The sequence below is a fragment of the Chlorocebus sabaeus genome, chromosome 17 (genome assembly GCF_047675955.1).
Source record: "Chlorocebus sabaeus isolate Y175 chromosome 17, mChlSab1.0.hap1, whole genome shotgun sequence".
NCBI classification, from domain to species: Eukaryota; Metazoa; Chordata; class Mammalia; order Primates; family Cercopithecidae; genus Chlorocebus; species Chlorocebus sabaeus.
Window position 1 is genome coordinate 30,128,165 of NC_132920.1, and position 68,280 is coordinate 30,196,444.

The 68,280-nt window shown below is 43.8% G+C and overlaps 2 protein-coding genes, 1 long non-coding RNA gene and 1 pseudogene across 8 annotated transcripts; 3 read left to right on the plus strand and 1 right to left on the minus strand.

Annotated features, from left to right (window-relative positions):
- Positions 1 to 11,028: 11,028 nt before the first annotated feature.
- LOC140708850 (uncharacterized) lies at positions 11,029 to 28,467 on the minus strand. Its single transcript, XR_012089089.1, has 3 exons — positions 28,382 to 28,467; positions 16,075 to 16,128; positions 11,029 to 14,157 (listed from the first exon to the last, which is right to left on the minus strand). It is a non-coding gene; the product is annotated as an uncharacterized lncRNA (long non-coding RNA).
- Positions 28,468 to 31,064: 2,597 nt separating this feature from the next.
- On the plus strand, positions 31,065 to 34,631 carry LOC103221837 (popy class I histocompatibility antigen, alpha chain E). 5 transcript variants are annotated; one of them, XM_007973257.3, is made up of 8 exons: positions 31,065 to 31,187; positions 31,318 to 31,587; positions 31,833 to 32,108; positions 32,730 to 33,005; positions 33,127 to 33,228; positions 33,957 to 33,989; positions 34,094 to 34,141; positions 34,307 to 34,631. In XM_007973257.3, exons 1-8 carry the CDS (start codon positions 31,133 to 31,135, stop codon positions 34,309 to 34,311), a joined length of 1,065 nt encoding a protein of 354 aa, XP_007971448.3. In that variant the 5' UTR covers positions 31,065 to 31,132; the 3' UTR covers positions 34,312 to 34,631. The 5 variants fall into 5 exon arrangements, with proteins under 5 accessions (XP_007971448.3, XP_072861891.1, XP_007971450.3 ...); XM_073005790.1 differs by having other exon boundaries at positions 32,817 to 33,005; XM_007973259.3 differs by lacking the exon at positions 33,127 to 33,228.
- A 3,041-nt stretch (positions 34,632 to 37,672) lies between these two features.
- Positions 37,673 to 38,956, plus strand: LOC103221862 (iron-sulfur cluster assembly 1 homolog, mitochondrial pseudogene; annotated as a pseudogene).
- An 11,103-nt stretch (positions 38,957 to 50,059) lies between these two features.
- On the plus strand, positions 50,060 to 53,892 carry LOC119618173 (popy class I histocompatibility antigen, alpha chain E). Of its 2 annotated transcripts, XM_073005793.1 has the most exons (8): positions 50,060 to 50,180; positions 50,311 to 50,580; positions 50,826 to 51,101; positions 51,718 to 51,993; positions 52,115 to 52,231; positions 52,962 to 52,994; positions 53,101 to 53,148; positions 53,314 to 53,892. In XM_073005793.1, exons 1-7 carry the CDS (start codon positions 50,126 to 50,128, stop codon positions 53,142 to 53,144), a joined length of 1,071 nt encoding a protein of 356 aa, XP_072861894.1. In that variant the 5' UTR covers positions 50,060 to 50,125; the 3' UTR covers positions 53,145 to 53,148; positions 53,314 to 53,892. The 2 variants fall into 2 exon arrangements, with proteins under 2 accessions (XP_072861894.1, XP_072861893.1); XM_073005792.1 differs by lacking the exon at positions 52,115 to 52,231.
- The last annotated feature ends 14,388 nt before the right edge of the window (positions 53,893 to 68,280 follow it).

Sequence of the window (68,280 nt, forward strand, 5' to 3'; positions counted from 1 at the left end):
AAAAAAACAAACAAACAAAAAACAAAACAAAACAAAATACAGAAAAGAAGAGTAGAAATGGATATTCGTAAAGAAAACGTTGCCCTGTGAAGCATCTACACCAACAGGAATGGCTGCAGACCAGTCAAAGGGGCTACATACAGGCAGGCCATCTGAACTCAGTGAGTTCAGGATGGCAGAATCTTGTACATCTAAATATGTTCCTAAGTGTGTTCCCTTGGCAGATATCAAGTCAGAAAAGACAAAAAAAGAATGAGCCTTTTCCGTATGGACAAAAATTTTGCTGTTTGTTGTTGTGGTAGGTTTTGTTTGTTTGTTTTTTGGTCTATCAAGCTATGGAAACCAACCAAGGAAATCCTTTCTCTAATGTTCTTCCTGATGACTCTAGAAACCCAACTGAATGGGATCCCTTTGGCACATTCAACTTGGTCTATTTTTAATAAATGTATTGAAAAACACTTGGGTACACTTGTTGACTTAAAGAACTATAAAAAGGTGATTTCACCTCAATAAATGTAGTATTCCATGAAAAGCAAACAAAATATATATAAATGAACTTCATTAGAGTGTTTTTGAACTCTGGACTAGCAGGAGATCACTTCCTGCCACATGAAAATCTTTTTTAGCTCTGAAGTATTTTTGTAGGCTTTTTAAAATTTTTTCTTCTCATTGTCCAAACCTATGCAGGGTTTCTTTATAATGTGGACATCTGGTTTCATTTTTGAAAAAAGATATATATATATATATATATATATATATATATATATATATATATATGTTTTGTGGAAACAGAAAAGGCAAAACATGGTAATAAAGTATGAAGTTACACATTTAAATACTTTGAATTCTTACAGAAGAGTGTAAGAATTATCTTCTGCTGAATCAAAACTTTACAGACATGGGAGACAATGAAATTTGGTAAGAGAAAAAGTAACATGGTCGTACTTTTTGTAACTGCAACACAATTTGATGGTGTTTATGAGGAAAAGTACAGCAATAATCTCTTCTGTAACTTTCATTAATAGTAATGTTATTACTGTAGCCCTATCATACTCACTTTTTAAACCACTGGCTTTTTAAAGTATCATGAAAGTCCCATTTCAGTAAGACCTATTTAAATACTGTTGATGTTTAAGCAGGGATCTTTTAATGTAGCATATACATGTTTTAGAGAACTGCTGGCAGGCTGTACATGTGTTTAAAAACCGCTAGCTAGCTATGAGGCCACAGCTGAAAACTACACTTTTTTTAGAAATTGTAAACACTTGTCCTACGTTTCATTTGGATTCCTTATTGCATCCTCTTCTGTTAACAAAAACAAATTTTGCCAATATTTTTGCCTTTTATTTCCCAACACAATTTGATTTAAAAGTACAAAAAGTGTTTGCTTTCAAACTGCATCATAAGCAGCGGTTAACACTTAAAGATGGTCAGGTGCAGTGGCTCATGCCTGTAATCCCAGCACTTTGAGAGGCCAAAGTGGGCACATCCCTTGAGCCCAGAAGTTCCAGACCAGGAGTTCTGAGTACCTGACAGAACCCTTTGTCTACCAAAATACAAGAAAATTAGCCAGACATGGTGGCACACGCCCTTAGTTCCAGCTACTCAGGAGGCTGAGGTGGAAGGACCACCTAAACCCAAGAGCTCAGGCTGCAGTGAGCCATGACCATGCCACAGCCACTGTACTCCAGCCTGGGTGATAGAGTGAGACCCTGTCTCAAATAATAATAATGATGATAATAACAATAATAATAATTAAAGTTGTATACTTAGCGGTATAAACTCTGAATATGAAGTGGGCATTGTGATTTTGTGTACTCTTGAAATGATTATCTTTGTGATTGATCTTTCTTTAAGCTGCAACTTACCTCATGAATAACTTGGTTACATAAACTAGTAGGTGATTCAAATTTGAACAGAATCGAATAAAACATGAAAATTTTAAACTGACTCATTTCAATTTCAACTTTCTAGTCATTGACCATAAAGCACATTAAGAATGTAAATTAGTCCTCAATATCATCTGAAATGAAAAGATACTTTCTTTAAAAAGGAGGGTAAAGATATATATTTAGAACAGCACACAATTTTGATTTGAATTAGCCCTATTCTGATGTTTAGCTTTTAGATATTCCAAAGATATTTTCACTGACTTTGCAATTGAGACCAGAAGGACTTATAGGTCTGGTCCTGCAGAGTGAGTGGAAAAGTCCTGTTTGCCATATTAGGGAACATTTTCATAGGCTCCAAGGCTTAGGATATGAACATTTTGGGAGCCCATTCTTCTGCTTACCATATTACTTCAATGATGTTTGCTCCCCTAGATTTTCACTAATAGTAAGAAATAAACAAACAGATCTGGAGAAAAATGGAAGATAAGAGGCAGGACTAACTGCAACTCTTCCCTGGGGTGGACAGAACAGCATGTGGAGACTCACATCGTGAACTTTTGATTCAAGAACCACCACAGGATCATATCAGGGAAACCAACAGAATTCACAGACCCTTTGAAAGAAGTGACTTGCCGCTGCAAACTCTGTGAGACAGCTGAAAAACTGTGAGTTCCCAAAGGGTGAGAGAGGGAAAGTCTGCCTCCAAACACACATCCTCACTGGGGAACCTGAAAGTCTGGATCATGGGAGAAGTATTTAACTTTACCTAGAGCTGAAACAAATGTAGAGAGTTGAGCGAAATATAAAAGTAGAAGAAGCAGTGGGAAGAGCCCTGTAGGCACTCCTGGGCCCAGGGAAGTCATTTCTGACTATATCTCATAGCAGTCCCTTGGGAGGGCAGACAGTGGGATTGGGGAAGGGCCACAGGGAGAAGGAGGCTTCCAGTGAAACTTTATAATAATTTTGATCAACTGTGAATTTTCCAGGCAATATCAAGGGTGGAAGGGGTGAACGATAAGGGCAGATATGAGCACAGAAGCCATGGCAGGCAGGGAGGGGTGAGACCTGAAAGCCCTGCTTGCTTTCTCAGTAAGGAGGCTTATAGCCTGGGGCAAGATGGGAGCTGGGTGGGGCCTGTCACTACAGGCTTTCACCCACCTCCGTGGTGACCTGTATGAAGCAGCAGAGGCAGCCATAATCTCACTCCATAACTCCATTGGTCTGAGAACCAGCCTCTCATCCCACACAATGATGACAGCAAGTCCCACCCAAGAAGAGTCTGAGCATGACCAGCATTTGAGAAAATCAGCATACTAAACAAAACTGAAACCAAGGATTCTCAGAGATTCCACTTCACTCCCCTGCTACCTCCACCAGAGCAGGTGCTGGTATCCATGGCTAAGAGACCTAAGAGAAGATGGATCACATCACAGGACTCTGAAGACACTCCCCATTATCAGCCTGGAGACCAGTAGCTTCGCTGGGTGGTTAGACCCAGAAGAACAATAATGATAATTGCAGTCCAACTCTCAGGAAGCCCCATCCCAAGGGGAAGAGGGAGAGCACCACATCAAGGGATCACCCCATGGGACAAAAGAATCTGAACAGGAGCCTTCGAGTCCCAGATCTTTCCTCTGACATAGTCTACCCAAATGAGAAGGAACCAGAAAAACAATTCTGGTAATACAACAAAGCAAAGTTATTTGTCACCCGAAAAGATCACACTAGTTCACCAGCAATGGACCCAAACCAAGAGGATATCTCTGAATTGCCAGAAAAAGAATTCAGAAGGCCAATTATTAAGCTACTTAAAGAGGCACCACAGAAAGGTGAAAACTAACTAAAATAATTTTTTTAATAATACAGAATATAGATGAAAAATCTTCAGAGAAATAGATATCATAAATAAAAGACAATCACAACTTCTGGAAATGAAGGACACACTTAGAGAAATGCAAAATACACTGGCAGGTTTCAACAATAGAATCAAACAACTAGAAGAAAGAACTTCAGAGCTCCAAGACAAGGCTTTCAAATTAACTCTGAGAAAAGCAAAGAAAAAAGAATCGAACGAACAAAGCCTCCAAGAAGTTTGGGATTATGTTAAATGACCAAACTTAAGAATAATTGGTGTTCCTGAGGAAGAAGAGAAATCTGAAAGTTTGAAAATTTTATTTGAGGGAATAATCGAGGAAAACTTCCCTGGCCTTGCTAGAGATCTAGATATCCAAATACAAGAAGCTCAAAGAACACCCAGGAAATTCATCTTATCTCATCTCAAAAAGATTCTCACCTAGGCACATAGTCATCAGGTTATCTAGGGTGAAGATGAAGGAAAAAATCTTAAGAATTGTGAGGCAAAAGCATGAAGTAACCTGTAAAGGAAAACCTATCAGATTAACAGCAGATTTATCAGCAGAAACCCTACAAGCTAGAAGGGATTGGGGTCCAATTTTTAGACACTTAAACAAAATAATTATCAAACCAGAATTTTGTATACAGTAAAAGTAATGAAGGAAAAGTACATGAAGGAAAGATAAAGTATTTTTCCTTTTTCTTTTTTTTTTTTTTTTTTTTGATGGAGTCTTACTCTGTCACCCAGGCTTGGGTGCAGTGGCACAATCTTGGCTCACTGCAAACTCCACCTCCTGGGTTCACGCCATTCTCCTGCCTTGCTTCCCAAGAAGCTGGGACTACAGGCGCCCACAACCACGCCCAGCTAACTTTTTTGTGTATTTAGTAGAGGTGGGGTTTCACCATGTTAGCCAGGATGCTCTCGATCTCCTGACCTCATGATCCACCCACCTCGGCCTCCCAAAGTGCTGGGATTACAGGCGTGAGTCACTGTGCCCAGCAGAAAGATAATACAAAAAAACGCTGAGAGAATTTGCCACTATCAAGCCAACACTATAAGAACTGCTAAAAGAAGTTCTAAATCTTGAAACAAAACCTTGAAATACACCAATGTGACCTCCTTAAAGCATAAATCTCACAGGGCCTATAAAACAATCACACTACAGGAAAAAAAAAAAAAAACAAAACGGTATTTAGGCAACAACTAGCACAATGAGTAGAATAGTACCTCACATCTCAATACTAACACTGAATGTAAATGGCCTAAATGCTCCACATGAAAGATACAGAATTGCAAAATGGATAAGAATTCACCAACTAACTATCTGCTGTCTTCAAGAGACTCACCTAACACATAAGGATACATGTCAACTTAAAATAAAGTGATGGAAAAAGATGTTCCATGCAAATGGACACCAAAAGCAAACAGGAGTAGCTATTCTTGTATCAGAAAAAATAGACTTTAAAGCAACAACAGTTTAAAAAAACAAAGAGGGGCATTATATTATGACAAAAGGACTAGTCCAACAGGAAAATATCACAATCCTAAATATATGTGCACCTAATACTGGAGCTCCCAAATTTATAAAACAATTACTACTAAACTTAAGAAATGAAATCAGTGGCAACACAACAATAGTGGGGGACATTAATACTCTACTGACAGCACTAGACAGGTCATCAAGATAGAAAGTCAACAAAGAAGCAATGGACTTAAACTCTACCCTAGAACAAATGGATTTAACAGATATTTACAGAACATTCTACCCAACAAGTGCAGTATCTACGTTCTATGCATTAGCACATGGAACGCTCTCCAAGACAGATCATATGATAGGCCACAAAACAAGTCTCAACAAATATGAGAACATTGAAATTATGTCAGGTACTCTCTCAGACCACAGTGGAATAAAATTGGAAATCAACCCCAAAAGGAGCCCTCAAAACCATGTACACACGTGGAAATTAAATAACCTGTTCCTGAATGACCAACGGGTCAACAATACAATCAAGATGGAAATGCAAAAATTCCTTGAACTGGCCTGTGTGGTGGCTCAAGCCTGTAATCCCCACACTTTGGGAGGCCGAGGCGGGTGGATCATCTGAGGTCAGGGATTTTAGACCAGCCTGATCAACATGGTAAAACCCCATCTATACTAAAAATACAAAAATTAGCTTGGCGTGGTGGCAGGTACCTGTAGTCCCAGTTACTCAGGAGGCTGAGACAGGAGAATTACTTTGCTTGAACCTGGGAGGCAGAGGTTGCAGTGAGGCGAGATGGTGTCACTGCACTCTAGCCTGCGTGACAGAGCAAGACTCTGTCTGAAAAAAAAAAAAAAAAAAAAAAAAAAAAATTCCTTGAACTGAACGATAATAGTGATGGAACCTATCAAAACCTCTGGGATACAGAAAAAGCAGTGCTAAGAGGAAAGCATTAAATGCCTACATCAAAAAGTCTGAAAGAGTACAAATAGACAATCTAGGGTCACACCTCCAGGAAGTAGAGAAACAAGAAAAAACCAAACCCAAATGGGCAGAAGAAAAAAAAAAATAACCTAGATCGGAGTAAAACTATATGAAATTGAAACAAAAAATTACAAAAGATAAATGAAACAAAAAGCTGGTTGTTTGAAAAGATAAATTGAATTGATAGACAATTAGTAAGATTAACCAACAAAAAAGGAAGAAGATCCAAATAAGCTCAATTAGAAACAAAACTGAAGATATTACAACCAATACCACAGAAATATAAAAGATCACTCAAGGCTGCTATGAACACCTTTATACACATAAACTAGTAAACCTAGAGAACATGGATAAATTCCTGGAAATATACAACCCTCCTAGATTAAACCGGGAAGAAATGGAATCCCTGAACAGACCAATAACAAGCACTGAGATTGAAACCGTAATTTAAGAAGTTACCAGCTGGGCGCGGTGGCTCACGCCTGTAATCCCAGCAATCTGGGAGGCCTAGGTGGGCGGATCACCTGAGGTCGGGAGTTCAAGACCAGCCTGACCAACATGGAGAAACCCCGTCTGTACCAAAAATACAAAAAAATTAGCTGGGTGTGGTAGCACATGCCTGGAATCCCAGCTACTCAGGAGGCTGAGGCAGGAGAATCACTTGAAACCAGAAGGTAGAGGTTGCAGTGAGCAGAGATCATGCCATTGCACTCCAGCCTGGGCAACAAGAGTGAAACTCCACCCCCCCCCCAAAAAAAAATAGAAAGAAAAGAAAAGAAAAGGAAAAAAAGTTACCAAAAAACAAAAAAACAAGCCCAGAACCACAGTGGAATTCTATCAGACATTCAAAAAAATGGTACCAATGCCATTGACACTATTCCAAAAGCTAGAGAAAGAAGGAATCCTCTCTAAATCATTCTGTGAAGCCAATATCATCCTAATACCAAAACCAGGAAAGGACAAAATGAAAAAAAAACAAAACTACAGGCCAATATATCTAATGAGCATAGACGCAAAAATCCTCAAAAGAAACTAGTGACCAGGCGCAGTGGCTCATACCTGTAATCCCAGCACTCTGGGAGGCCGAGGTGGGTGGATCACCTGAGGTCGGGAGTTTGAGACCAGCCTGACCAACATGGAGAAACCCCATCTCTACTAAAAATACAAAATTAGCTGGGTGTGGTGGTGCATGCCTGTAGTCCCAGCTACTCGGGAGGCTGAGGCAGGAGAATCGCTTGAGTCTGGGAGGCAGAGATTGCAGTGAGCCGACATTGTGCCACTGCACTCTAGCCTGGGCAACAAGAGCCAAACTCTGTCTCGAAAAAAAAAAAAAATACTAGCTAACAGAATCCAACAGCATATCAAAATGATAATCCACCACGACCAAGTGGGTTTCCTACCAGAGATGCAGGCATGGTTTAACATATGCAAGTCAATAAATGTAATACACCACATAAACAGAATTAAAAACAAAAATCACACGATAATCTCAATAGATGCAGAAAAGTCATTTCACAAAATTCAGCATCCCTTTGTATTAAAACCCTCAGCAAAATCAGCATAGAAGGGACATATCTTGAAATAAAAGGCATCGGCCGGGCGCGGTGGCTCAAGTCTGTAATCCCAGCACTTTGGGAGGCCAAGACGGGCAGATCACGAGGTCAGGAGATCGAGACCATCCTGGCTAACACAGTGAAACCCTGTCTCTACTAAAAAAATACCAAAAAACTAGCCGGGCGAGGTGGCGGGCACCTGTAGTTCCAGCTACTCGGGAGGCTGAGGCAGGAGAATGGCGTAAACCTGGGAGGTGGAGCTTGCAGTGAGCTGAGATCCGGCCACTGCACTCCAGCCTGGGCGACAGAGTGAGACTCTGTCTCAAAAAAAAAAAAAAAAGAAAAAAGAAATAAAAGGCGTCTATGACAAATCCACAGCCAACATTACACTGAACAGGGAAAAGTTGAAAACATTCCTGCTGAGAACTGGGACAAGTCAAGGATTCCCACTTTCACCACTTCTATTCAACATAGTACTGAAAGTCCTAGCCAGAGCAATCAGACAAGAAAAAGAAATAAAGGGCATCTAAATCAGTAATGAGGAAGTCAAACTGTCATTGTTTGCTGATGACATGATTGTATACCTAGAAAACCCTAAGGACCCATCCAAAAGGCTCCTAGAACAGGTGAATGAATTCAGCAAAGTTTCAGGATACAAATTTAATGTACAAAAATCAGTAGTTCTGCTCACTAACAGCCACCAAGCTGAGAATCAAATCAAGAACTCAACCTCTTTTACTTTAGCTACAACAAAAATAAAATACTTACGAATATACTTAACCAGGCACGTGAAAGACCTCTACAAGGAAAACTACAAAACACTGCTGAAAGTAATTATAGATGACACAGACGAATGGAAACACATCCCATGCTCATGGATGGGTAGAATCAATATTGTGAAAATGGCTATACTGCCAAAAGCAATCAACAAATTCAATGCAATTTTCATCAAAATAACACCATCATTCTTCACAGAACTGGAAAAAATAATCCTAAAATTCATATGGAACAAAAAAAAAAAGACCCTGCATAGCCAAAGTAAGACTAACCAAAAAGAACAAATCTGGAGGCATTACATTACTCAACTTCAAACTATACTATAAGGCCACAGTCACCAAAACAGCATGGTACTGGTATAAAAATAGGCATATAGACCAGTGGAACAGAATAGAGAACCCAGATATAAAGCCAAATACTTATAGTCAACCGAACTTCAACAAAGCGAACAAAAACATAAACTGAGAAAAGGACACCCAATTCAACAAATGGTCCTGGATTAATAGGCAGGCCACATATAGAAGAATGAAAGTGGATACTCTTCACTCACCCTATACAAAAATCAACTCAAGATGGATCAAAGACTTAAATCTAAGACATGAAGCCGTAAAAATTTTAAAAAACAACATTAAAAAAAAAAAAAACCTTCTAGATATTGGCTTAGGCAAACACTTCACGACCAGGAACCCAAAAGCAAATGCAACAAAAACAAAGATAAATAGATGGGACTTAATTAAACTAAAAGCCTCTGCACAGCAAAGAAATAATCAGCAGAGTAAACAGACAACCCACAGAGTGGGAGAAAAATCTTCACAATCTACATATCTGACAAAAGATTAATATCCAGAATCTGCAAAGAATTCAAACAAATCAGCAAGAACAAAACAGACAATCCCATCAAAAAATGCACTAAGGACATGAATAAAAAATTCTCAAAAGAAATACACAAATGGCCAACAAACATATGAAAAAAATGCACAACATCACTAATGATCAGGGAAAAGCAAATCAAAACCACAATGCAATAACACCTTACTCCTGCAAGAATGACCATAATCAAAACGTCAAAAAAAAATAGATATTGACATGGATGTGATGAAAAGGGAACACTTTTACACTGCTGGTGAGAATGTAAACTAGTATAACAACTATGGAAAACAGTATGGAGATTCCTTAAATAACTAAAAGTAGATCTACTGTTTGATCCATCAGTCCCACCACTGGATATCTACCCAGAGGAAAAGAAGTCATTATACAAAGAAGATACCAGCATACACATGTTAATAACAGCACAATTTGCAATTGCAAAAATATGGAACCAGTCCAAATGCCCATCAGTCATCGAGAAGGTAAAGAAAATGATGCATATATGTATGTATGTGTGTGTGTGTGTATATATATATACACACCATGGAATTCTACTAAGCCATAAAAAGGAATGAAATAATGGCATTCCCAGCAACCTGGATGGAAATGGAGACTATTATTCTAAGTGAAGTAACTCAGGAATGGAAAACCAAACATAATATGTCCTCACTCATAAATGGGAGCTAAGCTATGAGGATGCAAAGGCATAAGAATGATAAAATGGACTTTGGGGACTCAGGGGAAGGGGGGTAGGGAGGTGAGAGATAAAAGACTACACATTGGGTACATTGTATGCTGCTCAAGTGATGGGTGCACCAAAATCTCAGAAATCAACACTAAAGAACTTATTCATGTAACCAAACACCACCTGTTCCCTCAAAAACCTATTGAAATTTTTAAAAAACTAAAAAACAAAACAACCCCATCCCCCAAAAAATAAATAAGGAAGACGTAAATAAGTGGGGAGAATACTATGTTCAAAGATTGGAATATTCAGTGTTGTTGAGGTACCAAGTCTCCCACAATTGATCTGTAGATTAAAGGCAATTGCAATCAAAATCCTGGCAGGCCTGAACCTAAAAATTAAAAAAAATAAAAAATAAAAATAAATCCTGGCAGGCTTTTTTAAAAAAGAAATTACCAAGCTGATTTTTCAATTTATGTGGAAATCTGAAGGACTTTGAATAGCCACAATGATTTTTAAAAAGAAGAAACTTGGAAAATACACACTACCTGATTACAAGACTTACTATAAAGCTCCAGGAATCAAAGCTGTGTTATTGGCATAAGGATAGCCATGAATCAGTGGAATAGAATAAAGGGTTCATGAATAAAACCACACATGTATGTCTCTAAAACATGCTTCAAGGGGAAAGGATAGTGTTTTCAACAAATGGTGCTGGAAAAAAAATGACAAGGAAAAGAAGTAACACCGTAACCAAAAACTCACTTGATATAAATCATAGATATAAACCTACGAGCTAAAGTTGCTAGCCTTCTAAAATAGTGCTACCCAATAGGCTATAATCTGAGTCACAAAAGTGAGCCACATCGGTAATCTTTAATTTTCTAGTAACCACATTTTAAAAAGTAAAAAGTAATCAGTGAAATTAATTTTAACAATATGTTTTATTTAATCCAATACATCCAAAATATAATTTTAGCATGTAATCAATATAAAAGATTATTGGCATATTTAAATTTTTTTCTCATAATTAGTCTTTCTTTAAATTGTCTTAGAGCCTCTAGGGCTTAGAAATTCCTTAATTTTACATCCTGCCATGTCAAGATTTCTTCCAGTTCCGGGGATTCTAGGATTTGCAGAAGACATCAGTACCATTTACATTTCCAACTCTGGGTCCAGCAAAGAAAAAGTACAGAGACATAGTAGGGGCTGGGACGCACCTTAGTCTCCTCCTCTCCCAGCCATCCTCCACACACCAGGCGCCTCACCCTGCGGCAAGCTAAGGGTTTCATGAAGTGCCAGGCACTGGTAGGAAGTGGTCAGGAGACACAGGAGAAACCGTGATCTCCGCAACCCGCCTCAGGAAGTCCTTCTGAAACCTACCCAGCCCCATTCCTGCCGCAGCCTGGGTGCTTTCCCCGGCGGAGCTCCACATCTGCAGAGGGTGATTCTAGAACACCCTTCCTCCCAGTAACCCAGGGCTCCCTCCTTCATCTGCTTCAGGTCTCACCTCGCAGGGCGCCTCTCGGGAAATCTCACACCGATAATAATAACGTAAAATTGCCCCGGCTCCTTTCATCTTCTGTGCTTTGCTTTTCTCTTAATCATCCTTTATTTTCGGACACCCCTGTAGTTGACTTCAGTAACTTTTATTGGCCATGTCTTTCAACTGAACGTAAATTCCTTGAGGGCCATGATTTGTGCCTGTTTGGATTTGACCCAAGCGCCTAGAATAGCGCCTGACGAAAAGTAGATGCTCAAAAAACGGGTTCTGAATAAATCTAGAGACCAGAACCTCTTAAAGTTGAGTCTGGGGCCGACAGGTCGGTATTTTCCCAATATGTGATTTTTGAGGTCCACAGGGGAGCGGTGGGGAGAGGCTTACCCAGGGTGGTGAGTGCAGCCTCAGTGGCAGAAATCCCCTTGCGCCCCCTCCTGCCGCAGAGGAAGACAGATCCCTGAGTAGCCTCCAGGGCGGAGTCCCGGGCGCTTCGGGGAGAGAGTCTGGGCCAAAGCGCCAAAATCCGCCGCTGTCGCTCAGCTGCAGCATGTTTCGCGCTGGGGAGCCTCTCCTGGTGGGCGACCGTCACGGACGATCGACGGGACCAGAAATTAGATTTGAGTCCAGAATCAAGGACCTTTTATCAGGGATTGGAGATGGCAGGGGGCCAGGATTAAGGGATATAGACAGCAGGTCCTGTCTGCTTAGGTCGCAAATGGGAAGAAGAGGTCGGATGCCAGGGTCCTGGACTCTCAGTGTTCGGGTGGGGCCAGAATCCTGGACTCTCAAGGCTGGGGAGGGGCCGCCCTCTAGGATCCAATAGGGTGTAGGTTCAGATGTCTGAGTCCTGGAGGTCCGGGGAGTGGCGGAGGAACCGCCCTCGGGTTCCCGATGGATTAGGGGCAAATGCGTAGCCCAGTCCGATCCCAGACATCCTTGTAACCCAATATAGTCTCCAACTCCGATGCCATGTCCTTCCCGGATCCCTCCGTACTAGGGCTGGAGACTCAACTAGAGGATTCCGGGGAGGAGGGATCTTCCTCTCTGGAAGCAGCAGAACAAATTTCAGGGACTCCAAGGCCTCGTTCCAAAAACACTGAAAGTCCAAAAACACTGAGAGTCCAAAAACACTGAGAGTCCAAGGCCTCATTCCAAAACCACTGAGAGGCTGCGTACTGGGAGCACAGTATGTCTGTGGGGTCCACCCGGACTCGGGAACCAGGTCTTAGGACCTGCAGACCTCCCTCTGCCTTGAGGTCAGAGTCCACAGCCACTAACTGGGAAAAAACATCTGTCGCGGGACGGGATCGCCCCCATGTGCACAGAGCCCTGTTCCGCGGCCGAGATCCGAAGGGGACCCTAGGGAGGTCCCAGGTGGGGAAGGGAAAGGGGAGCTGAGTGCCTGTCCTCAGTCCTTCGGCCACACGGGGGCGCTGCCGCTATGCGCTTGGTTTTTGATAAGCCCCTCTGGAGAGGACGGGGCGGCGGTCTAAGACAGAGATTGTTGACCCAGAAAGGATGTATCAGTGAGGTGGGGCTGGGGTTGTCCAAGGGGGTGGAAAGGCTTTCTAAGCCCTGGACTGCGCGGGGTTCCAGTTCTGCGGAACAGAGGAGGGCTCTGGAGCTGCCTCTGAAGTTTCCGATTCCTCCTTGCAAACCCTCTCTCCAGCCTTTTCATGGCAACACTCCAGGAAAATGGAAAGTTGATCATTTTTTTCTTCCACTCCTTAATCCTTTCCTGAGTGCTACTTTTAAATAATTTTATTTTAGAAGAGTTTTAAATTTACATAAAAGTTGCAAAGGTAGTACAGAGTTGCCATCCGCTGCATAGTCAGTTTCCCCTGGTGTGAACATCTCATTATTATGGTCCATTTGTCACAGCTAATGAAGCCATTTTTGTACCTTATTATTACTAAATAATAAACTGCAGACTTTATTTGGAGTTCATTAGCGTTCCCCTAATGTCCTTTCTGTGTTCCAGGATTCCATAGAGAATATCACATTACATTTAGTCTCCTTCATGCCTCCTTGGCCTCCTCTGGTCTGTGATAGTTCCTGAGATTTTCCTAATTTTTGATGCCCTTCACAATTTTGGGAAGTACTGACCAGATGTATTGTAAAATGTCCCTCAAGTTGAATTTAGTTAAGGTTTAGATCATGGTTAGTTAGACTATGGTTATGGATGTTTAGATGAGGTGAAGTGCTGTTCTCCAAATACCTTATCAAGAGTATATAATATCAATTTGATGTACCACTGTTGATGTTGAAGTTGACCATCCATATTTTAACTTCCTGTAGCTGCCACAACAAATGCCCTCAAAGCTGGCAACTTAAAACAACAGAAAATTATTCTTTCACAGTTCTGGAGGCCCAAAGTCCAAAATCAATATACAGGACCACACTCCCTCTGAAGGCTCTAGGAGCAAATCCATTCCTTGAGTCCTTCAGTTCCGGCAGCTGTAGGTCATTCATCACCATACCTTGGCTTGTAGCCCCATTGTTCCAATCTCTGCCTCCTTCTTTACATCGCCTTCTCCTCTTCTGACTCTCTCTTCTGTGTACCTGTTTGGAAGACACTTGTCATTGGATTTAGAGCCCACCTGGGTCGTCCAGGAGGATCTCCTCATTTCAATATCCTTAGCTTAATTACATCTGCAAAGACCCTTTTTCCAAACAACTTGACATTCACAGCTTCTGGGGACTAGGACAGAAACATATCTTTGTGGGGACCACCATTCAACCCACTACATCTGGCTAAGCTAATATTTCCAGAATGGCAGTCCACCAGTGCACCCCAGGTTACAATCCTCATTCTCATTCCCAAATAAACTCAACGTATTTGGACATTTCTCTAATGTCTTTTTTTTTTAGGTAGAATAATCTGGTGTCAGAAGTGATCCTGAAGAAGGATTACCTCCGGAAGAGACTTTTACAGAGTTTGTTGCTTGATTTCTTGCCTCTGTTTCTGAACATCTTTTAAGAGTAAACTTCACTTTCTAAAAAGGTGGGTATATGTCAACCCTTTAGAAGCTGTTTGGGCTGTTGTCACCATTCAATGACAGACTTCAGTCTCCCCAAAGAGAAATTATCTGTTGTCAGGATAAACTGGTACATGAATAAACAAAATTGCCATTAGGTGGCGCACCAGTCTCAAGAAAAATGACAGGATGGACAATTAGATCACAGGCTGCCCACCAAGTAAAAACAAAAATCCTATGCTAGGCACACTGTTAAAAAACAAATCGCTCCAACCCCTACCATTTCCTCACAAGGATTATAGAATTTTTCTTTTGCTGTTGAGAAATTAATAAGAGGCAGAACAGGATGCCAAAATTCCAAAGCATCCAATATAGGCCCTCTTCTGGGACTCCTGTCAACTATATGTTCAAAATTTATGGTTGGTGGCTCATGCCTGTAATTCCAGCACCTTGGGAGGCCGAGATGGAAGGATCGCTTGAGCTCATGAGATTGAAACCATCCTGGGCAACATAGCAAGAGCTCATCTCTATTTTAAAAAATCAAAATAAATAAGAAAAAAAATTAAGGTCCTCTCTTGTGTACGTTTTGAAATCAACAAGTAGAGTACACCAAAGTTAATTTGGATCTTCAATGGCCATCCTTGGGGTCTTTTGAGTTCCCCAAACTTGTCTTTCTTAAAACAAAACTAGAAGACCACGGTCCTAAAATTAATGTGAACGGGAGGCTTACTTTACTTGGTACTTCAAAGTTTCAAAATGCATTCAGGATTCGAAAATTGTCTCCCTCTAAGATTCTATCACAAAATTAACTGAGACAAACAAACAGTTGAGAAAGGACAACAAGGCTCTAGGGCCCCAGATTCTTCCCTCTTCCGAGGAGATTTCCTGTTCTCTTTCTTCTATTCTTCTCTATCCACCTTTGGCTGAATTACCTTTCCCTCCAATTCCTCACTTCCACTAACCCTGAACCTGGACTGTTAAAACTTATTCCCTTAATGGCCGGGAGCGGTGGCTCACGCCTGTAATCCCAGCACTTTAGGAGGCCGAGGTAGGCAGATCACGAGGTCAGGAGATGGAGACCATCCTGGCTAACACGGTGAAACCCTGTCTCTACTAAAAATACAAAACATTTTTTAGCTGGGCGTGGCAGCGGGCGCCTGTAGTCCCAGCTACTCAGGAGGCTGAGGCAGGAGAATGGCGTGAACCTGGGAGGCGGAGCTTGCAGTGAGGTGAGATCGCGCCACTGCACTCCAGCCTGGGCGACAGAGCAAGACTCCGTCTCAAAAAAATAAATAAATAAACTTATCCCCTTAATGTTAAACTTACTGATTTCCTAAAACCAAAATTTCTTTCTTTTTTTTGAGCAAAGCTGAACTTCGAGCCATTGCCAAGCAATTCCCCAGGGTCACTGAGGACCCTTACCCATTTGCTGATTAATTCAACACAGCACTTCCGGCTTCTCAGCTAGGTTTTTCTAACACATACCAGTTAGTTCACATACCTGTTGGTGAAGGGCAGGCCCATTACTGGATGGACAATCCTCCTTGGTGTGACACTGTGGAGGGAGGGGCTATTTAGGCAAAAACACCTTCAAAGACTATGATAAAAGCCAGAAGCTTAGAAAAAAACCCATGAGGCAATATTTGAGGATTTTTGTAAAACCTTAGATGAAATAATATCCAAACCTATGCCCACGAACCTAATAAAGTAGTTTACAATCATTACACTTGGATCCAGGTCATGTTTGAAGAAAATTCTGCATTACCTATAGATGTTAAATCTACTTGAGTAGGGCCGGGCGCGGTGGCTCAAGCCTGTAATCCCAGCACTTTGGGAGGCCGAGACGGGCGGATCACGAGGTCAGGAGATCGAGACCATCCTGGCTAACACAGTGAAACCCTGTCTCTACTAAAAAAATACAAGAAAATTAGCCGGGCGTGGTGGCAGGCGCCTGTAGTCCCAGCTACTCAGGAGGCTGAGGCAGGAGAATGGCGTAAACCCGGGAGGCGGAGCTTGCAGTGAGCCGAGATTGCGCCACTGCACTCCAGCCTGGGGCACACAGCAAGACTCCGTCTCAAAAAAAAAAAAAAAATCTACTTGAGTAGCCTTTAATTCTAAGTTTGTGAATGGCTTTTCTTCAAAACGTTCTGAGCTTGGTAAAAGAGCCAGCATGAAATGGGAAACTATGCCCACTTCTGATCTTGTCCATTTGGCAAATCAGTTGTCTGACTCCTTGAGAACACTATTAAGAAAACTGCTAAAATTCTTGGCGGGATGTGGTGGCTCATGCCTCTAATCGCAGCACTTTGGGAGGCCGAGGCAGGCAGATCATGAAGTCAGGAGATCGAGACCATCCTGGCTAACATGGTGAAACCCCGTCTCTACTAAAAATACAAAAACAAAATTAGCTGGGCATGGTAGTGGGCGCCTGTAGTCCCAGCTACTCAGGAGACTGAGGCAGGAGAATGGCATGAACCCAGGAAGTGGAGTTTGCAGTGAGCCGCGATCATGCCACTGCACTCCAGCCTAGGCAACAAAGCAAGACTCCATCTCAATTAAAAAAAAAAAAAAAAAATTTAAATTCACAAAAATTTAAATACTACCGAGCATCCTCTGACCACATGGAATAAAACTAGAAATCAATAACAAGAGGAATTTTGGAAACCACAAAAACACATGGAAATTAAACAATATGCTCCTGAATGACTGGTGGGTCAATGAAGACATTAGGCGGAAAATTTAAAAATTTTTTGAGGGAGAGGGGTAGAGGAAGATGGCCAAATAGAAGATTTTACCAACTGACCCCCTGATGCAAAGGTACCAATTTATCAACAATCTACACCAAAAAAAGCACCTTCACAAGAACCACTCACAGTACTTGTTAGAGGAGGAAGAGTACAGCAATTGTGAGACATTGCATTGAACACAGTGGTGCCCTGATACAGCAGAAAGCAAAACCGCGTTGAATTCAGCTGATGCTGCCAACCAAGACAGTATCTAAGCCAGCCCTAACCAAAGGTGAATCAACCATTCCAGTGGTCAAAACTTGAGTTCTGGCTGGGTGCAGTGGCTCACACCTCTAATCCCAGCACTTTGGGAGGCTGAGGCAGGTAGATCACCTGAGGTCAGGATTTTGAGACCAGCCTGATCAATATGGAGAAACCCTATCTCTACTAAAAATACAAAAGTCAGCCGGACATGGTGGCGCATGCCTGTAGTCCCAGCTACTCGGGAGGCGGAGACAGGATAATTGCTTGTACCCATGAGGCGGAGGTTGCAGTAAGTCGAGATCACGCCTCTGCACTCCAGCCTGGGTGACAGAGTGAGACTTAATCTCAAAAAACAAAACAAAACAAAAACAAAAGAAAACTTGAGTTCTGCCAAGCCTCACCATCATGGGTGAAAAGGCTCTAGGGCTCTAGGGCTCTAAAAAAACTTGAAAGTCAGTTTAGGCCACAAGGACTGGAACTCCTAAGCAAGTCCTAGTGCTGAATTGGGCTCAGAGCCACTGGACTGGAGGAGCACACGGCCTACTGAGACACCAGCTAGGGTGGCTAAGGGAGTGCTTGCACCACCCTTCCCCCAAACCCAGGCTGCAGAGCTCATGGATCCAAGAGAGACTCTTTCCTTCCACTTGAGAAGAGAGAGAAGAGTAAAGAGGACTTTTTTTGCATCTTGGATGCCAGCTCAGCCACATTAGAATAGAGCACCAGCCAGAATCATGCGGTCCACTCTCCAGGCCCTAGCTCCCAGATCACATTTCTAGACACACCCTGGGCTGAAAGGGAACCCACTGCCTGGAAGGGAAGAAGCCAGTCCTGGCAGGACCCATCATGTACTGACTAAAGAGCCCTTGGGCCCTGAATAACCAGCAGCAATAGCCAGAGAGTATGCCATGGGCTTTGGGTGAGACTCTGTGGCTTCCTGGCTTCAGGTGAAACTCACCACATTCCCACCTTTGGTGGCTATAGGGTGAGACACCTGCTTCAGAAAAGTGAAGGGAAAAGTAAAGAAGGCTTAGTCCTGCACCTTAGGTACCAGCTTGACCACAGGAGGGTATAACACCAAGCAGGCTCTTGGGGTCCCTGATTCCAGGCCTTGGATCTTGGATGGCATTTTTGGGCCTGCACTGGGGCAAAGGGGAGCCCACTACCCTGAATGGTAAGTCCCAGACCAGGCAACATTCATCACAAGCTGAGAGCCCTCGAGTCTTAAGAAAACATCGGCAGTAGCCTGGCAATACTCTCCATGGGCCTGTGGTGATGTCAGCCATAGGGTGAGGCTCCTCTGCCTGTGGAAAGGGGAGAGAAGAGTGGGAAAGACTGCATCTCATGGTTTGAATGCCAGCTCAGTCACGGTACAATAGAATACCAGGTGGAGTTCTAAGGTTTGTTATGCCGGCCCTTGGCTTCCAGACAGCACCTCTGGACCTGCCTGGGTCCTAAGGGAAGCCACCATCCCAAATGGAAGGACACAAGCCTGTCTGGCTTCACCACCTGCTAATTGTAGACTCCCCAGGGCCTTCAGTGAACATAGGCAGTAGCCAGGTAGTGGTCACAGCCACCCTTGGGTGAGAATCAGTGCTATGCTGGCTTCAGGTCTCATCCAGCACAGTCCCAGTGGTGGTGGCCACAGGGCTACTTGTGTCACCTTACCACCAGCTCCAGGTGGCCCAGCACAGAAAAGGAGACTCCATATGTTTGGGAGAAAGTGAGGGAAGAGAGCAAGAGTCTCTACCTGGTAATCCAGAGAATTCTTCCTGGTCTTATCCAAGACCACCAAGGCAATACCTCTACAAGTTTGGAATAACCACAGTGCTACTGGGCTTGAGATGCCCCCTAATGCACATATGGCTTAGATCATAACACCCAAGTCCTTTTGAATACCTGGAAAACCTTCCCAGGAAGGACAGGTACATATAAACCCAGACTGCAAAGACTACAATAAATACCTAACTCTTTAATGCCCAGACACTGATGAACATCTACAAGCATCAGCACCATTCAGGAAAACATGACCTCAGCAAACCATCTAAATAAAGCACCAGAGACCAATCTTGGAGAAACAGAGACATGTGACCTTTCAGACAAAAAATTCAAAATAACCGCTTGAGGAAATTCAAAGAAATTCAAGATAACACAGAGGAGTTCGGAAGTTTATTGGATAAATTTAACAAAGAGATTGAAATAATTGAAACAAATCAAGCAGATATTCTGCAGTTGAAAAATGCAACTGATATACTGCAAGACGCATCAGTCTCTTAATAGCAGAATTAATTTTAGAAAGAAGAAAGATTTAGTGAGGTTGAAGACAGGCTATTTGAAAATACAGAGGAGACAAAAAAAAAAAAAAAAGACACAGGCATACAAGATCTAGAAAATAGCCTCAAAAGGGAAAATCTAAGAATTACTGGCCTTAAAGAGGAGGTAAAGAAAAGAGATAGAGGTAGAAAGTTTATTCAAAGGGATAATAACAGAGAACTTCCCAAACCTAAAGAAAGATATAAATATCCAAGTAAATGAAGGTTATAGAACACCAAGCAGATTTAACCCAAAGAAGACTACCTCAAGGCATTTAATAAGCAAACTCCCAACGGTCAAAGATAAAAATACAATATCCTAAAAGCAGCAAGAGATAAAGAACAAATAGCATACAATAGAGCTCGAATACATCTGGCAACAGACTTTTCAGCGGAAACTTTACAGGTCAGGAAACAGAAGCATGACATATTTAAAGTACTGAAGGAAAAGAACTTTTACCCTAGAATAGTATATCCAGTGAAAATATCCTTCAAACAGAAAGGAGAAAAAAAGACTTTTCTAGACAAACAAAAGCTGAAGGATTTAATTAACACCAGAACTGTCTTACAAGAAATGCTAAAGGGAGTATTCAATCAGAAAGAAAAAGATATTAATGAGCAATAAGAAATCATCAGAAGGTACAAAACTCACTGGTAATAGTTTAGGACACAGAAAAAAAAACACAGAATATTATTATAACAAGGATACTGTGGTATATAAACTACTCATATTTTAAGTACAAAGAGTAAAAGATGAACCAATAAAAAATAACTGCAACAACTTTTTAAGACATAGATTTTACAATAAGATATAAATAGAAACAACAGGTTAAAAAGCAGGGGATGAAGTTAAGGTATAGAGTTTTTATTAGTTTTCTTTTTGCCTGTTTGTTTATGCAAACAGTGTTCAGTTGTTATTAGCTTAAAATAATGGGTTATAAGATATTATTTGTAAGCTTCAAATCAAAAAACATGCAACAGATACCCAAAAAACAAAAAGCAAGAAATTAAATCGTATCACCAGAGAAAATCACCTTCACTAAAAGGAAGATATGAAGGAAAGAATGAAGGAAGAGAAGATCACAAAACAACTAGAAAACAAATAACAAAATGTCCTTCCTTATCAATAATAACATTGAATATTAATGGACTAAACTCTCCAGTCAAAAGACAACATGACTGAATGGATAAAATAACAGGACCCAATGATCTGTTCCCTACAAGAAACACATGTTGCCTATTAAAAAACACATAGACTGAAAATAAAGGAATGGAAAAAGATATTCCATGCCAATGGAAATCAAAAAGAGCAGGAGTAGTTACACCTATATCAAACAAAATAGATTTTGAGACAAAAACTACAAGAAAAGACAGAAAAGGTCACTAAATAATGATAAAAGGGTCAATTCAGCAAGAGAATATAACAATTGTAAACAGATACATACCCAACACTGAAGCACCCAGTTATATAAAGCAATTATTATTACAGCTACAGAGAGATCAATCTGAATACAATAATAGCTGGAGACTTTAGCGTCACACTTTCAGCACTGAACAGATCATTTAGACAGAAAATCAACAAAGAAACATTGGACTTAATCTGCGCTACAGACTAAATGGAACAATAGATATTTACAGAGCATTCCGTCCAATGGATGCAGAATACACATTTTTCTCCTCAGCACATGAATCATTCTCGAGGATCATTCTCAAGGATCTATATGTTTGTCACAAAACAAATCTTAAAACATTCACAAAAATTGAAATATCAAGCATTTTGCCTGGCCAAAATGGAATAAAACTAGATATCAATAACAAGAGCAATTTTGGAAACCATACAAACACATAGAAATTAAACAACATGCTCCTGAATCACTGGTGAATCAATGAAGACATTAAGAAGAAAACTGAAAAATTTCTTGAAGCAAAGGATAATGGAAACACAACACACCAAAACTTCTGGGATACAGTAAAAGCAGTGCTAACAGGGAAGTTTATAGCTGTAACTGGCTACATCAAAAAAGAAAAAAACTTCAAATGAACAGTCTAACAATGCATCTTAAAGAACTAGAAAAGCAAGGGCAAACCAAACCCAAAATTAGTAGAAGAAAAGAAATAAAGATCAGAGAAGTAAATGAATTTGAAATGAAGAAAACAATACAAAAGATGAATGAAACAAGTTAATTTTTTGCAAAGTTAAACAATATTGACAAACCTTTAGCCAGACTAAGAAAAAAAGACAGAAGACCCAAATAAATAAAGATTAAAAAGGACAGATTACAACTGATATTGCAGAAATTCAAAGAATCATTAATGGCTACTCTGAGTAAGTATATGCCAATAAATTGAAATACCTAGAAGAAATGGATAAATTCCTAGACACATACAACCTACCAAGACTGAACAGTGAAGAAATCCAAAACCTGAACAGACCAATAGCAAGTAATGAAAGTCATAATAAAAAGTCTCCCAGCAAAATAAAAGCCCGGGACCCGCTGGTTCCACTGCTAAATACTACCAAACATGTAAAGAAAAACTAATACCAATCTTAGTCAAACTACTCCAAAAAGAAGAGGAGGGAACACTTCCAAATTCATGCTAGGAGGCCAGTATTACCCTGATACCATAATCAGACAAAGGCACATCAAAATAAAGAAAACTGGCTGAGTGCAGTAGCTCACGCCTGTAATCTCAACACTTTGGGAGGCTGAGGCAGGTGGATCACTTGAAGTCAGGAGTTCAAGACTAGCCTGGCCAACATGGTGAGACTATCTCTGCTAAAAATGCAACAATTGGCCAGGTGTGGTGGCATGTGCCTATAGTCCCAGCTACTTGGAAGGCTGAGGCAGTAGAATCGCTTGAACCCAGAAGGTGGAGGTTACAGTGAACTGAGATCATGCCATTGCATTCCAGCCTGGGTGACAGAGCAAGACTCTATCTACAAAAAGAAAAGAAAAGAAAATTATAGGCTAATATCACTGATAAATATTAATGCAGAAATCCTCAGCAAAATACTAGCAAATCAAAATCAGTAACACATTAAAAAAGATAGTTCATCATGACCAAGTGGGATTTATCCTAGGGATGCAAGGATGATTCAAAGTATGCAAATCAATCAATGTGATACATCATATCAACAGAATGAAAGACAAAAACCATATGATTATTTCGATTGATGGTGAAAAAGCATTTGATAAAATTCAACATTCCTTCATGATAAAGACCCCCAAAAAACTAAGTATAAAAGGAACATGGCTTAGCATAATAAAAACCATATACAACAGACCCACAGGTGTATCACATTGAATGTGGAAAACTTGAAAGCCTTTCCTCTAAGATCAGGAACACAGCAAGGTTGCCTTCTTTCACAACTGTTATTCAACATAGTATTGAAAGTCCTACTTAGAGCAATTAGACAAGAGAAAGAAATAGAGGTCAAATTCTCTTTGCTTGCAGATGATATAATCTTACATTTGGAAAAATCTAAAGACTCCACCAAAAAACTATTAGAACTAATAAGCAAATTCAGTAAACTTGCAGGATACAAAATCAACATACAAAAATTAGTAGCAGGCTGGGCATGGTGGCTCACACCTGTAATCCCAGCAATTTGGGAGACCGAGGCAGGCAGATCACTTGAGGCCACATGTTCAAGACCAGCCTAGCCAACATGGTAAAAACCCCATCTCTGCTAAAAATACAAAAAATTAGCCAGGCGTGGCCATGGGTCTCTCTAATCCCAGCTAACTGAGAGGCTGAGGTACAAGAATCACTTGAACACAGGAGGCAGAGGTTGCAGTGAGCAGAGATCACGCCTCTGCATTTCAGCCTGAGCGACAAAGTGAAAGTCTGTCTCAAAAAACAAAAAAAAAATTAGTAGCAGCAGGACGCGGTAGTTCATACCTATAATCTTGTCACTTTAGGAGACCGAGGCAGGAGGATCACTTGAGTCAAAGAGTGCAAGGCCAGCCTAGGCAACATAGGGAGACCCCCGACTGTACAAAAAGAAAATTTTTTTTTTGAGACGGAGTCTCGATCTGTCCCCCAGGCTGGAGTGCAGTGGCGCCATCTCGGCTCACTGCAACCTCCGCCTCCCCGGTTGACGCCATTCTCATGCCTCAGCATCCCGAGTACCTGGGTCTACAGGCGCCCGCCACGATGCCCAGCTAATTTTTTTGTATTTTAGTAGAGATGGGGTTTCATCATGTTGGCCAGGATGGTCTCGATCTCCTGACCTCGTGATCCGCCTGCCTCAACCTCCCAAAGTGCTGGGATTACAGGCGTGAGCCACCGCTACCAGCTAAAAAAAAAAAAAAAACAAATTTTAATTAGCTGAGTGTAGTGTCACCTGCCTGTGGTCTCAACTACTTGGCAGGCTGAGGTGGTAGGTTGAGGCTGCAGTGAGCTATGATCCCACCACTACATTAGTCAGTAGTACAAGATCCATTCAATGAGTGAGATAGACCAATCTATTTTAATGTAACAGAATACAAATATTTAACGATAGGGATTCAGGTTGTATCTAACCTCTAAGAAATTACCACTTGCTAAGACTTCCAGTACTATGCTGAATAGAAGTGATGAAAGTGGGGATCCTCGTCTTGTTCCAGTTCTCACGGAAAATGCTTTCATCTTTTTCCCATTCAGTATAATGTTGGCTGTGGATTTGTCATAGATGGCTTTCTGTGTCAATTTTGCTGAGAGTTTTAATCATAAAGGGATGCTGGATTTTGTCAAATGATTTTTCTGCATCTATTGAGATGATCATATGATTTCTGTTTTTAAAATCTGTTTATGTGGTGTATCACATTTATTGACTTGTGTTTTTTTGTTTTTTGGCTTTGGGAGGTGGGTTTAGTAGAGATGGGGTTTCACCATGTTGGCCAGGCTGGTCTTGAACTCCTCATCTCAAGTGATCTGCATGTCTCAGCCTCTCAAAGTGCTGGGATTACAGGCATGAGCCACCACACCTGGACTGACTTGTGTATGTTAAACCATCCCTGCATCCCTGGTTTGAAACCCACTTAATCATGCTAGATTATCTTTTATATGCTGTTGGATTCAATTAGCTAGTATTTTATTGAGTATTTTTGCATGTTCATCAGGGATATTGGTCTAGCCAGAGCAATCAGACTAGAGAAAGAAATAAAAGGCATCCAAATCGGAAAAGAGAAAGTCAAATTATCGCTATCCACTGATGACATGATCATATACCTAGAAAACCCTAAAGACTCATCGAAAAAGGTCCTAGATCTGATAAATGGATTCAATAAAATTTCAGGATACAAAAATCAATGTAGACAAATCAGTAACACCAACAGTGACCAAGCTGAGAATCAAATCAAGAACTCAACCCCTTTTATGGCAGCTGCAAAAACAAATAAAATATGTAGGATATACCTAACCAAAGAGGTGAAAGGCTTCTGCAAGAAAAACTACAAAACACTGCTGAAAGAAATCATAGATGACACAAACAAATGGAAACACATCCCATTTTCATGGATGGGTAGAATCAATATTGTGAAAATCACCATAATACCAAAAGCAATCTATAAATTCAATGCAATTCCCACCAAAATAACATCATCATTCTTCACAGAATTGGAAAAAAAACAATCCTAAAATGCATATGGAACCAAAAAAGAGCCTGCATAGCCAAAGCAAAACAAACCAGAAAAGAACAAATCTGCAGGCATCACATTAGCTGACTTCCAACTATACCACAAGGCTATAGTCACCAAAACAGCATGGTATGGGTATAAAAATAGGCACATAGACCAATGGAATAGCATAGGGAACCCAGAAATGAAACCAAATACAGCCAACTGATCTTTGACAAAGCAAACAAAAACATAACGAAAGGACACCCTGTTCAACAAATGGTGCTATGATAATTGTCAGGCCACATGTAGAAGAACGAAACTGGATCCTTATCTCTCACCTTATATAGAAACCAACCCAAGATGGATCAAAGACTTAAATCTGAGACCCAACACCATAAACATTCTAGAATATAACATCAGAAAAACTCTGCTAGACATTGTTGAGGCAAAGAGTTCATGACCAACAACCCAAAAGCAAATGCAACAAAAACGAAGATAAGTAGATGGGACTTAATTAAACTAGAAAGCTTCTGCACAGCAAAAGAAATAATCAACAGAGTAAACAGACAGTCTACAGAGTGGGAGAAAATATTCCAAACTATGAATCTGACAAAGAACTAATATCCAGAATCTACAAAGAATTCAAACAAATCAGCAAGAAAAATAAATAATCCCATCAAAAAGTACACTAAGGACATAAATAGACAATCTTCAAAAGAAATATACAAATGACCAACAAACATGAAAAAATGCTCAATATCACCAATTCTCAGAGAAATGTAAGTCAAAGCCACAATGCCATACTACCTTATTCTTGCAAGAATGGCCATAAAAAAATAAAATAGATGTTGGCGTGAATGTGGTGAAAATGGAGCATTTTCATACTGCTGGGAGGAATGTAAAGTAGTACAAACACTACGGAAAATAGCTTAGAGATTCCTTAAAGAACTAAAGCTAGATCTGTCATTTGACCCAGATCTATCTCACTACTGGATATCTACCCAAAGGAAACAGAGACATTATACCAAAAAGATACTTGAGGCTGGGTGCGGTGGATCATGCCTGTAATCCAAGCACTTTGGGAGGCGGAGGCGGGCAGATCACGAGGTCAGGAGATCAAGACCATCCTGGGTAACACAGTGAAACCCCGTCTCTACTAAAAATACCAAAACAAAATTAGCCGGACATGCTGGCGGTCGCCTGTAGTCCCAGCTACTCAGGAGGCTGAGGCAGGAGAATGGCGTCAACCCAGGAGGTGGAGGTTGCAGTGAGCCGAGATAATGCCACTGTACTGCAGCCTGTGCAACAGAGCCAGACCTTGTCGCAAAAAAAAAAAAAAGAAAAAAAGAAAAAGATATTTGTACAAGCAGATTGATAGCAGCACAATCCATGATTGCAAAAATATGGAACCGGCCCAAATGCCCATCAATCAATGAATGGAAAAACAATGATTGGATAAAAAAAACTATATATATATATAATGGAATACTACACAGTCATAAAAAGAAAAGAAATAATGGCATTCAAAGCAACCTGGATGAAGTTGGAGACCATTATTCTAAGTGAATTAACTCTGGTATGGAAAACCAAGCATTGTATGTTCTTACTTATAAATGGGAGCTAAGCTATGAGAACACAAAGGCATAAGAATGATACTTTGGGAACTGGTGGGGGAAGGGTGGGAGGGAGGTGAGGGATAAAAGACTATACATTGTGTACAATGTACACTAATTGGGTGCTAGATGTACCAAAATCTCAGAAATCACCACCAAAGAACTTATCCATGTAAACAAACACCACCTGTTCCCCAAAAACTATTGGAATTTTAAAATGTTTTAAATAAATAAAATTAAAAGAAATTTAAAAATGGATTATTTGCTTTCAAAAAAAAGAAATCACCACTTGTACAGCTTCTGTGTAATGTGAAATATGAATATCCACAATTACATGAAAAGCTGTTAAAAATAATCCTCCCAGTCCAGGCATGGTAGCTCACACATGTTATTCCAGCTACTGGGAAGGCTAAGGTGAGAGAATCCCTTGAACTCAGGAGTTCGAGGCTGCAGTGAGCTATGATGGCGCCACTGCACTCCAGCCTGGGTGACAGAGAGAGACCCTGTCTCTAAACAACAGCAATAATAATCCTTCCTTTTTCAACTCAATATTTGTGTAAGGCTAGATTTTTCAAAACATACAGTTCAATCAACGTAAGAGAATGGCTAGGATGCAGCTGGAGGCCATAAACCTAAGTGACTTAATACAGGAACATAAAACCAAATACTGCATCTTCTCACTTATAATTGGGAGCTAAACACTGAGCACACATGGACATAAACATGCCTACAACAGACACTGCAGACGACTAGAGTGGAGAGGGTGGGGACATGGGTTGAAAAACTTCCTGTGGGTACTCTGTTCACTACCTGAGTGACAGGATCCATACCCCAAACCTCAGCATCAGACAACATACCCATGTAACAAATCAGCACATGTACCCCCTGTATCTTTTTTTTTTTTGGAGACAGTTTCACTCTTATTGCTCAGGTTGGAGTGCAATGACGTGATCTCGGCTCACCGCAACCTCCGCCTCCCGGGTTCAAGCGATTCTCCTGCATCAGCCTCCTGAGTAGCTGGGATTACAGGCATGCACCACCACGCCCGGCTACTTTTGTATTTTTAGTAGAGACGGGGTTTCTGCATGTTGATCCAGCTGGTCTCAAACTCCCGATCTCAGGTGATCCACCTGCCTCAGCCTCCCAAAGTGCTGGGATTACAGGCGTGAGCCACCGCGCCCGGCCACTCCCTGTATCTAAAATAAAAGTCAAAATTTCTAAAACTAGTAAAGAAGAGAATGTATGCTATGAGCCAAAATGACGCTTGCAAAATTTTCCAAGAACGACACTTACGAAAATGAAAAATAATCACTCTTCTTGTTACCAAAAATCTTGGTAGCTGCAGAAGGTGGGATCTTTCCTCATTGGGAGTCGCAGAGCCAATACATGAAACCGAAAGTGAGCCTCAAGCAGAGCAAGCTTTATTTCCTGCACAGGACTTCTAAAGAGAGAACAACTCTCCCCAATCAACTTCTCCGCTAGCGGAGCGGCTAGTGAGGAGTGAGGGGGCTAAAACGTAGTATTGCTCTAATGGAGGGGCTGGGCATTAAAAGTGAGGGGGAGGAATATTCATATGTTTTATGGGAACAGGCATTGAACTTCTCCAAACCGGTAATACTGCTTTCCTTTCGGTCCTTTTAGGACTTCTACTCACTGTCATGGAGATTGTCAACTGTCATGGCACGGATGGGAGTGCAATTTAGCTTGGAAACGGGATTACAATGAAGCGCCAGGTCTTTCTGAAGTCATTTGGCCGGCTCTCTTGGTTGTAACGAGTCTCAGCTGGTTTGACCTCAAAGGCAACTTATTGAATCAGATCCTGTTTTTTTGTTTTATTTTTTGTTTCTTTTTTTTTTCCCCAGACGTCTCACTCTGTCGCCCAGGTTGGAGTGCAGTGGTGTGATCTCGGCTCACTGCCAACTACCACCTCCCGAGTTCAAGCAATTCTCCCGAGTAGCTGCAATTACAGGCGTGCACCACCACACCCAGCTAATTTGTGTATTGTTAGTAGAGAAGGGGTTTCATCATGTTGGCCAGGTTAGTCTTGAACTCCTGACCTCGTGATCTGCCCTCCCCAGCCTACCAAAATGCTGCGATTACAGGCGTGAGCCACCGTGCCCTGCCTATACATTGTTAATTTTGGAAAAATTAAAAGTTAGGTGGGTTTTTTGCATTAAAAATGTTATTTCCGCTCAAGAGATCAAGACCATCCTGGCGCACGCCTGTAGTCCCAGTTACTGGGGAGGCTGAGGCGGGAGAATCGCTTGAACCCGGGAGAAGGAGGTTACGGTGAGCCGAGATCGTTCGACTGCACTCCAGCCTGCGGACAGAGCAAGACTCTGACTCAAAATAAAATAAAATAAAATAAAATAAAATAAAATAAAATAAAATAATAAAATAAAATAAAATAAAATAAAATAAAATAAAATGTTGTTTCCATTAACATGTAATGGGTTATTAATGTTATATTAAATGAATTAATATTTTTAATATTTTGTTTTAATCTGTTTTAATTTATATATGATAAAACTTGACACAAGCCACAGAAACAAAATTTATTTGGGTCCTCACTAATTTCTTTTTTCTTGTTACCCAGGATGGAGGGCAATGGCGGGATCTTGGCTCACGGCAACCTCCGCCTCCTGGGTTCAAGCGATTCTCCTGCCTCTACCTCCCAAATAGCCAGGCCTCTACCTCCCAAATAGCCAGGATTACAGTCATGCGCCGCCACCACGCCCGGCTAATTTTTTGGATTTTTAGTAGAGATGGGGTTTCTCCATATTGGTCAGGCTGGTCTCGAACTCCCAACCTCAGGTGATTAGCCCGCCTTGGCCTCCCAAAGTGCTGGGTGTACAAGCGTGAGCCACCGCGCCCAGCCGGGTCCTCACTAATTTCTAAGCGTGCACAGAGATACTGAAACCTAAAAGTTTAAGAACCGCGGGCTAATTGCTGGGGGCGATGGCTCTCGCCTGTAATTCCAACACTTTGGGATTTAAAACAATACAGTATTTAACAATACAGGCTAACGCCTGTAAACACAGTACCTTGGGAGGCCGACGTGGACGAATCGCTTGAACCCAGGAGTTTGAGACTAGCCTTGGCAACATGGCGAAAACCCCACTCTACAAAATACAAAAACAAAATCGCCGGGTAGGCGGGTCGCAGTGGCTGACGCCTGTAATCCCAGCACTTTGGGCGGGTGAGGGGGGCGGATCACGAGGTCAAGAGATCGAGACCATTCTGGCTAACACAGTGAAACCCCGTCTCTACTAAAAATATAAAAAATTAGCCGGGCGCGGTGGCGGGCGCCTGTAGTCCCAGCTACTCGGGAGGCTGAGGCAGGAGAATGGTGTGAACTCGGGAGGCGGAGGTTACAGTGAGCCGAGATCGTGCCACTGCACTCCAGCCTGGGCGACAGAGTGAGACTGTTTTAGAGAAAAAAAAAAAAAAAAAAAAAGTTTGGGCAGGGTGGCTCATGCCGGTAATCCTATGCCGGTAATCCTAGCACTTTGAGAGGCCGAGATAGGAGGATCCCTTTAGTTCAGAAGTTCAAGACCAGCCTGGTCAACGGAGCGATACACCCCACCCCCCGAACACACACAGACACACACACACACACACACACACACACACACCCAGCTCCAAAAAACACACACACACGAAAAAAAACACTGATTTACACAGTTTACATAGTCCCGGGGCCAGGACTCAGGGAGACAGTGTAACAAAGAGCGCTCGGGTCAGGAGGTGAGAGCGCAGAACAAGGTTACAGGTCCCCGGGCGTGGCTGTCAGGGTCTCAGGCCCCAAGGGCAGAGTGTGGAGACCTGGGAGGCGCAGCGTTGGAGATTCCACATCACTTTCATTTCCTCTCGTGACCTGGTCGTGTCCTTCTTCCTGGATACTCATGACGCAGACTCAGTTCTCATTCCCAATGGGTGTCGGGTTTCTAGAGAAGCCAATCAGCGTCGCCACGACTCCCGACTATAAAGTCCGCACGCACCCACCTGGATTCAGGAGGCTCTACCGACTCAGAAGACGGCGTCATGACACTAAGAACCCTACTTCTCCTGCTCTCGTCCCTTACCAAGACCTGGGCGGGTGAGTGCGGGGTCGGGATGGAAGCGGCCTCCACCCGGAGGAGAGAGGGGCCGGACCGGCGGGGGCGCAGGACTCGGGTAGCCGCGCCCGGAGTGGGGCCGGACAGGTCTCAGCCCCTCCTCGCCCCCAGGCTCCCACTCCTTGAAGTATTTCCACACTTCCGTGTCCCGGCCCGGCCGCGGGGAGCCCCGCTTCATCTCCGTGGGCTACGTGGACGACACCCAGTTCGTGCGGTACGATAGCGATGCCGCGAGTCCGAGGATGGAGCCGCGGGCGCCGTGGGTGGAGCAGGAGGGGCTGGAGTATTGGGACCAGGAGACACGGAGCGCCAGGGACACCGCACAGGCTTTCCGAGTGAACCTGCAGACCCTGCTCGGCTACTACAACCAGAGCGAGGCCGGTGAGTGACCCCGGCCCGGGGCGCAGGTCACGACCCCTCCCCATCCCTCACGGACAACGCGGGTCCCCTCGAGTCTCCGGGTCCGAGATTCACCCCCAGGCTGCGGAACCCGCCCAGACCCTCGACCCGGCAGAGTCCCAGTCTCCTTTACCCGGTTTCATTTTCAGTTTAGGCCAAAATGCCTGCGGGTTGGCGGCGACAGGGGCGGGGCTCGGTGGGCGGGACTGACTAGCGGACGGGGCTAGGGTCTCATACCCTCCAGTGGATGCATGGCTGCGACCTGGGGCCCGACGGGCGCTTCCTCCGCGGATATGAACAGTTCGCCTACGACGGCAAGGATTATCTCACCCTGAATGAGGACCTGCGCTCCTGGTCCGCGGTGGACACGGTGGCTCAGATCTCTGAGCGAAAGTTAAATGATGGCTCTGAGGCGGAGCACCAGAGAGCCTACCTGGAAGACACATGCGTGGAGTGGCTCCGCAGATACCTGGAGAATGGGAAGGAGACGCTGCAGCGCCCGGGTAAGAGGGTCCACAGGGCTACTCTCCCATCTCCTTCTTGGGCTAGGACTGTGCCCACAGCTGACAGACCTCAAACAGTAGAAGACGCAGGGACGGAAGCCAGAATACCCCTCCTCCCTTGGATCAGGAGAGGGGGCTGTCACCCCAGGTACAGGAGATCCTGTACCAGAGAGTGACTCTCTTAAATGAGCAGCCTTCTCCCAGGGACAATTAAGGAATCTAGTCCCGCTGGAGAGTCCATTCTTCAAATGAACTGATGAGCAGTTCTCTTTGACTCTCAGTGTTAGGAATCATGGGGGAGTTTCTCTCGTGCCTGGTTCTCAGCCCCACACCAAGAGTTTTTGGAGGTCTGACTCCAGCTTTTCTCAGTCACTCAGCATCCGCACAGGCCAGGACCACAAATCCCTTTTCACCTTCTATCCTGGGCTATCTCACCCCAATTCTAGAACTTTCCAAGGAATAAGAGGCTATCCCAGATCCCTAAGTTCAGGCTGGTGTCAAGGTTTTGTCCTCGTCTCCTACTATAATTGTCCTCTTCCTTCTCAGGATGGTCACATGGGTGCTGCTGAGGTGTCCCATGAGAGATACAAAGTGTCTGAATTTTGTGACTCTTCCCCTCAGACCCCCCAAAGACACACGTGACCCACTACCCCGTCTCTGATCATGAGGCCACCCTGAGGTGCTGGGCCCTGGGCTTCTACCCTGCAGAGATCACAGTGACCTGGCAGCGGGATGGGGAGGACCAGACCCAGGACACGGAGCTTGTGGAGACCAGGCCTGCAGGGGATGGAACTTTCCAGAAGTGGGCAGCTGTGGTGGTACCTTCTGGAGAGGAGCAGAGATACACGTGCCATGTGCAGCATGAGGGGCTACCCGAGCCCCGAGCCCTGAGATGGGGTAAGGAAGGGAATGGGAGGTCATGTCTCTTAGGGAAAGCAGGAGCCCTTCTGAAGCCCTTCTGCAGGGTCAGAGCTGAGGCCTGGGGGTCAGGGCCCCTTACGTTCCCCTGTTTTCCCAGAGCCGCCTTCCCAACACTCCATCCCCATCGTGGGCATCATTGCTGGCCTGGTTCTCCTTGGAGCTGTGGTTGCTGCTGTGATGTGGAGGAGGAAGAGCTCAGGTGGGGAAGGGAGGGGGTAGAGTCTGAGTTTTCTTGTCCCACTGGGGGTTTCAAGCCCTAGGTAGAAGTGTGTCCTGCCTTGTTACTGGGAAGCACCATCCACACACATGGGCCGACCCAGCCCGGGCCCTGTGTGCCAGCACCTACTCTTTTTTTTTGAGATGGAATCTTGGCTCTGTCACCCAGGCTGGAGTGCAATGGCGTGGTTTCAGTTCAAGGGTTCTCCTGCCTCAGCCTCCCAAGTAGGTGGGAGCTGGGACTACATGTGCGTGCCACCACACCCGGCTAATTTTTTTTTTGTACTTTTAGTAGAGATAGGGTTTCACTGTGATGGCCTGGCTGGTCTCGAACTCCTGACCTCGTGATCCACCTGCCTTGGCCTCGCAAAGTGCTGGGATTACAGGCGTGAGCCACTGCGCCCAGCCACGCCTACTCTTTTGTAAAGCACCTGTGACAGTGAAGGACAGATTTATCACCTTGACGATTGTGGTGATGGGGATCTGAGCCCAGCAGTCACAGGTCACAGGGGAAGGTCCCTGCTGAGGACAGACCTCAGGAGGGCAGTTGGTCCAGGACCCACACTTGCTTTCTTCATGTTTCCTGATCCTGCCCTGGGTCTGCAGTCACAGTTCTGGATACTTCTCTGGGATCCAAGACTAGGAGGTTCCTCGAGGACCTTATGGCCCTGCCTCCTCCCTGGCCCGTCACATGACATTTTCTTCCAACAGGTAGAAAAGGATGGAGCTACTCTCAGGCTGTGTGTAAGTAGGGGGCGGGAGTGTGGAGGAGCTCGCCCACCCCATAATTCCTCCTGCACCACATCTCCTGTGGGCTCTAACCAGGTCTTGTTTTTGTTCTACCCCAGGTAGCAACAGTGCCCAGGGGTCTGATGAGTCTCTCACAGCTTATAAAAGTAAGATTCAGGGGTTCTGAAGTGGGTGGAGGGTGGGGCAGATGGGACAGGACTGGGTTGTGGGGATTTTTTGATTTGGAATTTTTGAGTGTGTGGTGGGCTGTTCAGAGTGTCATCACTTACTGTGACTGACCTGAATTTGTTCATGACTGTTTTCTTCTGTAGCCTGAGACAGCTGCCTTGTGTGCGACTGAGATGCAGGATTTCTTCACGCCTCCCCTTTGTGTCTTAAGGGACTGTGGCTTCTCTTTTTGCAAGGGCCTCTGAATCTGTGTCCCTGTTAGCATAACGTGAGGAGGCAGACAAACATCCACCTCCGTGTCTACCATGACCCCCTTCCTCACACTGACCTGTGTGCCTTCCCTGTTCTCCTACTTTTCTATTAAAAATAAGAACCTGAGCAGAGCATGGCCACTCACGCCTATAATCCCAGCACTTTGGGAGGCCGAGGTGGACAGAGCGAGACTCTGTCTCAAAATAAATAAACAAAAATTTTTTAAAAAAATAAAAATAAAAATAAAAAAGTAGTATTTACACTTCGATAACGAAAGACAACCCAATCACAAAATGGACAAAGGACTTGCATAGGCACTTCCTCAAAGAAGATACATAAACAGCCAATAACACAGGAAAACATACTCAACAACACCAGCCATTTCAGAAATGCAAATCATACCACAATAACATGGTTACAAAAATAACTTTTTTAGGCCGAGTGCAGGTTCTCATAACTGTAATCCCAGCACTTTGGGAGGCCAAGGCAAGTGGATCACCTGAGGCTGGGAGGTCAAGACCTGCCTGACCAACATGGAGAAACCCCATCTCTACTAAAAATATAAAATTAGCCAGGTGTGTTGGTGCATGCCTGTAATCCCAGCTACTCTGGAGGCTGAGGCAGGAGAATCGCTTGAACCCAGAATGCAGAGGTTGCAGTAAGTCAACATCATACCATTGCACTCCACCCTGGACAAGACCAAAACTCCATCTCAGAAAAAATATATATATGAAAAATAACTTTTTTAAAGAAACAAAAACAACAGTTAACAAAAATGTGGAGAACATACAACCCTCATACCACTGTGTCTGGAATTGGTGAGTTCTTGGTCTCATTGGCCTCAGGAGTGAAGCCGTGGACCCTTACACTGACATTACAGCTCAAAAAATGTCACACAGACTCCAACAATAAACAGCATACTTTTTGTGAATAGCAAATACAACAAATCTTCCACAATGTGGAAAGGGACTCAAAAAAAAAAAACCAACCTTCCACAATGCAATTAGGAATCTGAGTGGGGTGTGCCACTGCTTCAGGCAGCCTGCTTTTATTCCCTTATCTGACCCCACCCACATGCTGCTGATTGATCCATTTTACAGAGAGTTGATTGGCCCATTTTACAGAGAGCTGATTGGTCCGTTTTCAGAGGGTGCTGATCCTTCCATTTACAAACGTTGAGCTAGACACAGTGCTGATTGGTGCATTTACAATCCTTTAGCTAGATACAAAATTTCTCCAAGTCCCCACTAAATTAGCTAGACACAGAGCACAGACTGGTGCATTTACAAACCTTGTGCTAGACACAGACTGCTGATTGGTGCATTTACCATCCTTTAGCTAGACACAAAAGTTCTCCAAGTCCCCAACTAGATTAGCTAGACACAGAGCACTGATTGGTACCTTTACAAACCTTGAGCTAGACACAGGGTGCTGATAGGTGCGTTTACAAACCTTGAGCTAGACACAAAGTGCTGACTGGTGTATTTGCAAACCTTTAGCTGGACATAAAAGTTCTCCAAGTCCCCACTAGATTAGCTAGACACAGAGCACTGATTGGTGCGTTTACAAACCTTGAGCTAGACACAGGGTGCTGACTGGTGCATTTACAAACCTTTAGCTGGACATAAAAGTTCTCCAAGGAACCCAGCTGACTTCACCTCTCAGTGGCACTGGCATTGTGGGAGTTTGTGGCACTTAGCCCAGGGCACTCCGGCAGCAGAGAGGGAGCTCATCCCCCAAGCAAGCCAAGCAGGCAGCAGCCTGCCGCGTCTGAGGAGTGAAGGGCCCGCCGAGCCTTCCCCCACCGGGAACCTGCGGAGCCGGCGCCCACCCACAACCCTCGCCGGCCCGTGAGCGCTGCGGGCAACCCCGGCTTCCGCCAGCGCCTCGCCCTCCACACCTCCCCGCAAGCAGAGGGAGCCGGTTCCGGCCTCGGCCAGCTCCAGAGAGGGGCCCCCACAGCGCGGCGGCGGGCTGAAGGGCTCCTCGAGCGCCGCCAGAGCGGACGGACGCAGAGGCGAGCAGGCGCCAAGAGGGAGCGAGGGCTGCTAGCACGCTGTCACCTCTCACCACTATATTTTATAGAAATATAAAATAGCCAGCTGAGGTTCTTATTTGGTGGAAGCAGCCTTCTTGAGAAATCCACTAAGCCCAGGGTGGCGGGGATGGGAAGCAGAAATTTTAAAAGTAATTAATGAGTGTAATTGTATTACAAAATTTATTAACGTAATAAATTATCTCAGCTTTTTTAGTGAAAATAAATGCTCTAACTTCGTTCAACTTTTTTAAAATTCCGTAAGTTGTGCTGCATATTGATGACATGCTGGTAGTCCCAGCTACGCTGGAGACTGAGGCAGGAGGATCCCTTGAGCCCAGAAGTTGGAGGCCAGCCTGGAGCAATATGGCAAGCCTCTCTTCTTAAATTTTTAAAAATAAATTGCATAGGTTATTCTAGATCTTTTATGTTTTCATATAAATTTGTACATCAGTTCATAAATTTCTATCAAAAAGCCTCCTAGAATTTTGTTTGGTATTTTTTTGAAACTCTGGATCAATTTGGAGAATATCACATTTTAACAATGTTGAGCCTTGCTCTCCCTGAACAGGGAATTTATTTCCTTGGGTCCTCTATACACTTTCCACAGTGTTTCTTGGTTTCTAGGGTCTTGGATTTCAGAGATCTTAACCATTTTTTTTTTTGTAAGATTTATTCCTAAATATTTTATGTTTCTGGTTCTAGTGTACTTAGGAGAAAATTTTTAATTTTTTTCATCGTTTATATATAATAATACATTTGGAGTGTGGTGTTGGGTTTTCTTTTTGTTTGTTGTTTGGTTGGTTGGTTGATTTTGGTTTTGATTTTAAATTAACCATGTAGACTGAGATAGTCTTGGTGATATTTTGTTAAAGATCTTTGTATCATTAGTCTTAAATGAAATTAGCCTGTAATTTTCTTTCTTTCCTTTTTCATACTTTTCTTTTTTCAATTTTGTTGTTTTAGTTTTCAATAAATTGGTCCCTTTGCATTGAAATAGATTTTAAAAATTCATAACATTCTGTTACTATTATTTTAATGACTGTAGGATCTGCGGTGATAATACATTTTTCATTCCTGATGTTGGTGACTTTTGTTCTCTCTTTTTTTCTTCATAAGTCTAAATAGAGCCTTGTCAATTTAAGAACAACAAAAAAAGTTTTGCCTTTGTTAGTTTTCTCTACTGCTGTCTATTTTCTGTTTATTTGATTTCTTCTCTTATATTTATTATTTTCTTCCTTTACTTAACTTTGGGATTATTGTGTTCTTTTGTTTCTAGTTTCCTAGGATGGAACTGGTTTTAGGTCTTTCCTCCTGTCTAATTTAAGCATTTAATGGTTCACGTTTCCCTCAGAGCACTGCTTGAACTTCACTCCATATGTTTTGAGATGTCATTTTGCTGATTATTCAATTCAAAATATCTTCTTTCTTCTCTGGTAATTTTGTCTTTGGCTCTTAATTTACATAGCAATTAATTTACAAAGAAATGTAAGAAATTACATAGAAATACATTGTTTCATTCCACATAATAGGATTTCCAAAACATCTTTGTATTAATTTCTAAGTTAATGCTATTGTAGTCAGAGAATGCACTTTGATGACTATTATGCTGTTACTGTTTTCCAGCTCTGTATATTGCCCTGGAACTACACAATGAATGTACTTCGTGTACCAGGGGGAATGGGGGTTTATTCTTCCATTCCTAGAAGTAATGGTACATAAATGAAAAGTAAATCAGGATGGTTAAAATTCTCTGTCTCTCCTGACACTGTGTTTAATTCTATCAGTTGCAGAGAGTGGTGATAAGTCTACTGATGGTGGAAATAGAGAGGCAGTCCTTCTTTATCCGTATCTGACCTCAAAGCGTCTGGGAGGACAGAGCCTAAAAGACTTTTCAGTTTCCCCAGATGAACCCTGTGCCAGGGAGGCCTTCTCTGAGCCCTGGGAAGCCTAGGGGTAAGAGTGTCTTTCCAGGGAATTGTAAAAACAAAAATAGTGTCCATGCGCCCACAGTGTCCATAGAGAGAGGCTGAGGCGGCCAAGCTCCCGCCCGAGGCACCCGGTCACTGGGACGATGAAGATGTTGGCTTCCTTAGTCTGGGCAACTGTCCAGGCTCTGAACAAGAGGAAGCTGCAGCCCACCCAGGCCGCCCTCCCCCTGACACCTTCGGTAGTAAACAAGATAAAACAACTTAAAAATAAGCCTGAGCATGTAGGTGTAAAAGTTTGTGTCCGAACCAGGGGATGCAACAGCCTTTCTTGTACTCTAGAATATACAAAGACAAAAGGAGATTCTGATGAAGAAGTTATTGAAGTTGGAGTCAAAGTATTCATTGAAAAGAAAGCAAAGCTAACACTTTTAGGAACAGAAATAGACTGTGTGGAAGACAAATTATCCAATGGGTTTCAAACATGAAAGGAACTTGTGGCTGTGGAGAAAGCTTTAGTATTTGAAATCTCAGGACTCTTCTGGCCATTGGCTCCAGGAAAGCTGTGGAAGCCTTGGGGCTCACTGAAGAAATCATGTGACTGTCACGTGCTTAATGTGTGGGTGCCTTGTTAGGAAAATAAAGTGATGCATTTTGAAAATGAAGCCAGTGTGTTAGATTCCAGAAGAAATGATACTATGATACTTGTATTCTCTGTAGGTGACGGAAAATGAGAAGCCATCACTCTCTTTGGATCATTTAGGTCTCTTGCATTCTTGTTTTAGAACCAGTTTCATTAAAGTTGCCTTCCTGGGCACCTGTTTATCCATTTCTTGAATGTGTGCACTTCTTAGATCTCTATTGAATGGCTTGAACATGCATCTCCCTCAGCATTTCTCCCAACCAGATCGATGACTCCTAAAATCAGAGACAAGACATCCTGACTGCTGGTAGTAACATGATGTTACATTATTTTTCCACCCAAACTTAACATAGGCTTTTTACATTTTTATCAAACATTTATTGTCAGATGCCTTATTGCATACCCTTTAACGGTATGGGGCAAAGATTTTCTTGAACTATAGTACAGATTAGTTCTGAGTGATGGTATCAAAAGGTGAGAAAGACGCCATCCACCCATTTTTTAACCGATTTCTTTTGCCACCCTATATGTCTGCTCAGAGATGGGATCTCAAGCTGACTTTGATTCTTTTAGTTGAGGAGTCTCTTAAAGCCATCTAGCCCACCTCCCTCAATTCCCTATGTGAGGAGGCAAAACCCCAGGGAAGTCAAAGGGCCTTTGTCCACCCAACTCCACAGACAGGGGGAGAGTGGGGACTCTACCCCCATTTCCCCTTTCTTGCAGGTGACACATATGCTGTACGTCCTGAGGCAGACAGTGAAGGCAAAATGGTCTGGATTCTTTATCTGGTCAACATTTTGATAGAATTTCTTTATAATTTGATGGAGATCATATTACTTTTATTTTATTTTATTTTGCCTGGGAAGAATATTTTAAAACCCTTTTATGTGAATTACCATCTTGTTTCTTTAACTGTTTGTTTCAATTCTTGTTTCAGTGTTTCTTTGAAACCATGGTTTGTAGCAGAGAAAACATTGTAGCAACCCAGAAGTATGCTTTTGGAATGGGGTGAAGGAGAACACGGGCCTCTTTTCTTAAAATTCCCAGTATGCATACACTTTCTGGTTTCTCAGTCTCGTTGCTAAAGTTCTTAAACAATATTTTAACCTAACATTTTTATCATCTTTTCTTTAAAAGTGTTCCTTTTGTCATTTAATTACTGCTTTTCCTGGGTTTGACATATTAAGTATTCTAAGAGATGACATATATGCTTTTTTTGAAAGCTAATTCTCATGAATTCAAGTAGCTGAGTTCCTTTATGTTTCTTTTAATCACTAAAGTAGCCAGAACAAAAGGCACCAAAACCTAGAGCAGTAGTTTTATGTAAATACCTGTGAGTTTGTATCATTAATATAATTGTTGATCCACTTATAATTTGTAAAATACTGTATGTATAGATTGAGTTGTCAATTTAAAAAAATGTAGCCTCTTTGCGATCATAAACAAACTTAGAAATAAAATAAAACTGATAGACAATTAGCAAGATTAACCAAGAAAAGAAGAGAGAAGATCCAAATAAGCTCAATTGAAAACAAAACAGAAGATATTACAACCAGTACCACAGAAATAAGAAATATCATCCAAGGCTACTAAGAACACCTTTATTCACATAAACTAGAAAACCTAGACAACATGGATAAATTCCTGAAAATATACAACCTTCCTAACTTAAACCAGGAAGAAATGGAAACCCTGAACAGACCAATAACAAGCAGTGAGATTGAAATGGTTATTTAAAAAGTTATCCAAAACAAAGTCCAGGACCAGACAGATTCACAGTTGAATTCTATCAGACTTTCAAAGAAATGGTACCAATCCGACTGACACTATTCTGAAAGATGGAGAAGGGGGGAATCCTCTCTAAATCATTCTATGAAGCCAGTATCACCCTAATACCAAAACCAAGAAAAGTCGTCAAAGAAAAACTACAGACCAATATCCCTAATGAACATAGATGCAAAAATCCTCAAAAAATACTAGCTAACAGAATCCAACAGCATATCAAAATGATAATCCACTATGATCAAATGGGTTTCCTACCAGAGATGCAGGGATGGTTTAACATATGCAAATCAATGAATGTAATAAACCACATAAACAGTATTAAAAACAAAAATCACATGATCATCTCAATAGATGCAGAAAAACTATTTCACAAATACCAGCACCTCTTTATGATTAAAACCCTTAGCAAAATCAGCATAGAAGGGATATACCTTAAGGAAATAAAAGACAGGTATGACAAACCCACAGCCAACATTACACTGAATGGAGAAAAGTTGAAAACATTCCCACTAAGAACTGGGACAAGTCAAGGATTCCCACTTTCACCACTTCCATTCAGCATAATACTGGAAGTCCTAACCAGAGCAATCAGACAAGAGAAAGAAATAAAGGGCATCTAAATTGATAATGAGGAAGTCAAACCGTCATTTTTTGTTGACGACATGATTGAATACCTAGAAAACCCTAAGGACTCATCCAAAAGGCTCCTAAATGGGTGAATGAATTCAGCACAGTTTTAGGAAACAAAATTAATACACACAGATCAGTAGCTCTGCTCTACACTAACAGCGACCAAGCTGAGAATCAAGTCAAGAGCTCAACCCCTTTTAAAATAGCTGCAAAAAAAATAATGAAATACTTAGGAATATACCTAACCAAGGAAGTGAAATGCCTCTACAAGGAAAATACAAAACACTGCTGAAACTAATCATAGATGATACAGACAAATGGAAACACATCCCATGCTCATGGATGGGTAGACTCAATATTGTGAAAATGACCATACTGTGAAAAGCAATCTAAAAATTCAATGCAATCCCTATCAAAATACCACCGTCATTCTTCAAAGAACTAGAAAAACTAATCCTAAAATTCATATGGAACCAAAAAAGACCATGCATAGCCAAAGCAATACTAACCAAAAAGAACAAATGTGGAGCCATTACATCAAGCGACCTCAAACTATACTACAAGGCCACAGTCACCAAAACAGCATGGTCCTGGTATAAAAATAGGTATACAGACTAATAGAACAGAATAGAGAACCCAGAAATAAAGCCAAATACTTATGGTCAACTGATCTTCAACAAAGCAAACAAAAACATAAACTGGGGAAAGGACACTCTATTCAACAAATGGTGTAGGGATAATTGGTAAGCCACATATAGAAGAATGAAACACAACAAGGTTGCCTTCTTTCACAACTGTTATTCAACATAGTATTGAAAGTCCTACTTAGAGCAATTAGACAAGAGAAAGAAATAGAGGTCAAATTCTCTTTGCTTGCAGATGATATAATCTTACATTTGGAAAAATCTAAAGACTCCACCAAAAAACTATTAGAATTAATAAGCAAATTCAGTAAACTTGCAGGATACAAAATCAACATACAAAAATTAGTAGCAGGCTGGGTATGGTGGCTCACACCTGTAATCCCAGCAATTTGGGAGACTGAGGCAGGCAGATCACTTGAGGCCAGGTGTTCAAGACCAGCCTAGCCAACATGTAAAAGCCCCATCTCTGCTAAAAATACAAAAAATTAGCCAGGCGTGGCCGTGGGTCTCTCTAATCCCAGCTAATTGAGAGGCTGAGGTACAAGAATCGCTTGAACACAGGAGGCAGAGGTTGCAGTGAGCAGAGATCACGCCTCTGCATTTCAGCCTGAGCAACAAAGTGAAAGTCTGTCTCAAAAAACAAAAAAAAATTAGTAGCAGCACGACGCGGTTGTTCATACCTATAATCTTGTCACTTTAGGAGACCGAGGCAGGAGGATCACTTAAGTCTAAGAGTACAAGGCCAGCCTAGGCAACATAGGGAGACCCCCGACTGTACAAAAAAAATTTTTTTTTTTGAGACAGAGTCTCGCTCTGTGGCCCAGGCTGGAGTGCAGTGGAGGCCATCTCGGCTCACTGCAACCTCTGCCTCCCAGGTTGACGCCATTCTCATGCCTCAGCATCCCGAGTACCTGGGTCTACAGGCGCCCACCACGACGCCCAGCTAATTTTTTTGTATTTTAGTAGAGATGGGGTTTCATCATGTTGGCCAGGATGGTCTCGATCTCCTGACCTCGTGATCCTCCTGCCTCAGCCTCCCAAAGTGCTGGGATTACAAGCGTGAGCCACCGCTTCCAGCTAAAAAAAAAAAAAATTTTTTTAATTAGCTGAGTATGGTGTCACCTGCCTGTGGTCTCAACTACTTGGCAGGCTGAGGTGATAGGTTGAGGCTGCAGTGAGCTATGATCCCACCACTGCATTAGTCGTTAGTACAAGATCCATTCAATGAGTGAGATAGACCAATCTATTTTAATGTAACAGAATACAAATATTTAACTATAGGGATTCAGGTTGTATCTCACCTCTAAGAAATTACCACTTGCTAAGACTTCCAGTACTATGCTGAATAGAAGTGATGAAAGTGGGGATCCTTGTCTTGTTCCAGTTCTCAGGGAAAATGCTTTCATCTTTTCCCCATTCAATATAATGTTGGCTGTGGATTTGTCATAGATGGCTTTCTATGTCAATTTTGCTGAGAGTTTTAATCATAAAGGGATGCTGGATTTTGTCAAATGATTTTTCTGCATCTATTGAGATGATCATATGATTTCTGTTTTTAAAATCTGTTTATGTGGTGTATCACATTTATTGACTTGTGTTTTTTTGTTTTTTGGCTTTGGGGGGTGGGTTTAGTAGAGATGGGGTTTCACCATGTTGGCCAGGCTGGTCTTGAACTCCTCATCTCAAGTGATCTGCACGTCTCAGCCTCTCAAAGTGCTGGGATTACAGGCATGAGCCACCACATCCGGACTGACTTGTGTATGTTAAACCACCCCTGCATCCCTGGTTTGAAACCCACTTAATCATGCTAGATTATCTTTTATATGCTGTTGGATTCAGTTAGCTAGTATTTTATTGAGTATTTTTGCATGTTCATCAGGGATATTGGTCTAGCCAGAGCAATCAGACATGAGAAAGAAATAAAAGGCATCCAAATCGGAAAAGAGAAAGTCAAATTATCGCTATCCACTGATGACATGATCATATACCTAGAAAACCCTAAAGACTCATCGAAAAAGCTCCTAGGTCTGATAAATGGATTCAGTAAAATTTCAGGATACAAATATCAATGTAGACAAATCAGTAACACCAACAGTGACCAAGCTGAGAATCAAATCAAGAACTCAACCCCTTTTACGGCAGCTGCAAAAACAAATAAAATATGTAGGATATACCTAACCAAAGAGGTGAAAGGCTTCTGCAAGAAAAACTACAAAACACTGCTGAAAGAAATCATAGATGACACAAACAAATGGAAACACATCCCATTTTCATGGATGGGTAGAATCAATATTGTGAAAATGACCATACTGCCAAAAGCAATCTATAAATTCAATGCAATTCCCATCAAAATAACATCATCATTCTTCATGGAATTGGAAAAAAAAATCCTAAAATGCATATGGAACCAAAAAAGAGCCTGCATAGCCAAAGCAAAACTAACCAAAAAAGAACAAATCTGCAGGCATCACATTAGCTGACTTCCAACTATACCACAAGGCTATAGTCACCAAAACAGCATGGTATGGGTATAAAAATAGGCACACAGACCAGTGGAATAGAATAGGGAACCCAGAAACGAAACCAAATACAGCCAACTGATCTTTGACAAAGCAAACAAAAACATAAGGAAAAGACACCCTGTTCAACAAATGGTGCTGTGATAATTGTCAGGCCACATGTAGAAGAACGAAACTGGATCCTTATCTCTCACCTTATATAGAAACCAACCCAAGATGGATCAAAGACTTAAATCTGAGACCCGACACCATAAACATTCTAGAATATAACATCAGAAAAACTCTGCTAGACATTGTTGAGGCAAAGAGTTCATGACCAACAACCCAAAAGCAAATGCAACAAAAATGAAGATAAGTAGATGGGACTTAATTAAACTAGAAAGCTTCTGCACAGCAAAAGAAATAATCAACAGAGTAAACAGACAGTCTACAGAGTGGGAGAAAATATTCACAAACTATGAATCTGACAAAGAACTAATATCCAGAATCTACAAGGAATTCAAACAAATCAGCAAGAAAAATAAATAATCCCATCAAAAAGTGCACTAAGGACATGAATAGACAATCTTCAAAAGAAATATACAAATGACCAACAAACATGAAAAAATGCTCAATATCACCAATTATCAGAGAAATGTAAGTCAAAGCCACAATGCCATACTACCTTATTCTTGCAAGAATGGCCATAAAAAAATAAAATAGATGTTGGCGTGAATGTGGTGAAAATGGAGCATTTTCATACTCCTGGGAGGAATGTAAAGTAGTACAAATACTATGGAAAATAGCTTAGAGATTCCTTAAAGAACTAAAGCTAGATCTGTCATTTGACCCAGCAATCTCACTACTGGATATCTACCCAAAGGAAAAGGAGACATTATACGAAAAAGATAGTTGAGGCCAGGTGCGGTGGATCATGCCTGTAATCCAAGCACTTTGGGAGGCCGAGGCGGGCAGATCACGAGGTCAGGAGATCAAGACCATCCTGGGTAACACAGTGAAACCCCGTCTCTACTAAAAATACCAAAACAAAATTAGCCGGGCGTGGTGGCGGTCGCCTGTAGTCCCAGCTACTCAGGAGGCTGAGACAGGAGAATGGCGTCAACCTGGGAGGTGGAGGTTGCAGTGAGCTGAGATAATGCCACTGTACTGCAGCCTGTGCAACAGAGCCAGACCCTGTCGCAAAAAAAAAAAAAAAAAGAAAAAAAGAAAAAGATATTTGTACAAGTAGATTGATAGCAGCACAATCCGTGATTGCAAAAACATGGAACCAGCCCAAATGCCCATCAATCAATGAATGGACAAACAATGAATGGATAAAAATAAATAAATAAATAAATATGTATAATGTAATACTACACAGTCATAAAAAGAAAAGAAATAATGGCATTCAAAGCAACCTGGATGAAGTTGGAGACCATTATTCTAAGTGAATTAACTCTGGTATGGAAAACCAAGCATTGTATTTTCTTACTTATAAATGGGAGCTAAGCTTGAGAACACAAAGACATAAGAATGATACTTTGGGAACTGGTGGGGGAAGGGTGGGAGGGAGGTGAGGGATAAAAGACTACACACTGTGTACAATGTACACTAATCGGGTGCTGGATGTACCAAAATCTCAGAAATCACCACCAAAGAACTTATCCATGTAAACAAACACCACCTGTTCCCCAAAAACTATTGGAATTTTAAAATGTTTTAAATAAATAAAATTAAAAGAAATTTAAAAATGGATTATTTGCTTTCAAAAAAAAGAAATCACCACTTGTACAGCTTCTGTGTAATGTGAAATATGAATATCCACAATTACATGAAAAGCTGTTAAAAATAATCCTCCCAGTCCAGGCATGGTAGCTCACACATGTTGTTCCAGCTACTGGGAAGGCTGAGGTGAGAGAATCCCTTGAGCCCAGAAGTTCGAGGCTGCAGTGAGCTATGATGGCGCCACTGCACTCCAGCCTGGGTGACAGAGAGAGACCCTGTCTCTAAACAACAGCAATAATAATCCTTCCTTTTTCAACTCAATATTTGTGTAAGGCTAGATTTTTTAAAATATATACTTCAATCAAAGTAAGAGAATGGCTAGGATGCAACTACAGGCCATAAACCTAAGTGACTTAATGCAGGAACATAAAACCAAATACTGCATCTTCTCACTTATAATTGGGAGCTAAACACTGAGCACACATGGACATAAACATGCCTACAACAGACACTGCAGACGACTAGAGTGGAGAGGGTGGGGACATGGGTTGAAAAACTACCTGTGAGTACTCTGTTCACTACCTGAGTGACAGGATCCATACCCCAAACCTCAGCATCAGACAACATACCCATGTAACAAAACAGCACATGTACCCCCTGTATCTTTTTTTTTTTTTTTTTTTTTGGAGACAGTTTCACTCTTATTGCTCAGGCTGGAGTGCAATGGCGTGATCTCGGCTCACCGCAACCTCCGCCTGCCGGGTTCAAGCGATTCTCCTGCCTCAGCCTCCTGAGTAGCTGGGATTACAGGCATGCACCACCACGCCCAGCTACTTTTGTATTTTTAGTAGAGACGGGGTTTCTGCATGTTGATCCAGCTGGTCTCAAACTCCCGATCTCAGGTGATCCACCTGCCTCAGCCTCCCAAAGTGCTGGGATTACAGGCCTGAGCCACCGCGCCCGGCCACTCCCTGTATCTAAAATAAAAGTCAAAATTTTAAAAACTAGTAAAGAAGAGAATGTATGCTATGAGCCAAAATGACGCTTGCAAAATTTTCCAAGAACGACACTTACGAAAATGAAAAATAATCACTCTTCTTGTTACCAAAAATCTTGGTAGCTGCAGAAGGTGGGATCTTTCCTCATTGGGAGTCGCAGAGCCAATACATGAAACCGAAAGTGAGCCTCAAGCAGAGCAAGCTTTATTTCCTGCACAGGACTTCTAAAGAGAGAACAACTCTCCCCAATCAACTTCTCCGCTAGCGGGGCGGCTAGTGAGGAGTGAGGGGGCTAAAACGTAGTATTGCTCTAATGGAGGGGCTGGGCATTAAAAGTGAGGGGGAGGAATATTCATATGTTTTATGGGAACAGGCATTGAACTTCTCCAAACCGGTAATATTGTTTTTCTTTCGGTTCTTTTAGGACTTCTACTCACTGTCATGGAGATTGTCAACTGTCATGGCACGGATGGGAGTGCAATTTAGCTCGGAAACGGGATTACAATGAAGCGTGAGGTCTTTCTGAAGTCATTTGGCCGGCTCTCTTGGTTGTAACGAGTCTCAGCTGGTTTGACCTCAAAGGCAACTTCTTGAATCAGATCCTGTTTTTTTGTTTTTGTTTTTGTTTCTTGTTTCTTGGTTTTTTCCCCAGATGTCTCACTATGTCGCCCAGGTTGGAGTGCAGTGGTGTGATCTCGGCTCACTGCAACTACCACCTCCCGAGTTCAAGCAATTCTCCCGAGTAGCTGGAATTACAGGCGTGCACCACCACACCCAGCTAATTTTTGTATTGTTAGTAGAGAAGGGGTTTCATCATGTTGGCCAGGTTAGTCTTGAACTCCTGACCTCGTGATCTGCCCTCCCCAGCCTACCAAAATGCTGCGATTACAGGTGTGAGCCACCGTGCCCTGCCTATACATTGTTAATTTTGGAAAAAGTAAAAGTTAGGCGGGTTTTTTGCATTAAAAATATGTTATTTCCGCTCAAGAGATCAAGACCATCCTGGCCAACATGGTGAAACCCCGTGTCTACTAAAAACACAAAAATCAGCTGGGCGTGGTGGCGCACGCCTGTAGTCCCAGTTACTGGGGAGGCTGAGGCAGGAGAATCACTTGAACCTAGGAGGAGGTTGCGGTGAGCCGAGATCGTTCCACTGCACTCCAGCCTGGGGACAGAGCAAGACTCTGACTCAAGAAAAAAAAAAAAAAAAAAAAGTTGTTTCCATTAACATGTAATGGGTTATGAATATATTAAATGAATTAATATTTTTAATATTTTGTTTTAATCTGTTTTAATTTATATATGATAAAACTTGATACAAGCCACAGAAACAAAATTTATTTGGGTCCTCACTAATTTCTTTTTTCTTGTTACCCAGGATGGAGGGCAAAGGCGGCATCTTGGCTCACCGCAACCTCCACCTTCTGGGTTCAAGCGATTCTCCTGCCTCTACCTCCCAAATAGCCAGGCCGCTATATCCCAAATAGGCAGGATTACAGTCATGCGCCGCCGCCACGCCCGGCTAATTTTTTTGATTTTTAGTAGAGATGGGGTTTCTCCATATTGGTCAGGCTGGTCTCGAACTCCCAACCTCAGGTGATTAGCCCGCCTTGGCCTCCCAAAGTGCTGGGAGTACAGGCTTCAGTCACTGCGCCCAGCCGGGTCCTCACTAATTTCTAAGAGTGTACAGAGATACTGAAACCTAAAAGTTTAAGAACGGCGGGCTGATTGCTGGGTGCGGTGGCTCACGCCTGTAATTCCAACACTTTGGGATTTAAAACAATACAGTATTAAACAATACAGGCTCACGCCTGTAAACACAGTACCTTGGGAGGCCGACGTGGACGAATCGCTTGAACCCTGGAGTTTGAGACTAGCCTTGGCAACATGGCGAAAACCCGACTCTACAAAAAATATATATATATTAAAAAATCGCCGGGTAGGTGGGTAGCGGTGGCTGACGCCTGTAATTCCAGCACTTTGGGAGGCTGAGGCGGGCAGATCACGAGGTCAAGAGATCGAGACCATCCTGGCTAATACAGTGAAACCCCGTCTCTACTAAAAATACAAAAAATTAGCCGGGCGTGGTGGCGGGCGCCTGTAGTCCCAGCTACTCGGGAGGCTGAGGCAGGAGAATGGTGTGAACCCGGGAGGCGGAGGTTGCAGTGAGCCGAGATCGTGCCACTGCACTCCAGCTTGGGCGACAAAGTGAGACTGTCTCAGAAAAAAAAAAAAAAAGTCCGGGCAGGGTGGCTCATGCCGGTAATCCTATGCCGATAATCCTAGCACTTTGAGAGGCCGAGATGGGAGGATCCCTTTAGTCCAGAAGTTCGAGACCAGCCTGGTCAACGGAGCGAGACACCCCACCCCCCCAACACACACAGACACACACACACACACACACACACACACACCCGGTTCCAAAAAACACACACACACGAAAATAACACTGATTTACACAGTTTACACAGTCCCTGGGCCAGGACTCAGAGAGAGAGAGTGTAACAAAGAGCGCTCGGGTCAGGAGGTGAGAGCGCAGAACAATGTTTCAGGTCCCCGGGCGTGGCTGTCAGGATCTCAGGCCCCAAGGGCAGAGAGTGCAGATCTGGGAGGCGCAGCGTTGGAGATTCCACATCACTTTCATTTCCTCTCGTAACCTAGTCGTGTCCTTCTTCCTGGATACTCATGACGCAGACTCAGTTCTCATTCCCAATGGGTGTCGGGTTTCTGGAGAAGCCAATCAGCGTCGCCACGACTCCCGAATATAAAGTCCGCACGCACCCACCCGGATTCAGGAGGCTCTACCGACTCAGAGAATGGCGTCATGGCACTACGAACCCTACTTCTCCTGCTCTTGGCCCTTACCGAGACCTGGGCGGGTGAGTGCGGGGTCGGGATGGAAGCGGCCTCTACCCGGAGGAGAGAGGGGCCGGACCGGCGGGGGCGCAGGACTCGGGGAGCCGCGCCCGGAGTAGGGCCCGACAGGTCTCAGCCCCTCCTCGCCCCCAGGCTCCCACTCCTTGAAGTATTTCCACACTTCCGTGTCCCGGCCCGGCCGCGGGGAGCCCCGCTTCATCTCCGTGGGCTACGTGGACGACACCCAGTTCGTGCAGTACGACAGCGATGCGGCGAGTCCGAGGATGGAGCCGCGGGCGTGGTGGATGGAGCAGGAGCGGTCGGAGTATTGGGACCAGGAGACACGGAGCGCCAGGGACACCGCACAGGCTTTCCGAATGAACCTGCAGACCCTGCGCGGCTACTACAACCAGAGCGAGACCGGTGAGTGACCCCGGCCCGGGGCGCAGGTCACGACCCCTCCCCATCCCTCACGGACAACGCGGGTCCCCTCGAGTCTCCAGGTCCGAGATTCACCCCCAGGCTGCGGAACCCGCCCAGACCCTCGACCCGGCAGAGTCCCAGGCTCCTTTACCCGGTTTCATTTTCAGTTTAGGCCAAAATCCCTGCGGGTTGGCGGCGACAGGGGCGGGGCTCGGTGGGCGGGACTGACTAGCGGGCGGGGCCAGGGTCTCATACCCTCCAGTGGATGCATGGCTGCGACCTGGGGCCGGACGGGCGCTTCCTCCGCGGATATGAACAGTTCGCCTACGACGGCAAGGATTATCTCACCCTGAATGAGGACCTGCGCTCCTGGTCCGCGGTGGACACGGCGGCTCAGATCTCCGCGCGAAAGTCAAATGATGGCTCTGAGGCGGAGCACCAGAGAGCCTACCTGGAAGACACATGCGTGGAGTGGCTCCGCAGATACCTGGAGAATGGGAAGGAGACGCTGCAGCGCCCGGGTAAGAGGGTCCACAGGGCTACTCTCCCATCTCCTTCTTGGGCTAGGACTGTGCCCACAGCTGACAGACCTCAAACAGTAGAAGACGCAGGGATGGAAGCCAGAATACCCCTCCTCCCTTGGATCAGGAGAGGGGGCTGTCACCCAGGTACAGGAGATCATGTGCCAGAGAGTGACTCTCTTAAATGACCAGCCTTCTCTCAGGGACAATTAAGGAATCTAGTCTCGCTGGAGAGTCCATTCTTCAAATGAACTGATGAGCAGTTCTCTTTGACTCTCAGTGTTAGGAATCATGGGGGAGTTTCTCTCGTGCCTGGTTCTCAGCCCCACACCAAGAGTTTTTGGAGGTCTGACTCCAGCTTTTCTCAGTCACTCAGCATCCGCACAGGCCAGGACCACAAATCCCTTTTCATCTTCTATCCTGGGCTATCTCACCCCGATTCTAGAACTTTCCAAGGAATAAGAGGCTATCCCAGATCCCTAAGTTCAGGCTGGTGTCAAGGTTTTGTCCTCGTCTCCTACTATAATTGTCCTCTTCCTTCTCAGGATGGTCACATGGGTGCTGCTGAGGTGTCCCATGAGAGATACACAGTGAATTTTCTGACTCTTCCCCTCAGAACCCCCAAAGACACACGTGACCCACCACCCCGTCTCTGATCATGAGGCCACCCTGAGGTGCTGGGCCCTGGGCTTCTACCCTGCGGAGATCACAGTGACCTGGCAGCGGGATGGGGAGGACCAGACCCAGGACACGGAGCTTGTGGAGACCAGGCCTGCAGGGGATGGAACTTTCCAGAAGTGGGCAGCTGTGGTGGTACCTTCTGGAGAGGAGCAGAGATACACGTGCCATGTGCAGCATGAGGGGCTACCTGAGCCCCTCACCCTGAGATGGGGTAAGGAAGGGAATGGGAGGTCATGTCTCTTAGGGAAAGCAGGAGCCCTTCTGAAGCCCTTTTGCAGGGTCGGGGCTGAGGCCTGAGGGTCAGGGCCCGTTATGTTCCCCTGTTTTCCCAGAGCCGTCTTCCCAGTCCACCATCCCCGTCGTGGGCATCATTGCTGGCCTGTTTTTCCTTGGAGCTGTGGTCACTGGAGCCTTGGTTGCTGCTGTGATGTGGAGGAGGAAGAGCTCAGGTGGGGAAGGGAGAGGGGTAGAGTCTGAGTTTTCTTGTCCCACTGGGGGTTTCAAGCCCTAGGTAGAAGTGTGTCCTGCCTTGTTACTGGGAAGCACCATCCACACACACGGGCCGACCCAGCCTGGGCCCTGTGTGCCAGCACCTACTCTTTTTTTTTGAGATGGAATCTTGGCTCTGTCACCCAGGCTGGAGTGCAATGGCGTGGTTTCAGTTCACTGTAACCTCTGCCTCCCAGGTTCAAGCGATTCTCCTGCCTCCTCAGCCTCCCGAGTAGCTGGGACTACATGTGCGTGTCACCACACCCGGCTAATTTTTTTTTGTACTTTTAGTAGAGATGGGGTTTCACTGTGTTGGCCAGGCTGGTGTCGATCTCCTGACCTCGTGATCCACCTGCCTCGGCCTCACAAAGTGCTGGGATTACAGGCGTGAGCCACCGCGCCTGTGGTACCTGTGACAATGAAGGACAGATTTATCACCTTGATGATTGTGGTGATGGGGATCTGAGCCCAGCAGTCACAGGTCACAGGGGAAGGTCCCTGCTGAGGACAGACCTCAGGAGGGCAGTTGGTCCAGGACCCACACTTGCTTTCTTCATGTTTCCTGATCTTGCCCTGGGTCTGCAGTCACAGTTCTGGATACTTCTCTGGGATCCAAGACTAGGAGGTTCCTCTAGGACCTTATGGTCCTGCCTCCTTCCTGGCCCCTCACAGGACATTTTCTTCTAACAGGTAGAAAAGGAGGGAGCTACTCTCAGGCTGTGTGTAAGTGACGGGGGCGGGAGTGTGGAGGAGCTCGCCCACCCTATAATTCCTCCTACGCCACATCTCCTGTGGGCTCTAACCAGGTCTTGTTTTTGTTCTACCCCAGGTAGCGACGGTGCCCAGGGATCTGATGAGTCTCTCACAGCTTAAAAACGTGAGATTCTGGGGGTCTGAAGTGGGTGGAGGGTGGGGCAGATGGGACAGGACTGGGTTGTGGGGATTTTTTGATTTGGAATTTTTGAGTGTGTGGTGGGCTGTTCAGAGTGTCATCACTTACTGTGACTGACCTGAATTTGTTCATGACTGTTTTCTTCTGTAGCCTGAGACAGCTGCTTCATGTGCGACTGAGATGCAGGATTTCTTCACGCCTCACCTTTGTGTCTTAAGGGGCTCTGGCTTCTCTTTTGCAAGGGCCTCTGAATCTGTCTCTGTCCCTGTTAGCATAATGTGAGGAGGCAGACAAACACTCCACCTCCATATCTACCATGACCCCCTTTCTCACACTGACCTGTGTGCCTTCCCTGTTCTACTTTTCTATTAAAAATAAGAAACTGAGCAGAGTACGGCGGCTCACACCTACAATCCCAGCACTTTGGGAGGCCGAGGCGGGCAGATCACGAGGTCAGGAGATCGAAACCAACACGGTGAAACCCTGTCTCTACTAAAAAATACAAAAAATTAGCCAGGCATGGTGCAGGCACCTGTAGTCCCAGCTACTCAGGAGACTGAGGCAGGAGAATGGCGTCATCCCAGGAGGCAGAGGTTGCTGTGCGCCGAGATTGTGCCACTGCACTCCGGCCTGAGTGACAGGGTGAGACTCTGTCTCAAAAAATAAAAATTAAAAAAAAAAAGAACCTGGATCTCAATTTATTTTTTCATATTCTGCAGTGAAATGGAGTTGAGGAAGCTAAAGTCATAGTTAGAAATACAGACAGATGCCGGGCGCGGTGGCTCAAGCCTGTAATCCCAGCACTTTGGGAGGCCGAGACGGGCGGATCACGAGGTCAGGAGTTCGAGACCATCCTGGCTAACACGGTGAAACCCCGTCTCTACTAAAAAAAATACAAAAAGCTAGCTGGGCGAGGTGGCTGGCACCTGTAGTCCCAGCTACTCGGGAGGCTGAGGCAGGAGAATGGCGTAAACCCGGGAGGCAGAGCTTGCAGTGAGCTGAGATCCGGCCACCGCACTCCAGCCCGGGCAACAGGCGAGACTCCGTCTCAAAAAAAAAAAAAAAAAGAAAGAAATACAGACAGATAATTCCACAGCACATCTCCGGCAAATTTAGCCTATTCCTTACCACCTGTAATCTTGACCACATACCTTGGAGTTGAATATTGTTTTCATATACCTTGGAGTTGAATATTGTTTTCATACTGCTTTGGTTTGAATGTTCCTTCCAACACTCATGTTGAGACTTAATCCCTAATGTGGCAATACTGAAAGGTGGAGCCTTTGAGATGTCATTGGATGATAAGGCTCTACCTTCATTCATGGGTTAATGGATTAATGGGTTATCACAGGAATGGGACTGGTGGCGTTATAAGAAGAGGAAAAGAGAACTGAGCTAGCATGCCCAGCCCACAGAGAGCCTCCACTAGAGTAATGCCAAGTGGAAATGTGAGGTGCAGCTGCCACAGAGAGCCCCCACCAGAGAAATGTCTAGTGTCTAGTGCATCCAGGCCACAGGAGAGTGCATTGTGGAGCGGTGGGAGCAGGACCTGACCACCACCAGGACCCCAGAACTGTGGAGTCAGTGGCAGCATGCAATGCCCCCTTCGGAAAGCTTCAGGCACCAGCCTATAACCCATTCGAGCAGCCATGTAGGCTGCACCCAGCAAAGCCATAGGCACAGGGCTACCTGAGGTCTTGGGGGCCCAATCCCTGCTCCAGTGTGTCTGTGAGGCAGCACATGGAGTCAAAAGAGATTATTCTCTTCCCACAGATACCTTTTCTCTCCTATGGCCCTTTAACAGCATCTGCTTCATTCCCCTCACCTTCTCAAGCTAAGCTGAAGTAAACTTTGAAGTAAAATAAAAGCTGTGTTTGAGCATCATTTGTCTTTCATTTGTGCATTTTGTGCCTTTTTTTTTTTTTTTTTTAAACCACATTCAAGCTATCCTTGGGCTTCCAATGCCATGGTCCACCCAGAACTGCATTCACTGGCCAGTGTTCTAGTTCTGGTCATGCCAACTTTCCCCTTTTTCCTGGTGAATCCCTGTAATCACCTGAGTCTCATTCTGTCAGGTGATATCCAATGAGAAGGCAATATGTGTGGTGAAAAGCCCAGGGAGTCCTGGGTGTGAATTTTTACTGTGCCATTTCTTCCTGTGTTACGTGCAGTGGGGCTTCACCTGTCTGGACTCCAGTTCCTCATCTTGTACATGGCACTGTTTTCTTGGGAGAGTCTTTATAAAGCTAATATAAAGTATCTGTGCTGTGGTTTGAATGTGTCCTCCAAAAAGCATGTGTTGGAAACTGAATCCACAATGCAACCATGTTGAGAAGTGAAGCCTAATGGCTGGCTGGCCATGGGGGTTCCAACTTTATGAATGGATTAATACTGATTATAAAAGGGCTTGAGGTTGAGGCAAGTTCAACCTCTTGCCCTCACTCACCCACTTGCCTCTACCAAGAGATGATACAGCAAAAAGACTCACCAAATACCAGGATCTTGATATTAGACTTCTTGTCCTCCAGAACCATGAAATATACTGCTATGCTTTATAAAATACTCAGTCTGTGGCATTCTATTGCAGCAACACAAAATGGTCAACCTGATATTTCGGTTTCAGTTAGTGGTAGGTATTTTTATTTCAAGCATTCCTACTAAAGTATTAGTTTCTTCATAAGCCCAGAATCTTTGCATTTTAGCAACAACAAAGACGTCTTTTTTGTTTGTTTGTTTGTTTGAGACTGAGTTTCACTTTTGTCACCCAGGCTAGAGTGCAATGGCATGATCTTGGCTCACCGCAAACTTGGCCTCCTGGATTTAAGTGACTCTCCTGCCTTAGCCTCCCAAGTAGCTGGGATTACAGGCACACGCTACCAAGCCCAGCTAATTTTTGTATTTTTAGTAGAGATGGGGGTTTCACCATGTTGGCCAGCTGGTCTCGAACTCCTGATCTCAGGTGATCCACCCACCTCAGCCTCCCAAAGTGCTGGGATTGTAGGCATGAGCCACCACACTCCACCAGAAGTCAATTGATGCAAAGAAAATTGATCTATAGATTTGATGGAAATTTGGACTCCTACATCCTATTTTTTAAAGAATTGAAGGGAAACTGTTACTCCTTATTAGTGTCCCAGAAAGATGAACTGTTTTCCTTCTCTACTTGGTCTGCCCATTTCTACTTCCTGCCATATCGGCAGGCTATGTTTGCCTTACCTCAAAGATCTGCCTTCCTCAGTTTTAGATCTTAAATCTTTTTAAGCCAAACTCCAAGGGATCTTTTACAAATATTTATTGAACCCTTCCTGTGTTCACAGAATGTTGTGAGGTCCAGGGTGGGACTAGGTGGCGAGAAAAGTTCCTGCACTGAAGGAACCTAAGATTTAGTAACAATGAATAAACAGACTTAAAGATAACTATTGTGGTTAGTGCTGAAAGAAACGTACAAAATGCTAAAAGTCAGGGAGGAAACTGTTTTCTAGGACAGTGGTTCCCAACATTTTTGGCACAAGGGACTGGTTTCATGGAAGACAATTTTTCGGAGGGGTGGTTTGGGGATGATTCAAGCACATAACATTTATTGTGGACTTTATTTATATTATTACATTGTAATATATAATGAAATAATTATACAACTCACCATAATGTAAAGTCAGTAGGGGCCCTGAGCTTGTTTTCCTGCAATGAGACAGTCCCATCTGAGGGTGATGGGAGACACTGACAGGTCATCAGGCATTAGATTCTCATAGGAGTGAGCAACCTAGATCCCTCGCATGCACAGTTCACAATAAGGTTCACACTCCCATGAGAATCTAATGCCACTGCTGATCTGACAGGAGGCAGAGCTCGGGCACTAATGCTTGGTCGCCTGCCACTCACCTCCTGCTGCGCAGCCCAGTTCCTAACAGGCCGTGGACTGATACCAGTCCATGGCCCACGGGTTGGGAACCCCTATTTTAGGAGACTTCGGATTTTCCAAGGAAGAAATGTTTGCGTTATGCTTTGAAAAATGTAAGACAGCACTGTAGATGTTTTAATCAGGGAATTGGGTTATTACCAAAAAAATGTTGGAAGGATGAAAGAGTAGGTTCTTTATGCCTGCTGCCTTGACCCTGGAACAATTTAGAACCAGCCCAGTGAGGCACCTACTCCCTATGAGGCCACACAGGAGCTGTGCTTTCTTAGACCTGGATCCCACTACCACATAGGGGTTCCTGGGCACCTGGACACCACGGAAGAGAGGTCAACCAGGTCCCACTCCTCTGGCATGACACTCAGTGATTCAGTCAAGATACTGTTGGGAAAACAGCCCATGCCACAGGACTTCTCCATGGTTGGAAAAGTCTTGAATAGCTAAAAGCAAAACAGGATAGTTAGGCTGCATTATGTAGATAAAGGTGACTCATGGGCAGGCCCTGCCTCCTTGGGCCATCGTATGTGAACAGATCTTTGTGTGATTATGGGATAATCCTGGGTTCCTTTCTCCATGTGCCTGTTCTTAATTGGCCCAGGAGAGGGAACTCAAGGAAAGGAGGAACCTGAGTGATCTTGTCCTCTTTTGACATCTCATTTCTAGCCACAAGATTATGAATCATAGATCTCTAGATGTCAGTGTTCCTAGAGGAAAAAAGCATCTGCCATAGCAGCAGAATGAAAGGGAGACAGCTACTCCTATTACTACATTTTAACAGCCCCTCTCAGTCAGCTAGCCCAGACTAGGATCTTAATGGGGACTGGGACTTACTTCCATATATTGTAAATGATATAACCTTGTCTTCATGCTGATCTTAAATATATCTTGATGAACAGTATAAGGAAGCAAATGAAGGCTTGGCGCGGTGGCTCACGCCTGTAATCCCAGCACTTTGGGAAGCCAAGGTGGTGGATCACCTGAGGTCGGGAGTTCGAGATCAGCCTGACCAACATGAAGAAACCCCATCTCTACCAAAAATACAAAATTAGCTGGGTGTGGTAGCACATGCCTGTAATCCTAGCTACTCAGGAGGCCGAGGCAGGAGAATCGTTTGAACCCAGGAGGCGGAGGTTGCACAGTGAGCCAAGATCACACCATTGCACTCCAGCCTGGGCAACAAGAGTGAAACTCCGCGAAAGAAAGAAAGAGAAAGAGAAAGAAAAGAAAAGAAGGAAAGGAAGGCAAACGATCACTTAGAGGATTCTGTTTGGTAGTTAAAACCATGTTGAAACAGGGAGGGAAGAAATCACCTATGCTTCCTTAGTAATAAAGAGACTGGGAACCACCACTCTAGAGTTAGAAAATATGAGACAACAGAAGGGCTGTTATATGTAGTGAGAATTACCAAACCCGGCCCCCTGGAGGGAATACTTGGTGACTGGGCCTTAGAGGAAAGAGATACTTGTCCAGCCCATTGTCTGCGTGCCCAGGAGAGACTGTGCCCACCTTGAGATACTGAGAGAAGACCCTAGTGAGGAGAAGCCCCCAGGCCAGCTGTCAGCACAGGGCCTTGGAGGGCCCCAACCAGCTCCAAGTTCTTAACAGAGCACAGCCTCTAGAGGCTTGTACTGTTTATACCCAGTAGAGGCTGTGCCAGCCCTCCCCATGCAAATCAGCGTCCCTGCAGGGTATGTAAAGGACCTCTACCTACGCTCTCTATGGGGAAGCAAATATCCCATGGGACACTGAAAGACTGGAACATTGTGGAACATGTATTTACCAGCTGTGTCCAACTCAAAGCCTAAAGTGTTTATTGGTGGTGTTTCAGCCAGCACACGTAATTCTTTCTGCAGAGGACATCTTGGCACTCCACCACAGACTTGGTATGACATCCTGGCTGAGAACTTTCTTTTTTCTTTTTTTCTTTTTTTTTTGAGACAGAGTTTCGCTCTTGTTTCCCGGGGCTGGAGTGCAATGGGGTGATCTTGGCTCACTGCAACCTCCGCCTCCTGGGTTCAAGCGATTCTCCTTGCCTCAGTCTCCCAAGTAGCTGGGATTAAAGGCATGTGCCATCACACCCCGGCTGATTTTGTATCTTTAGTAAAGATGGGGTTTATCCATGTTGGTCAGGCTGGTCTCCAACTCACGACCTCAGGTGATCCACCCACCTTGGCCTCCCAAAGTGCAGGGATTACAGGCGTGGGTGACCGCGCCGAGCCTGGCTGAGCACTTTCAAGTCTCGTTCCTAACATCTGTTAGTTAAGCTGGGATAACTGACTGACTTCACAGAATTCTGAATGAATTGAATTGGATAATACATGTAAATCTTTGTAGTGGGAATTTGGGTGCCATTTTCTTTGCATTATGAAAATCCAGGTCAACTCTTCTTTTTTCTCCCAATTGTTTTTATTGCACATCACTGTAAAAACAACAAGAAAATAATTTTCTTTTCTTTTTTTTTTTCTTGAGACAGAGTCTCGCACTGTCGCCCAGGCTGGAGTGCAGGCGGGCAACTTCGGCTCGCTGCAAGCTCCGCCTCCCAGGTTCGTGCCATTCTCCTGCCTCAGCCTCCTGAGTAGCTGGGACTACGGGCGCCCGCCACCACGCCCGGCTAATTTTTTGTATTTTTAGTAGAGACGGGGTTTCACCGTGTTAGCCAGGATGGTCTCAATCTCCTGACCTCGTGATCTGCCCGCCTCGGCCACCCAAAGTGCTGGGATTACAGTAATGAGCCACCGCACCTGGCCAAGAATTTTCTAATAAACAAGAAAAACCTCACCTGCAATCCCACTACTTGGTACAATAATCATACTTATTTTTCTTTATTTCCTTCCAGTGTGACCAAGGACAATTTAGCTTTGGGAACCCACAAAGAAATCATTTCAATTAAAAGCACAGGAAACCCCACCATCCCACGAGGTTTTTGCCGCCCCTAAGTAGTTCCGTATGAGAAATTAAGAGTAGCGATGCTTGCTTTGAAGAGTTGGAGGGAAATCTAAAATGAAAGTTGAATTTGGGTAAGAGAAAAATCAAGGGCACTCACTCCTCCCAACCCCAGCCCGTCTGGCTCTCTCCCCATCATCCTCCTCACTTCTTTCAGGCAGGGTGGGGATAGCACCAGGAGGAGATTCTGGGAGACAGGGCACTCCTGCAAGGACAGCAGGACAGCTCCGCTGGTGGCCGTGGGATGCTCAGTGGCCCTGCCTGCTGCTCTTCTGGGGGATGCACCGCCTCGCTTTCCTTTCCGGTGTTAGAGCCAGGCGACTGTCCGAAGAGTAGTTTATTTTTCCCCGCAGAGGCAAACAGGAAATGCTTCCTTTCCTAACTAGCTCTGTCTAGTGCCTGGAATCTTACTGAGTCAGTCCGGCAGTAAGTCAGCAGCTCAGGAAATCTCCCTTCTCTGAGCCTCCCCGCAGTTCAAGCTGCTTAGGGAACTTGATATTTTCATGACATCTGCGTACACATGGGCAGCCCAGCTGCAGAGCTAGTGGCGGCAACCAAAGCTAACAGAGGACTCGGCTTCATGAAAACAGAGGCAAAGAAGTATAGCTATCCAACCTTCTGAGTCTTGTCTTTATATGGAGATGCCCATATGGACAAATAGGGTCTAGACAAGGGGAAGGGTTAACATAAGAAAGTCACATGATTTCTGCTATGCTGTTCCTCTGTGCGCTTATCCTTTCTGTTTCTAAATACTTTAGCTAAAAGACAGTAAGTACTGCAACCCTTACACTCCTTCAGCTCTGTTTTCACTTGTCCTGGATGTCCTGGCTGTCATCTTCATTCATTTATGTCAAACATCATTCAATCAATACTTACTACAAGCAAACTATATGTGAGATCAAGAGTGCTATTCAAAATAGTTGACAACTGGTATGGTAATGCAAATTAATATATAAATAAAAATTTCCCAATTGTGCTATTTTTCTTTTCTAACTAAATGATTATAAAACTATTTACCAAGTGACACAGTTGTAGTATAAATAATTTCTTAAATTGTTATAACAATTTCCAAATTATTTATGGATTTTTAAACATTTTTGCATTTCTTAGGTAGTAATTACTGGTTAAGTGATATATGCCTATGTTAGCCATGATTTGACAAAACAGTCTTGTATAAGCTTCTGATAATTTCCCCACTAAATTGTTTGTATATTATGACGTATGTAACATCAACTATAATGTTCATGGTGCCAAATCCTCTCACTTTAGCAGCTATGTTAAAGATTTTTTAGCCCTTGAACTGCTGTCTGAAATTCTTTTTTTTTTTTTTTTTTTTGAGACAGTCTCACTGTGTCGCCCAGGCTGGAGTGCAGTGGCGCAGTCTTGGCTCACTGCAAACTCTGTCTCCCAGGTTCAAGCAATTCTCCTACCTCAGCCTCCTGAGTAGCTGGGACTACAGGCTCCCGCCACCACGCCTGGCTAATTTTTTGTATTTTTAGTAGAGACAGGGTTTCACCATGTTATCCAGGATGGTCTCGATCTACTGACCTCATGATCCGCCAGCCTCGGCCTCCCAAAGTGCTGGGATTACAGGCGTGAGCCACCGCGCCCGGCCTAGAAATTCTTATTTATTTAATATTTCTGTTCACTCCACCACAAAAATCAATTAATATAAGCCATCTTTAATAAGTAGGCTTAATTGTATTGATTAATTTAAAAATTGTGTTGATTTAATGGGTTACATCTATGAAGCTTTGTACACATACTTCATGGTTGACTGAATTTAAAATTTTCAAGTTCTTAATATATTTTACTTTTGTCATCAAACTACAGTTGCAATCACATAAATTATCAGATAATCTAATTGACTTTTTCTTTTGAAGTCAACATTTTTCTTTCAAATAGTATATCATATTTTTAAACAATACTGTCTACTTTTTCCCCTTTGCTTTATGTATTTAATTTTATATATTAACTGATTCTTATTTTTCTACAACTAATCGAGCTTCTGCAATTTTAAATATTTCCCTCTGGAAAGGATAAAGATAATATTGACATCTCTGTTAAAATGTAAGTTATTAGGCCGGGTGCGGTGGCTCAAGCCTGTAATCCCAGCACTTTGTGAGGCCGAGACGGGTGGATCACGAGGTCAGGAGATCAAGACTATCCTGACTAACACGGTGAAACCCCGTCTCTACTAAAAAATACAAAAAACTAGCCGGGCGAGGTGGCGGGCGCGCCTGTAGTCCCAACTACTCGAGAGGCTGAGGCAGGAGAATGGTGTAAACCCGGGAGGTGGAGCTTGCAGTGAGCTGAGATCTGGCCACTGCACTCCAGCCTGGGCGACAGAGTGAGACTCCGTCTCAAAAAGAAAAAAAAAAAAAAATGTAAGTTATTAATGTCAAATTTCTGGGAAAAAAAGTTTATGTCCCAAACACTTACCACTCCCATTTCACAACTTTTATTAAAGTGAATATAAAAGGTTTGGTACAATTTCCTAATGTTCTTGACATTCCACTATTAAAGAGTGCCCAAATATGCTTTCTAGTTTCGTGACTTCAATCCCAGTATCTTTAGAAATATTTTTAATTTTCCCAAATGCTTATTTCATGTGTAGTTGTAATATAAAGGTTGTGAAGCAAATATTTAATTTTTCATTTAAACATTTTACTGTATCATCCTGACATCATTGAATACAGTAACTTATATAGTACCAATTTAAAATATACAGACACTTTTTATTTTTATTTTATTTTATTTTTTTGAGACAGAGTCTCGCTCTGTCACCAGGCTGGAGTGCAGTGGCACAATCTCTGCTCACTGCAAACTCTGCCTCCCAGGTTCAAGCAATTCTCCTGCCTCAGCCTCACAAGCAGCTAGGACTATAGGCACATGCCACCATGCACAGCTAATTTTTGTATTTTTAGTAGAGATGGGGTTTCACCATGTTGGCCAGGATGGTCTCGATCTCTTGACCTCGTGATCTGCCTGCATTGGCCTCCCAGAGTGCTGGGATTACAGGCATGAGCCACCACGCCTGGCCATACAGAGACTTCTCTAAAACTTTGGCACCCTGAACTTTCTCTGTGACATATACTAGAACCATCTGTAGCATTGTATAACCGTTTCACATCAAAACCATTTTTCTTGAGCACTGATGAGTAAGTAAGCTTGATATCATTTGAGTTCCTCAGATGAGCAAAAATCATCAGTTTTGTAAGTCTGCAATTCAGTATTTAAGTCACTGATAAAAACACATTTTTGTTACGTAATTGAAGCTTTCTTGGTAATGACTGATCGCCTAGATCTATAAATTTACTAAAAAGTTGTCTCATCATGGTAGATATACATTTTCCTACCATTGTAACCATTAATGTAGACTGCAATGATATGCACTATTTACAACCTTTTTTAAGACTCTATTGAGCAGTAGATACTCTAATTACACAGTAGGTAATATTAGCATTCTAATGGCACTTTTTCAATGTTTTGTTCTTTTTATGATAAAAAGTATTTCAGGGATTTATTATTTCAAAGACTTCATTATGTGAAGCTCATTCATAATGTTCTTCAAATTCTTCTTGATTATTACTAGTTTTTCACTGAATTCTGAGCACCGACAATATGCTAGAACATTCACCTTTTCACACATCCACAAGATGTGTGCTTTGCAAATCATTTTCATTTAACATTTACATTTCAGGCAATAATCCGCTACCTGTGAGTTTTGTCAAAATTATCAGGGGTTTGTTTGTTTGTTTGTTTGTTTTTTGACATGGAGTTTTGCTCTCGTTGCCCAGGCTGGAGTGCAATGGTGCCATCTCAGCTCACTGCAACCTCTGCCTCCTGGGTTCAAATGATTCTCCTGCCTCAGCCTCCCCAGTAGCTAAGATTACAGGCATGCACCACCACGCCTGGCTAATTTTATATTTTTAGTAGAGACAGAGTTTCTCCATGTTGGTCAGTCTGGTCTCGAACTCCCGACCTCAGGTGATCCACCCACCTTGACCTCCCGAAGTGCTGGGATTACAGGTGTGAGCCACTACACCTGGCCAATTATCAGGTTTTTAATTAAATTTTAGAAATGTGAATTATTGTTTCCTTTGAACTGAATCTTACACAATACTGAAAGCATTCCCACCTGCCATAATTTTTGCGTATCAGTTGTTCCAGGATGTGATTCAATATTAATATCATTGGTTTCATGATCTGTCTCAGATTAAGAAGAGTCATGTTTATAGTATCTAAAAGCAGGGCTTAAAGCGTATGTAGGCCTGGTACTGTGGCTCATGCCTGTAATCTCAGCACTTTGGGAGGCCAAAGCTGATGGATCACCTGAGGTCAGGAGTTTGAAACCAGCCTAGCCAACATGATGAAACCCCAGCTCTACTAAAAATACAAAAATTGGCTGGGTGCGGTGGCTAATGCCTATAATCCCAGCACTTTGGGAGGCCGAGGCAGGTGGCTCACCCGAGGTCAGGAGTTTGAGACCAGCCTGACTAACATGGTGAAACACCATCTCTACTAAAATACAAAAAATGAGCCAGGCATGGTGGTGCATTCCTGTAATCCCAGCTACTCGGGAGGCTGAGGAATGAGAATCGCTTGAACCTGGGAGGTGGAGGTTGCAATGAGCTGAGATCATACCACTGCACTCCAGCCTGCGCTATAGGAGCGAGCCTCCATCTCAAAAAAAAAAGAAACTCAAAAGAAAGCAACCATTTGTCTCTTATCTACCTATGACCTGGAAGCCCCCTCGCCACTTGGAGTTGTCCCACCTTTGCTTCAAGTTGTCCCGCCTTTCCAGACGAAACTGATGTTAATCTTACATATGTTGACTGATGTCTCATGTCTCCCTAAAATGTATAAAACCAAGCTGTGCTCTGACCACCTTCGGCGCATATCATCAGAACCTCCTGAGGCTGTGTAACCCGCGAACATCCTCAACCTCGACAACATAAACTTTCTAAATTAACTGAGACCTGTCTCAGATATTCGGGGTTCACACTCCCCTGGATCCCCTGACTATCTTCAGGGCACTGGCCACTTTCTTGTCTGTCTTTGTACACCCTCCTCTGGAAGTCTTTGAAATTCTTGAGGCAGGAAGGACCATTTCCCAGCTCCGAATCTTGCATAAAGTGGGGCCTTTATGAATGGAAATAGGGCTACTCCCCAAAGTAAGGCTAGGAGTTTTGCCGTGTGTGACCGTAGTCGTGGTTGTTCACAGAGGGCTCCATTTCACTTGCCTTTCCTTCTGCTTCTTTCTTCACTCGTTTCCCCACAGAGCAGGACAAAAGAAGCCGGCAAGGATGGCTCTGGTCGGGGTCTGCCTTCAGCCACCCAGATGGGATTGCAAAGAGGAGGACAGGGATGGAAAGGGGAAAGTTTGATTTTGTTTTGTTTTGTTTTGTTTTGTTTGTCTTTCTATTGGTACCACTTCCTCATCCCAACCTCATCATCCTCCCCGATCCCTACCAACCCACTGCAGGCTTCTGAGTCCTAAAATCTGGGAAAGGCTCTTTTCCCTAGGGGCCCTGGCCTCGCAGACTTGCCCAGGAGGGGAAATTCTCAGTGGCTCAGTGGCGCGTGCCTCACGTCCTCACTGGCAGCCTATATTAATATAATATAATATAATATATATTTATATAATAAATATGACATATATTTATATATATTTATAATACAAATATATATAATATTTGGGCATGGTGGTGGTCACCTGTAATCCCAGTTACTCAGGAGGCTGAGTTGGAAGGATCTCTTGAGCCTAGAAAGCTCAAGCGATACATACATATATATTTATATATTTATATATTATATATGTGTGTGTGTGTATATACATATATATATACACACTTTTTTTTTTTTTTTTTTGAGACAGAGTTTCGCTCTTGCTGCTGCCCCGGCTAGAGTGCAATGGCGCCATCTCAGCTCACCGCAACCTCCGCCTCCCAGGTTCAAGCGATTCTCCTGCCTCAGCCTCCCAAGTAGCTGGGATTACAGTAGCTGGGATTACAAGCATGCGCCACCACGCCTGGCTAATTTTGTATTTTTAGTAGAGACGGGGTTTCTCCATTTTGGTCAGGCTGGTCTCGAACTCCCGACCTCAAGTGATCCCCCGCCTCGGCCTCCCAAAGTACTGGGATTACAGGTGGCCGGGCGCCCCTATTTTAAGGACGCTATTGCTGTGGAGGAGTAACCCCACTTTTAGGAATCCTTTTCCTTGCAAAAGGCAATTTGAGATCAGGCGCTACAACTCCCGCTCAGGTTACCCTTAGAAAGGCTGTGGACCCTGGACTCCGCCCCAGATTGCATAACAACTGAGGGGTGGGTCCCTAGTTCCTCTCTGGAATCTGCAGCCAATCGTTCACGAGGTAAACAGAACAACCGAGCTTCTCTCAGCGGAGAACTGTGGCTGCCCTTCCGGTGAAAACAGAGGAAGTGGGAGCGGCGGGAAGCGCTTTGGGATCAGGGCGACCCCTGGAGCGTAGAGTAACCAGGTCACAAGCATACGGGACTGTTCAGATTCCATAGTTATCAAATGTATTCAGGTTTAAATTTTACTTTTGTAGAGAAAAATGTAAATAATCCTTTGAGAACATTTAATGAGAAATGTTGGCCGTATCTTTATCTGGTCTGTGGCTCTGTCCCTGTTTCCTGGATAGGAGACTACGTCTGTATCTTGTATCACAGGAGGCACCTTCTTCCTGCTTACTGGCCTTTACAGCTGTGCACAAACTTGCAAGTGAATTTCCTGCCCGCCTCCACCCACAGTGTAAGCCTCGCTGGAACAGCTTACTTATTGCCCCAGATGTATGTGGCGTAACCGCCTTCAGTTTCCTGGTTCTGAGTTTCAGTGTTACTCAGGCAATGCTTCTGCTGAAATTTTGGTTTTTTTTTTTTCTTTTTTTGAGACAGTCTTACTCTGTGGCCCAGGCTGGAGTGTAGTGGCGCGGTCTGGGCTCATTGCAGCCTCCACCTCCTGGCTTCAAGCGAGTCTCCTGCCTCAAGCCTCCCGAGTGTGGAACTTCTCTTTTTATTTCATTTATTTATTTATTTATTTATTTAGAGACTGAGTTTCGCTTTTGTCGCCCAGGCTGGAGTGCAGTGGCGTGATCTTGGCTCACGGCAACCTCCACCTCCCAGGTTCAAACGATTCTCCTGCCTCAGCCTCCTCCTGAGTAGCTGGGATTACAGGCACGGGCCACAAAACCTGGCTGATTTTTTTTTTTTTTTTTTTTTTTTTTTTGTATTTTTAGTAGACATGGGGTTTCACCATGTTGGTCAGGCTGGTCTTGAACTCCTGACCTCATGTGGTCTGCCTGCCTCAGCCTCCCAAAGTGCTGGGATTACAGGCGTGAGCCACCACGCCCAGCCTATTTATTTATTTGAGACAGAGTCTCACTCTGTCACCCAAGCTGGAATGCAATGGCGTGATCTCGGCTTACTGCAACCTGCATGCCCCGGGTTTAAGCAATTCTCCTACCTCAGCCTTCCGAGTAGCTGGGACTACAGGCGTGCACCACCATGTTCAGCTAATTTTTTGTATTTTTAGTAGATATGGGGTTTCACCATGTTGGTCAGGCTGGTCTCGAACTCCCGACCTCAAGCGATCCACCTGCCTTGACCTCCCAAAGTGCTTGGATACAGGCATGAGCCACTGCACCTGCCTGAACTTCTCCTTTTAATTGGAGGTTTTATTTTATTTATTTATTTATTTATTTTGAGATGAAGTCACACTCTGGATGCCCAGGCTAGAGTGCAGCCCATGGAGGGTGAGCCAAAGCAGGGTGGGACGTTGCCTCACCTGGGAAGTGCAAGGGGTCAGGGGATTTCCCTTTCCTAGCCAAGGGGAGCCGTGACAGACTGTACCTGGAGAAACAGTACACTCTGCCCAAATACTGGGCTTTTCCCATGGTCTTCGCAACTGGCAGACCAGGAGATTCCCTCCCGTGCCTGGCTTGGTGGGTCTTACACCCATGGAACCTTGCTTACTGATAGCACAGCAGTCTAAGATCAACCTGCCGTAGTGCAGCTTGGCAGGGGGAGGGGTGTCCCGCCCTTCCTTAGGCTTGAGTAGGCAGGCTTATGCTCACAATGTAAACAAAGAGACCAGGAAGCTGGAACTGGGTGGAGCCCACTGCAGCTCAGCAAGGCCTACTGCCTCTCTAGATTTCACCTCTGTGGGCAGGGCATATCAGAACAAAAGGCAGCAGACAGCTTCGGCAGACCTAAACGTCCTTGTCTGACAGTTCTGAAGA

Coding starts and splice junctions, on each gene's coding strand:
- LOC103221837 (XM_007973256.3), top strand. CDS start 31,133: ATGACACTAAGAACCCTACTTCTCCTGCTCTCGTCCCTTACCAAGACC. Junction 31,188..31,317: donor CCTTACCAAGACCTGGGCGG/GTGAGTGCGGGG, acceptor CCTCGCCCCCAG/GCTCCCACTCCTTGAAGTAT. Junction 31,588..31,832: donor CTACAACCAGAGCGAGGCCG/GTGAGTGACCCC, acceptor GGACGGGGCTAG/GGTCTCATACCCTCCAGTGG.
- LOC119618173 (XM_073005793.1), top strand. CDS start 50,126: ATGGCACTACGAACCCTACTTCTCCTGCTCTTGGCCCTTACCGAGACC. Junction 50,581..50,825: donor CTACAACCAGAGCGAGACCG/GTGAGTGACCCC, acceptor GGGCGGGGCCAG/GGTCTCATACCCTCCAGTGG. Junction 52,995..53,100: donor GAGCTACTCTCAGGCTGTGT/GTAAGTGACGGG, acceptor GTTCTACCCCAG/GTAGCGACGGTGCCCAGGGA.